The sequence below is a fragment of the Schistosoma haematobium genome, chromosome ZW, assembly GCF_000699445.3.
Source record: "Schistosoma haematobium chromosome ZW, whole genome shotgun sequence".
Taxonomy (NCBI): Eukaryota; Metazoa; Platyhelminthes; class Trematoda; order Strigeidida; family Schistosomatidae; genus Schistosoma; species Schistosoma haematobium.
In genome coordinates, this window is record NC_067195.1 from 3,490,189 (window position 1) to 3,562,277 (window position 72,089).

The 72,089-nt window shown below is 37.3% G+C and overlaps 3 protein-coding genes across 7 annotated transcripts in view; 1 reads left to right on the plus strand and 2 right to left on the minus strand.

Moving 5' to 3' along the window:
* Positions 1–746, minus strand: part of MS3_00010277 (uncharacterized protein) — an 11,671-nt gene extending 10,925 nt beyond the window's left edge. The window contains exon 1 of the mRNA XM_012945513.2: positions 1–746. This exon is cut by the window's left edge and continues 1,202 nt beyond it. Within this exon, the coding sequence (XP_012800967.2) occupies positions 1–391 (391 nt within the window). The 5' untranslated portion in view covers positions 392–746.
* An 8,410-nt stretch (positions 747–9,156) lies between these two features.
* LACE1_1 (Lactation elevated protein 1) lies at positions 9,157–33,292 on the plus strand. 3 transcript variants are annotated; one of them, XM_051210197.1, is made up of 12 exons: positions 9,157–9,249; positions 11,652–12,075; positions 12,112–12,163; positions 12,201–12,302; positions 15,253–15,368; positions 16,069–16,168; positions 18,729–18,787; positions 21,119–21,216; positions 22,572–22,648; positions 25,810–25,916; positions 29,653–29,919; positions 32,956–33,292. In XM_051210197.1, exons 2-12 carry the CDS (start codon positions 11,851–11,853, stop codon positions 33,094–33,096), a joined length of 1,344 nt encoding a protein of 447 aa, XP_051070166.1. In that variant the 5' UTR covers positions 9,157–9,249; positions 11,652–11,850; the 3' UTR covers positions 33,097–33,292. The 3 variants fall into 3 exon arrangements, with proteins under 3 accessions (XP_051070166.1, XP_051070167.1, XP_051070168.1); XM_051210198.1 differs by adding an exon at positions 20,997–21,076 and having other exon boundaries at positions 9,180–9,249; positions 12,112–12,302; XM_051210199.1 differs by having other exon boundaries at positions 9,180–9,249; positions 12,112–12,302.
* Positions 33,293–36,532: 3,240 nt separating this feature from the next.
* HBS1L_1 (HBS1-like protein) lies at positions 36,533–55,463 on the minus strand. 3 transcript variants are annotated; one of them, XM_051210201.1, is made up of 12 exons: positions 55,382–55,463; positions 55,140–55,337; positions 54,950–55,096; positions 54,310–54,909; positions 52,410–52,658; positions 50,351–50,568; positions 47,961–48,390; positions 45,294–45,533; positions 43,154–43,365; positions 41,020–41,123; positions 39,514–39,658; positions 36,533–37,209 (listed from the first exon to the last, which is right to left on the minus strand). In XM_051210201.1, exons 1-12 carry the CDS (start codon positions 55,419–55,421, stop codon positions 37,177–37,179), a joined length of 2,616 nt encoding a protein of 871 aa, XP_051070171.1. In that variant the 5' UTR covers positions 55,422–55,463; the 3' UTR covers positions 36,533–37,176. The 3 variants fall into 3 exon arrangements, with proteins under 3 accessions (XP_051070171.1, XP_051070170.1, XP_051070169.1); XM_051210200.1 differs by lacking the exon at positions 54,310–54,909; XM_051210202.1 differs by lacking the exons at positions 54,310–54,909; positions 54,950–55,096; positions 55,140–55,337; positions 55,382–55,463 and adding an exon at positions 42,880–42,952 and having other exon boundaries at positions 52,410–53,113.
* Positions 55,464–72,089: the final 16,626 nt, after the last annotated feature.

Below are 72,089 nucleotides of genomic sequence, written 5' to 3' on the forward strand. Positions count from 1 at the left end.
TATAAAAATAATCATTTACTATTAAACTACATGTACTTAATATAAATGATGAACCAATACCATGTAATAATGTATGGGTTATAAATAACCAATGTGGATTCAATACAAATGAACTAGTAATACATGCTAATAATATAAAAAATGCACCAAAAAATTGTGTTATACCATATTTTTTATTTGTATATAAAATTATTGATGTTGTTATAGATGTTGTTAAATAACCTAATGCTGAATATGAATCACCAATCCAATTTAATTCAACTAATGTTGTTTTATTATATTCTGAATGTAATTTTGCTATAAATATACCAAATGCTCTACGTTTACCACCTAAAAATATTACAGATAATGCAGCACTTATTAATATAAACCATGGATATAATTTATGCATATTTTATAATACATTCAATAATGATAATAATAATAATTGTTGTTGTTGTTATTATGATTATTGTTGTGATTGTGATTGAGATTGATGTTTGAATATAAATCCACTACTTTATATGTATTTGACAAAATGAATGTAATGAGATAAATAAATAAAGAAACAAAAAACCAACCAGAAATGGGTTAGTTCACATGACCAATCAAATAGAGTTCATTAATCAATGAGTAAGGATTTATACATTTGATTGGTGAATTGATTGATTATTTATTGAGTACCTTTACTTAGAACTATAACAATATAATTCAATATGAATGTTTGTTCTTAATATGGACGATAGTAATAATATTTGGTATTATATTACTTAACTCCGCCTGGAGTCCCTCCGGGGGCTACAGCCGGTCCCAAGCCCGGATAAAGGAGGAGGGTTGGGCATGGGGTTAGCGTCCCCATCCCGTAGAAAACTAACTCGCTAAAAAACGCTAACCAGAAAAAATTATTCAAACCTTTTAAACTCTGCTCTGGGAGTCAGAAGGTCTTCATTTAGAAGAATTATGACGCCTCATGATGAAAGCCGAGTTCCTTCGGAAGTTACGAGGCCGATGCCCCTTCTGACAACCAGAGCGACCATTTATTTAGGTACATGGAATGTTCGTACAATGTGGGACACCGGGAGAGCCTTCCAAATTGCTGCAGAAATGAGAAGATACAACCTAGAGGTACTTGGGATCAGTGAAACACATTGGACACAAGTTGGACAACAACGACTAACTACAGGAGAGCTCCTGTTATACTCCGGCCATGAAGAAGAAAATGCACCACATACACAAGGAGTTGCATTAATGCTGTCCAAAGAATCACGAAATGCACTTATAGGATGGGAATCTCATGGACCAAGGATCATCAAAGCCTTGTTTAAAACAAAGAAAGAGGGCATTTCAATGAACATCATCCAATGCTATGCGCCTACCAACGACTACAATGAAGACGCTAAAGATCAATTCTACAATAGACTGCAGTCAATCGTCGAAAAGTGCCCAACAAAGGACCTGACTATTCTGATGGGAGATTTCAACGCCAAGGTTGGAACGGACAACACTCGATATGAAGACATCATGGGACGACACGGACTGGGAGAAAGAAACGAAAACGGTGAGAGATTTGCAAATCTATGTGCCTTCAATAAGCTGGTCATAGGCGGCACCATATTCCCACATAAACGCATACACAAAACCACATGGACTTCACCGGATCACCATACACAAAACCAAATCGACCATATTTGCATCAACAAAACGTTCAGGAGGACTATAGAGGACGTGAGAACCAAGAGAGGAGCTGATATAGCCTCAGATCATCACTTACTGGTCGCCAAGATGAAATTGAAACTCAAGAAGCACTGGACAACGGGACGGACAATATCACAAAAGTTCAATATGGCCTTTCTCCAGGATACTAACAAACTCAACAAATTCAAGATAGACCTCAGCAACAAGTTCCAGGCCTTTCATGATCTACTCAATGGAAAAGGAACTACTGTGGAGAGCAACTGGAAGGGGATCAAAGAGGCAATCACTTCAACATGTCATGAGGTCCTGGGTCACAAGAAGCACCACCACAAGGAATGGATCACTGTTGATACACTGGATAAGATTCTAGAAAGGAGGAACAAGAAGGCAGCGATCAATACCAGCCGAACAAGAGCAGAAAAAGCCAAGGCACAAGCTGAATACACGGAAATAAACAAACAAGTGAAGAGGAGCATGAGAACCGACAAACGTAAATATGTGGAAGATTTAGCAACGACGGCGGAAAAGGCTGCAAGAGAAGGAAACATGAGACAATTGTATGACACGACAAAGAAACTCTCTGGAAATCGCCGCAAACCAGAACGACCAGTGAAAAGCAAGGAAGGCGAGGTAATCATCAACATTGAAGAGCAACAAAACAGGTGGGTAGAACACTTCAAAGTACTGTTGAATCGACCAGCTCCACTGAACCCACCCAACATCGAAGCAGCACCCACGGACCTCCCAATCAATGTTGGCCCACCAACAATTGAAGAAATCAGCATGGCCATCAGACAAATCAAGAGTGGCAAAGCAGCAGGACCGGACAACATTCCAGCAGAGGCACTAAAAGCAGACGTAGCGGCAACTGCAAGGATACTCCACATTCTCTTCAATAAGATTTGGGATGAGGAACAAGTACCAACAGACTGGAAAGAAGGACTACTGATCAAAATACCGAAGAAAGGCGACCTCAGCAAGTGTGATAACTACAGGGGCATCACTCTTCTCTCAATACCAGGAAAAGTCTTCAACAGGGTACTGTTAAACAGGATGAAGGACTGCGTAGACGCCCAACTTCGTGACCAACAGGCAGGATTCCGTAAGGATAGATCGTGTACAGATCAAATCGCAACTCTACGGATCATTGTGGAACAATCAATTGAATGGAATTCATCACTCTACATCAACTTCATTGACTATGAAAAAGCATTTGATAGCGTGGACAGAACAACACTATGGAAACTTCTTCGACACTACGGCGTGCCTCAGAAGATAGTCAATATCATACAGAACTCATATGATGGATTACAGTGCAAAATCGTGCATGGAGGGCAGTTGACAAAGTCGTTCAAAGTGAAGACCGGTGTTAGGCAAGGTTGCTTACTCTCACCCTTTCTCTTTCTCCTGGTGATCGACTGGATCATGAAGACGTCAACGTCTGAAGGGAAGCGCGGGATACAATGGACATCTAAGATACAGTTGGATGATCTAGACTTCGCAGACGATCTGGCCCTTCTATCCCAAACGCAACAACAGATGCAGGAGAAGACAAACAGTGTGGCAGCAGCCTCAGCAGCAATAGGTCTCAATATACACAAAGGGAAAAGCAGGATTCTCCGATACAACACTCCATGCACCAATCCAATCACAATTGACGGAGAAGATTTGGAAGATGTAAAAACCTTTACGTATTTGGGCAGCATCATTGACGAACAGGGTGGATCTGATGCAGATGTGAAGGCGCGGATCGGCAAAGCAAGAGCAACATATTTACAACTGAGGAACATCTGGAACTCAAAGCAACTCTCAACCAACACCAAGGTCAGGATTTTCAATACAAATGTCAAGACAGTTCTACTGTATGGGGCAGAAACCTGGAGAACTACGAAAGCCATCATCCAGAAAATACAGGTGTTTATTAACAATTGTCTACGCAAAATACTTCAGATCCATTGGCCAGACACTATTAGCAACAACGTACTGTGGGAGAGAACAAACCAGATCCCAGCGGAGGAAGAAATCAGGAAGAAGCGCTGGAAGTGGATAGGACACACATTGAGGAAAGTACCCAACTGCGTCACAAGACAAGCTCTCACATGGAATCCTGAAGGTCAAAGGAAAAGAGGAAGACCAAAGAACACATTACGCCGAGAAATGGAGATAGACATGAGAAAAATGAACAAGAATTGGACGGAACTAGAAAAGAAGGCCCAGGACAGAGTGGGTTGGAGAATGCTGGTCAGCGGCCTATGCTCCATTGGGAGTAACAGGCGTAAGTAAAGTAACGTAAATTATATTACTTACAAAAGAAAGGTGATTACTTTGATTGTATAATGACAAAAATTAATTTTACGTACTTTTTTCGATAGTAATAAACGATATTCCAAGAAACTAGTAGTACTAGTAGTAATAGTAGTAGTAGTAGTAGTAGTAGTAGTAGTAGTATTGGTGGTAGTAGTAGTTGTTGTAGTTGTAGTTGTAGTAGTAGTACTAGTAGTAGTAGTAATAGTAGTAGTAGTATATGTCACTGGTTGACTTAAGTTTGAGAGTTGGGAATCACTGAAGACCAGGTATTATCGAAAAACTGTTTCGTTTTAGTATGGAACCCTTCAGAACTGTTGATACGTGAACTTGTCAAGATGTGAACCAAGAAACTTCATACCTGTTCCAGAGCATATTACATAGTATTACATGAAAAGATTACTTCGAATGGATAACCACAAAAACGATTTTAGGTATTTCCTTCTATGATCTTAAATAATGACTTACGTAAATAGTTCCATCGATAGTCAACATTTTATGTTGATCATATACATTTTACTGAACTTAACTAGTTGAATGGACCATTTTTGTAACTCACACTATACATGTGTAATATGTATTTAATCATTGCTCCATATTTGTAGTTCCAACTTATTTTGTCTCTCGTTTGAGTTTATCTCCACATGATGTGTAGGATCAGGAAGCACCACTTCCAACCGTTTTAGCAAGTCAATCAAATTCCAAGCAACTATATGTATTAATTGCATAGTGATCCCCTCTTCTCATATTTGTGCTTTTTGGGTTACTCTCCATTCAACCACAGTTCACAGAATTGCATACAAGGCAATACATAGTCATAGACAATCATATAAACTACTGTTCTAAAGGACAATTTTTAGATTCATTGTGCATACTCTGGAATTCTTAAGAGAATGTATAAATAGATTGCTAATCGATAAATGATGGCGTAATGATGCACTACAGTCATCTCACAACTATTCACAAACTCCAGTTATTGATGTATATCTCTTGAGTAAACGGATATGAAAATGAAATGCCGCAAATGAATGACTTGAACAGAGAACATGTAATCAAAGTGACAGTTTCTCAGCACTATCATCCAATGTCCAATACACGTAAATGATTTCATATAAGTGAAACTACTTACTAATAATAGGTAGTATCACATAAACACATAGAAGTCAGCTAGGAGGAAATGAAATAAAGGTGAATTCAGTGTTTAAAAGCATTGGTGTAAAAATATTTATGTATCAATCAACTTCGTTTGGAAACTACTGAATTCCAGAAAGCAAGTGAGTGATTGTTGTGAAGTGGTGTATCACGGACCCTAACGTTTCAGTTCTTTCTAACGTCAAATATCACAATCAGCGGGATGTCATCGCTTCGAAAAACTAAAAAATATCTTCGGATAAAAACGGGAAGATTTGTTTGGTGGTCAAATTTTCCCTTTCCATTTATCGTGCTGCAAACTGAAGTGTTTTTTCTAATACACTCTACATTTACCACCCACCTTTAAGGAGGAGAACGTATTTCATAAACGGAAGTATAATAAACTACACATTCTTTCTAACTTTGCAAATGAAACTATGAAACAGTGTTCTAAAACCCTTGTAGGACGCTATAATATGTGACGATCATTTTTAAGGTCCCAAAAAAACCTAGGACTAGTGTAAATTTAAGCTTGTATTGACCTATTTTTATCAAGAGAACGTGATTGGTTTAATGGAATCAATTATCATTATAACCAATTGTACCAGGGACTGTTTTGTTGTACTTGTTTGTTTAACTGTACTAAAGACATTCTTCCTTCCATTGATTTTGACCTTGCACGAATTCGGTTGCGCTCAGTAACCACACTTGTAACCTGGCACGATCTCATTATTCTTTCGATACCACGAGATCGCCGACAAATACATCTCGACTACAGCCATCAACTGCCTTCTGATATTTGGCTCACGGGGGATCTTATCGGTTAACTCGCACGTAGTCTTCCTGTAGTGGTGATCCTAGTCAACCGCGACTCGACGCTACACTATAAGCTCAAAACAGTAGTATTATATTCAGTCTTCAAAAACACCAAACGGTACTATCTTGAGCTGCAGTCATGCCATAAGCCAACTATTTTATTTACAGCCACTAATCCTCCGAGACATTTCTGCAGTGCAACTTGATTTTGTTGACAGTAGAAAAATTAACTAATAATGGTTAATTGCAGGGAGCTGTATTTAATGTCTATGTATTCTTTACTTCTTTCGAAGGCAACTGGGCATGCTAACTTTCTAACTCATTTTGGCACCAGTAAATACCTACAAACGTTTACTTCTGGAGACCAACGACATCTTTGCAACGCTTCTCTCTCAAAGTGATATGAATACGTTGCAAGTAGTACATATATATGCATCAAAGTGAATCAGCATTAAAGGACAAACTATGTGAAGGAAGGAATATGCTGTAGTTATATGAACTAATGATTCTATAGTACTTGATGTGTGCCTGATTTCGAATTCCTAATACAATACGTTCATTTGTACTCACCTACTTGCGTCTGGCCTAAATTATGCTATTTTGGGAATTCCTTGTTCGTATAATGACTCAAATACTTTTAATTATCACACATGCGTCCATAAATTTATAATGCAACTGGTTTTCGACGTTCAATGCGCGTTAGACTTTGATGCAGTCACACCTACCTGATGTTTGTTCTGATGCTGTCCTTCGGAATAACGGTGAAAGCTCTATGACTAAACCATCCAGCTCAGATGAAAAACTCCATCAAAATCATGCACCTAAGCTGCAAATCTTCTCCACCACGTGTTGGGTTATAACTCATTCTGAATCTTACTCCATCAAATTCTTGCTTTTAATAAATAGAGTTTTGGCATTGCAGCTGATGTCAATTCGTGACGAAAACCCTAAATCTAATTTTTAATCTTAACCACCAACCGTATATCATGATTCTAACTGGTTTATAGCTATCCGTTCTCAAGGTCACTTTAGCGTCGCCCGAAGGTCGTCCATAAATTATAGTCTCAACACCATGTAACAAACATAAACATTACGAAACTTCATGTGAGACGGAAAAAATGCTGTTAGTACCTGAGAAATAACGATATCGAAAATCCTCAACAACATGTGCGCGGAAACATTCTTACTGTGCCACAACTAAATGATATATTAAAACAAATGCAGCATATGACTTGTTGAAATATCTGGATGACAGCAAAGGTAGCCCAGATGTTAAATCAGGCCGTCCAACAATCTCCGCTTCCACCAAATAACAGAGATTGACCCCTTAAATACTTTTACTGGCTTAAGTACCAAGTTATTAGTCTGCAGGCATTTACTTTTTTAATGAAAGCACGGCAAGCGTGAAGGCAGAATAAGATTATGTTGGCTCTTTCGGACTGTGATTTCAGGCAGAACATAGTCCGTATAGAACGTCTCGGTCCTTGATGGGTTTTAGCGAAATCTAGATTGGATTAGGACATTTTCAGTACACGACTGTGTTGGGACACGTCAGTTGGCCTTTTTTATCATCCAATTAGCTCTAGCGGATATTTGAATGAGACTGTGATCTTCCTATAGAAAATCGTAAGTTTACTGTCTTGTTTCCTATCGTGATTCTTACTTCCACCTAACCATTTTTATTTGGAATATAATTACGTTCCAATTCAACTGTGTTCTAATTTGGGGATTTGTCAAGTGAAGTAGTGTCCAAGAATATTTAGCGATAAGAGTAGCCGGGTCGTAATAAGGGAAATCATAACAATGGGCGAAGCCTTATTTCTGTTACCCACACTAATAAACAGAATAAATTGACCCGCCTTCCAGTCTGTGTCCATGCCAGCCGAGCGCCGCAAAAGACTTCAGATACCGTTAACTGAATTAACAAGCACCTTCGAAATAGAAGTTGTCATGCAGAACACTTACTTCCTCCTGTTTTTATTGTAAGTAGAATATATATCAACAACTTCTAGATATTGCATATATAACGCAATCCGGTCGTAACTACTAAAGCAGATTCTAGGTACGAGCACGTCTCAGAAAGCAAATTCCCTCACCTCACATTTTTGTCTTGGGAAACTGAGGACTTGCAATCGAATGCCACAGCCCGAAAACATATTAGTGGACACTTGCCTGTAGACATACGCGCCCAAACAATCTTCACGTCAGTTATAATAAGTTCATGGACATTCTCTTCCCCAACACATTTGACCACGTGGTATAAGGATGGTATGTAGAAATGTACTGGCCACAGATTTTCCTCATCGTCTGAAGTCAGTCGGCTCGTTCCTGACCACAAATCGTCCACGAACATACACAAGGATGATCATACATAATCAAGCATAAATTTATCACGTGATCATTCTTTTGCAAATCCACGCGCAAAATTGACTGGAGATTGAAAAACCTAGATTTAAAAGGTCACTTAAGATTAGCAGTCCTCACGACTTATCAATTGTTCCTAAACCTCACGGTTTGCACTTCTGGATGAATGTATACTAGGATACACAGAATAAATACTTTAATCTAGTGTCACATAACGAGCAACTTCCTGCATGTATATAGTGGGTATCAGTAGTCTAAAACACATGAAAATATGTTTCGTTTACGTGGTGCAACTTATTCGACGCTGTTTCGAGCTCCGCTCAACGAACAAACTGTCTGCTCAGCATGATATGCCTAGACGATTTAGTTTGGTCAACTGATGTATTTTCCGAACAAGAAGCATGACAAATGGAACTGCATTTATATGAAACGAAACGAGAAACTGATTATCGGGGAGCGAATTTTCTAAGTGAAGTACAGAAGGCCCTATTCACATTTGTCGAAGACGTCAACAGTCCCAAACTCACTGATTGTCAATCATCTCTTTAACTTTGGATAGAACGATGTGTTACTCATTTTATCAACCTATGAAATCATATGTGGTTGTTGTCAATCATAGTATTTGCTTGCCTGGTTACAACACATTCTCCAACGGAATTAGTTAAACAAGTTATTTAGATAATTTCACACAGAAGCAAACAACCTGAGGTCTACAAAGAGCAAGTTGAAGGTTAGTGACTAACTTTTAATATTTCAAGAAGTCAACAGTAGACGTAAATAAGCGAAAAAGTGGGAACCATACTAGCCTATATGAACGCGATCGACCTCAAGCGATTCAAACACGGAATGCCCGTTGGCAATGGGGCCGCCCAAGGTCGTGAGAAAGGCGCGATCAGGTTTGAAGGTCGCCCGCCTCGTTGGTGGATCTAGTGACAAAAATATTGAATATTAGAAAGTAAGGTAATGTTAACTGGGGACTGCCGTAGTACTACAATAGAAATTTGTTCACATATTTTGAACAGTTTGATAGGATAGCAAAAGTTGCGTCGTCCTTACGTATGTAGAATAAGTGTCACTTAAGTCAGTGATAAAGGGAAAATTAAGACGGACAAAGGAGGAAATTCGTTGAAAAATAATAAAGAAACGCGCCAAGACGCCTGCTTTCTTGCCTGTCCGAGGGAATTGATGGGGATTTTCACTTTTATTTCGCTCTGTTTCAAACGTCGCTGAATTGTTTACTTTTCGCTTAAATACAAGCCGAATTGTCTACTTTTCGCCTAAATATGCGCTCAACTGTTTGATTTTAGTCTAAATGCACGTCTATTCCTGTAACTTTATTCCCACTTCCAAAACACCTTTGGCGTAACCCCAAACGTCTCTTGTGTTCGCCTTTATTTCCATAACACACCACACGAAAACTGCAATCCACGTAAAAAATGGTATATGTTTAAGGAAATTTAATGTAATGAAAAAAACCCAATGTTGTACAACTCTATGAGTAGTTGGTAGATGCTAGAGCATCAATCGTTATGTATTTTGATTGTAATTGCCATGTCTAATTGTAATTTGAAAAGATCTACAAAAGAAAGAACAGGTGATGTATCATTAATTAGGCACGTGTACTTAATTGCAGATCGAACAGTCTTTCTCAACACCTATTCAAGTAAGAAAGTAAACGCATATTCAAAAACATGTTTATTGGAAACGGAGTTGAGCATGATAAATACTCCACTGCATATTTCTTTTCGTAGCGCCTGTTCGACTATTGAGAATCAAAACAATCTTGTGAATTCTGAAATGTAAAGAACAAAAGAGGTCACCACGATATCTGAATGCCATGCTTTTGCACATTTTGCTACTTGAAGCTTCACTTACGGTTATATTCCTTAACACTGAAGACTACACTTATAGAACAGTAGAGAATAATTAACACTTTAAATTAGTATATACATGTTCTTTTTTTCTTCGATTGCGCTTTTATAATTTGTCTCATGTGAAAATAACCTTGCGTCGCGATGTCACAAAGTGTCGCGAGGTCTTTTTCGTTGACAGTTGGTGCCGGTAACCGATTAGTTAATGCACGTGAAGTTTTAAAAAACACTTCCTACTTCGTATACAGCCTTAAAACCTGCACTTCTGAAGTGCTCTTTTCGATGAAGTGCCAAGTAGCGTAAAATGACTGGCAACTTCAGGTTTCATGATATATAACAAAATATATCTCATTGATGTTTTAGGATTATCGTCCAGTGTTTAGTGGCAAGGTGTCTTCGTCCATTGAACCGTTCATACGACAAACATCTAATTTTTTGAGGGAAACCAACTTGTCCTTTGAAGACTGGAGACTATCTATAGTAAATGATCGTTCCTATGATTGTGACTCACCTCACTCGTGAATGACGTTACACTTCTGGACTGACCAATTGTCACCTGGTTGTTCACTGTGTAAAGTAGTTCATCTGAAACGTTGCAGACTACACGTACAACTTAAACAACTTTGCTCTGGAAGTGTCTCAAGCTGATAAATATCTAGGATTTTTGGTGCTCTGTGATTGAAAGTCTTACACTGTGACATAAATACCTTCGACCAAGGCTTGTACTGGTAAGGCTGAAGCGCACTTTTGGTCAGATCAGCAGCAGAACTTCCCACTTAATGTTTAACAGTTCTATTCGACCCCATCCATTGTACGAAAATGTCTCCTCCTTCACTTTAGAAGTATGGAGATACACCGGAACGCATCTACAGACGAGCCACAAAATGATTCTGAGGAATCAAAATTCAAACCTTAAGAGGTGTGTCTCAAATCACCGGTTCTGTACCTATTAAAGTGTAAGTATCTCAAAGGTGACCTTTTAATGAATTGCAGCATCCTAAACACTCCTAACCTAAAATACTCACTGAAGCTCACTCTCTACACACACCTTAGGGGAATACACAGACATTCAAGACAACATAGAATGGGATGTATGCACACGTTCTACTCTTTATGAGTTATCAAATACTAGAATTCGCTGCCAGCTGAGATGGTCTATGCGACTTCCCAGGACTCCAAAAGAAAACTTTCCATATCATTGAGGACTTTGGACAATATTTCAATATAATTTACTAAAATTTTCCTTTTGCTCGTTGAGTGTATCTACATCCTTACCTGAAGGCATTGGTTGTTTAAGCATAGAAACAGTCGTATGATGATTCATACTTACTCTTACAGTAAACTGCCAGTTAAATCCATGTTTTAATGATTCTTAATTTTTTGATCTCGTAAATAGGGGCTGATATTTGCTACAAGTTCAGGAGTTCTGAGGTGTCTTTCGGCTAGTGTTTTATCAGTTTACATTCCATTAAAGTCTGTTTTTTTTCCCAGGTTCCTGGCATGTTCGAGACAAAACTCAGACCTCAATTTATGTAAAATTTACTCTTAGAGCTTCGGACATGAAACTGAGAAAATAATCTGCTTGAAAGTTTGGTCAAACGTTGAAGATCTAGTTTCTGCTCTCCACATTTTCAGTTTTTGGAACTGCGAGATATAAAGAACATAGTTGCATAATTACATTTCCTGCCTAATGTTGAGTAAAGGCTGTGCCATTAATATTTTATTCGCTATTCAAAAAAGTCATTTCATTCCTTTGAGACAATATGCTGATGGACAAATAACTTCATCCATGTATTGTAGACTTGTTAAAGAAGGAAAAATTAGGCATGACGATTTCCAATTTTCGATTGTCAGACAACTTGATGAACTTTGTAAGGAGTTACACTCATACTATAACAAAAGTCGATTATTATCAGTAAGTTTATCTGCTACTATACTTAATATATGATAGGTGATTAGTAGTCAAAGTGCTCCTAGAGGTATTTATCTGTACGGTTCTGTGGGTTAGTTTAATATTAGAAAGGAGTAAACGTTTTAAAGGTTGCGGAAAGACTATGTTAATGGATTTGTTTTATGAGTGCTGTAATCTCGATTACAAGTGGAGAACTCACTTCCACTCATTCATGTTTGAAGTACATGGAAGTAAGTTGTCATGTTGGTCAGTGTGTTAAAACTTGTGCATTGTTTCTTTGTTAATAATGCTGTTTTTAAAATTTGAAGTATATCTTTGCAGGCAATAATCATTGGTGATATAAATACTAAAGAGCTAATTTTTTATCTAGATACAAAAGCCTAAAGTACATCATTTCTGTCCGATTTTTGTGTTTACTTATTCTTTTGAAAGAACATGAACTAACAGTGACACCACTTACAGTACTAGTCTTCAAGAGTTGATTATTCAGCAAGGGAACTGATGAATCCTTATCATACATCGTTCTTAACTTTGACCTATCCTGCTATCTCTTATGAGTTGTGCTGAACCACTCGCTAGAAAAAATAACATAGACTCAAGGTTGATTTTTAAAATACTGAACACTATGAAATGTTCATTATCTATGATTTAATAAATTAGAAAAATTTAACCTTCAGTGGTGCTTTTTGTGTCTGAAACCGATGTTTTCAAAGGTATCAGATGTGTGACATTTTCCTAATTTCGTTCCTCATCGTTTGAATCACTTTGTAAACGTTGGAGTTGAGCCTGTTCACTGTTTTTCAGTTTAGATTGTACTAAAATCATGCGTAAAGTAGTGAATATATATCTATGTTATCCCCGTAAATATTCAACGTAAAGCGATTGCTGCGTTTTAGAGTTCGGTCAACTTGTGTAGAAAATTGTACCTGTTAAAAAGATTAATCGTTTTCATCGTCGACTGGTGTTCAGGAATTTCCAGTAATCATTGTCGTTTCTGAAAATAGAAGTAGTCGAGAAGTTCGTGTATCTGAGTAGCTGCATAAGTGCTGGTGGTAGCGTGAGTGATGAGATCAATTTACGTATAGTGAAAGCCAGAACGACTTATGCCAATATGGGCCATTTTTGGTACCTTCGTGATGTTAGTCTGGCTGTAAAAGGTCGGATCTACAACGCGTCGATGAGAGCAGTTTTGCTCTATGCTTGTGAAATCTGGCTTCTCCGAGTTGAGGATGTTAGACGACTCTCTGTGTTTGATCATCGTTGTCTCCGAAGGATTGCTGACATACAGTGTCAACACCATATTAGTAATTCAGAGGTTCTGCATCGTGTGTTCGAGCACAGCAACGATAATTCAGTTGGTGTCACTATCTTGAAACATCGACTTCGGTGGCTTGGTCATGTTTTACGAATGTCGTTCCAGAGAATTCCACGTTAAGCATTTTTTGGCGACACTGGGATCGGTTGGAAAAGGAGGATAGGTGGTCAGTGTATGACATGGTGTCGTGGTATGAAAGAAAGCTGCAAAGGACTGGCTTATGTTGATCCTTCACGACTCCCTGGTTGGGGTCCTAGAGATGGTGCAACACAGTGGTGATCTAGCTTAAATCGACTCATGTATTAAGTTATTAGAAGTTAATTTATTCGGTTAGACTATAATTTATGGACGACATTTGAGCGACTCTAGAGTGACATTGAGAGTGTCGACCTAATAACTAGGACCAAATGAGGGTTATGAGCCAGTAAGAGGAATTGGGATTATGATTTACAGTTGATGATTAAGGTTAGGGATTAGATTTAGGGTTTCTATCATGAACTGACATCAGCTATAATTCCAAAACTCTAACCAAATGGATGAATTTGTTTTGCGCCATAAATCCAGACCTGTCATCTTTCCTGATTCGTTTGTCCATAGAATATAGCCTCACCCAATTTTTTTGTCTTCGTGTTTATCAAACCAAATGTTCTCGTATACACACCTCAGGTCCCATTAATGTATGGGGATGATAATTTTACAGTATACTGTGAAATAGCTTTAACAATAGGTAAGGTTTGTTGAAACTAATTTTCAGTAAGTTAGACCACTTATTACTTGTTCAAAAGTAGTTTATTATTATACATTCTACTTTGGTAACTTAGATTTAGTGGCAAAAATTGTTAAAATGATGTGATCTCTTCTAAGCTAATCATATAAGAATTGATGGCTCAGTGGTCAGAGCACTTGACCTTCAATTACTGTCACATGTCAAAACATTGCTCTATTTTCGTTTATTTTTATGGTTTGGTAACTTCTACAAATCTTCTTGGAGAATACTTATTTAGTCTGATAATATAAGTCAGCTGGGAACTACCGACGGTAAATAAATAAGATACCTATGTCTCGGCTAAGTCCTTCATTTTCTGAGTTATTCGCAAATTAAATTAAATTTTCTTCTGAACCTCGTTGTGTCTTACCTCCTATCTTCCGTAAACACCGTCACCATACAAAATTAAATATATCCTTTTATTTAGACATCGAATTCTGTATTTTAGTTTCAAACTACTATGTTTTTGTCTCTTCACTCACTAACGTACATTGCACATTTATTTTACTAAAGCTAACAATATCACCTAGCTATCTGAACTAGACTAGAACCTACAGCTTATTGTTAGCAAATTAGATGTTTATATTAATGAAGCCTCCAGATATTCCGTACTATGTAACACTGAATTCATCGTCTGTGAAGTAAGTTTACTTTTGATAGAACTCTGTCAGTCATTAATTGCTAAGTAGTACAACATATCTATATATCTGTGAGCTATTTTCAATATAGAGGTTCGTAAAACTAAGACAAAGTGGTAGCTTAGGGCAGCTAAAATGCTTATCTTTCAGTCATTAGGTCACAAACTTAAACTTCACTTCGTCTATTTTGTATTGAGCAACCATATACAATCGCTAGCCTACACACAGCATAAGTACAGCTTAAAGCTGACTACATAAGTCTGTAATTAGTATATAAGTAAACCAAACAAGTATTTAAATAAAACTGAAACATACTAAATCATTTTACTAATTCATTGTGGTGTATTTATAATTGAGAAAGTTCTGTTTATACTTTAAACTGAGTACAAAACATATCACAAGTAAATGTTATAATCTACCATACTTTCCCACTTTTTGTTTGACATATATCTTTCTTTAAGGGCTACATGCTGTTCGTTCATCTGCTCCAAGAAACAAAAATTCATTTGATCCTATTCCTCCAGTAGCAAAAAGTATCATTGATCAATACAAATTGTTATGCTTCGATGAATTTCAGGTTTGCTCCTTCATTAATAAATTATTATTCATTCTGTTTCCATCGAAATATGAAGTTAAATTGTCATACATATCGTCTCATCTATCGATGTGATTCGTTCCTTTTGAACTGTATTTTATATGTTTAGATTTACGATTGTGGTATAAAAAAAATAGAGAAAGGTTTTTATCATATATCGCTCTCAATTACATTTCAGTCAGTCAGTAACTACGTAGAACTTCGTACATACGTACATCAGTTCGAGTTGCCATACCACATTAGTTCAGAGATGCAGTTGTCGATTCAAATCCCATAGTGGTAGAGGTGGTAAGAGTATAAGCAGTAATCGGAAACATTAGGGTTTGAAGATGTTATTTAAAAAGTACATTCTGGTTATTAACAAGTGAAATTTATCAAGTCTACTGAAACGTTTTTGTTGTTCAAGTCTCAGTATTTCTTTAAGCTTCGATTGATCTTCCCGACTATGTCATAAAATTATTCACAAAAAAAACAGTCAAAAGATGCATCATTTCAGTCAAAAACCATAGCTAACATATTGATGTGAGGCGTTGGAAGCTCTCGTAGTGACGAAATTGATTCGCATAAACCCTAATAGGGTTGTTGTAGCAATCGAAAATTCAGTGTTATTCGATTTTTTTTTGTAAGTTGAGAAAATTATTGAATAAAAGTTTTCTATTTTCTTGTTTTCAATGTAAATTAGGTTACAGATATTGCAGATGCAATGATATTAAAACGATTATTTGAGAATTTATTTAATCTTGGCGCTGTTGTTGTTGCCACATCAAATCGTTGTCCGGACGGTTAGTTGATGATGACTTTTATTATTGTTTGTTGTTCTCATTAGATCATCATAAACAAAACAAAAAAGACATTTTATTCAATCAGTTCACGATAATCTGTTGTTATGACTTAAAATCCTTTTATGTATATCTCATTACGAACGTTTGAATGATTATTCTAATACAGGATAGGATCTATGCTCACTGGATAGACTGGACAGCTAATACATACCACTTCAATTATAACCTCCTGGACAATAGATAAGAGAAAAGTTTTCTGATGAAAATGTATTGCTGAACACTCCGAAAAAATTCTATGTAATCATATTTTTTTCTGCTTTATGTCTTTCTGCCAACTAATTCTTTCTTCCTGTACTAGATCGTTATATACAATCATTCTTTCATATATTACCACCATTGAATTAACTACTTCTATGAATTCGGTGTTCATCTTGTTGTGCTAATGAGGTATAGCAATTTGAACCGATGCATATATGTGCCTGTTCCTACGTTTTAGCTGATTGATTGATATTCTTTTTAATCAGTCATATGTCGGTTTGGGCATCCAGACAGTATTTCAACCCTCAGATATATCGAATGATCTATGTGGTGCATATGTATTTAGTGCCTTATTGTATCAATGTTTGTGTTTAAATAAATAAATATATGCGTCAACTAAAGCTAGACCACCATGAAAAACCTTAAAGCACTAGATGACCGATTCGTCGTGGATGCGTATTTCTCATGAGTCCCATACTAAGACGAAACGGCAGTACAGTGTTTCCAGGTTTTCTATGGTGGTCTAACTTGAATTGACTCATGAATTCAACCGTAAAGTTACTGAAATCTCCGCAAAACGTCCCTTCTGAAAATAAATATATGCTAATTATAATTTATAAACTGACTAATTTTTTACTGAATATAAATCATAGTAGACTAATTGATGTCATGATGATACATTGAAAGTAAAATAGACGAACTTCATACTGAATAAATCGATCCATATGAAAATGAAAACATCCCAAGTCAACGAATAAAGTTCACTTTATATTAATATTTTTAATCCTAAAATTTATTTTTTAATTGTAGTATCTGGGGTATTCACATATCCAACACCTATACACATTAAATAAAATTTTCTAAGTCTACAATATTCAGTAAATATTACTTAAAGGGTATAATTCACTTTAAAAGCTGATTTATACATATCATATAATTCTGTGAGGACAGTTCATGGGTGAACTCGAAGAAGCGCTAAGATGCTCAGAAAGAGCCGAAGATATTCCATCTAATCATCCTTTGGAAGAATATCCCAGAATCCCTACGTGTAGCCCTCTTATTGAAGGAATGCTAATAATCCCCTGTGTGCGGATTGGATAACTATATGATGATTTCTTTTTTTTTACCAAAAATCTATAAATACCTGACAGTTCTGTACCGTACTTGACACTGTTTGGAATAACATTACTTTCATCTATCTTCTGTGTACTCATTTGCGACTTGGGAGTGTTCTATTATTTATTATTATTTATTTATTTATTTGAACACATAAATATTGGTACAAGAGTGAGCCAAATATATATGCGCCACACAAAACAATGAGAAGTTAAAGAGAAGGAAAAAGAAAAAAGGTAAGGAGCGTAGGAAAAAAAAGAGAACAATAACGAAGAGATTGGTGTAAAGTAGTGTAATAATAATAATGTTGAAAATGGGGGAACGGAAAGGTACAATCAGAAGAAATCTTTCAGTTAAGGAAGATACAATCACTTTTTACGAAGAAAGCCACCGAAGTTGATGTTTCAAGATAGTGACACCAACTGAATTATCGTTGCTGTGCTCGAACACACGATGCAGAACCTCTGAATTACTAATATGGTGTTGACACTGTATGTCAGCAATCCTTCGGAGACAACGATGATCAAACACAGAGAGTCGTCTAACATCCTCAACTCGGAGAAGCCAGATTTCACAAGCATAGAGCAAAACTGCTCTCATCGACGCGTTGTAGATCCGACCTTTTACAGCCAGACTAACATCACGAAGGTACCAAAAATGGCCCATATTGGCATAAGTCGTTCTGGCTTTCACTATGCGTGAATTGATCTCATCACTCACTCTACCACCAGCACTTATGCAGCTACTCAGATACACGAACTTCTCGACTACTTCTATCTGCTCACCATCCAGAGTGAGTACAGGATTAGGATCCTGCCAGTCTTGTAGAAGTACTTTGCACTTCGAAGGTGTGTTCTAGCGTCCGAGTGCTCAAGTTACACATGATATATTAAGAATCTAAGCTCTATATATATAACAAATTTTACATAAGTTTCCTTGATGAAAATATTGGCATTTGACTATGTCAATAGATGAACGTTCTGGTAGAATATCCAGTCGTTGAAAAGATTGTAATATCTAGAAGAACATCTATGATGAATATCATCGAAAGTTGACAATTCTAATGTACTCAATTATAATTTATAGCTTCTTTTTTTTCTTCTACAATGTTACAATGTTTATAAATAAACAAAAGGACATTTTTCTGAATTCTTACTTACATATTGAATACTTTTGTTTGTTCTAGATCTATACAAGAATGGGTTACAACGTGTAAACTTTGTACCTTTTATAGGTCTTCTTAAAGTAAGTTGTTATATATACATATATGTAAACTGAAAAATCATAGATCGATATATATAAGGATAGTGTGCACTTAGCCCCCAAATGCCCTGGTACGGCCGAGAGTGGGGAGAGTCCGCTCTCCCTCTCTAAATGCTCTCACATGGCCACGACTATATAACCTCTGCCAGGGAAGTCCTACTCATTGCTTTCTCTCACCATGGGGTGTTGTTTACGAAATTGAGAGGACGAAAAGCGAATGTCCGGTGCTTTAACCGGGTTAGTGGACATCGAAAGTTCACCTAGGGAGTTGGAAATCCCTGATTCCAAACCATTGATGCAGATGGGCTCCAGTACCCTGAAGGAGCAAATGGCATATGAACCAATCGTTGGTCACTGGCTACCATGGGACTGCATGTTCTTACGATGCTCCAGTGCCTTGTAGATCAGACCTTCAGGTCGATGGCTCCGGTTGTGGTCCCCTAAGAAAACCACCTGCTTCTGTTTGGGCACCCGGGCAGTATCACAGCCCTTACACATATCAAATGAGATTTGTGTGGCGCATATGTATTTGTTGCCTCCTTGTACCAATATCTATGTGTTAAAATAATAAAATAAATAAAGTGTGTACTTATGTCCGCGTAATCAATCACCTGAATTAATATAACTAAGTTACTATTGTTCGCGAATATTCAATCTTAAAGTGAACTAATATTAAAAGACAATATGACATAACTAAGTTCAGTAAACAAGGTCCTTGTTACACAGTGAAATTATACAATTATGTATAAAATTTTGAAAAAATGATATCGGATAATTGAATATTCACTGAATTTATTAGTTGTTGGCGCTGATTGGATTTATTTTACATCTTTCAAATTATAAGTGACTAAGCTCAATGGCTTGGTGACTCTTTGCAGTTTATTTAAAAAAATTCTTAGTTAGTATCACTCGCAAATAACCTTTTAATCTATGCCTTCTCGTTTATGAACACGTGGAATCTATCATTCCTTACGAAACGCTTAACTTTTTTATGTTAGTTGGTTGGAGGTAGTCAAATGGAAATCGTGGACTTATTTTTTCATACTAGTTGGAAATCCTCAGAGTGGCTTACCTACAGTCTTCAGGAAACTGATGCATCCTTTGGAATCCGAACCTCCATTTCCAAAATTCTTAATCTGAAATATCATTATTGAACTATTTGGATCACGATTAAGCTTTTGTAGGACTGAGATATTTACAATGATTGATCACTTAGACTAATGGAAACACTGCAACTTGATCAATAGGGTTCAATTATCATTTAAGGACTAAACAAGCATGACACTAATCATTATTAATTGATGTTAATATCTAACTTCAACCAATCCACGATGTTGCCCAGCTGTTTTCTAACATTGATCGGTTCATGATTTTGATGCAAATCCGTTTGTCAATACTGCATATAGTGACGTTATCATTAGACTGTTTGGGTTACAATTAATCGTGTTTACGAAAAAAATCAAGTGTTTTTCGGCTACAAAATTTAGTTTATACTATTTTTCTGTATCTACATCTTACCAACTTTGTTCTATGGTAATGCTCGGGAATTTGATTGATTTCAATGGTCTTTTATGCTCTTTGTTGTCCCTCTGACATGTCTCTTAAGAAAATGAAGTGGCTTATGTTTTGTGGTTAAGCCATGACTTTTAGCCAATATATCATAGGTTCGAACCTCACCTCATCTATTTCCATTACCGCATCTGGCTAGTGTCATTCAGTAATCCCCACAAAAATACAGTGTGGCTCAATACCAAGTATATAGATCTTTACTTGGTAAATGAATTACATCGTGCAGTCGATAAATCATAGTAGTTGTATTCAAAAGAATAAAGATAGCTTTCAATTGAGGTCTTGCAACTAATATGCACTTTATTCCTTCTATTATATGTACTTTGGATATTGCTTTATGTATCGAATTTCATCTTATTATTTACCAAAATGGCATCGTTCCATCTGTTACTACGTAGTCAAATGATCAGGTTAATTGGTTGATCTATATCATCATTCCGATTGTATGCCGTTTTTGATTAATGTATTCTAGTTTTCCTGGTTTTCAGACAATGTCATAAAAGTTTTGTTTTAATCATCTTTGCTAACTGAGGAGGAGGAATTCATGTGATTAGTTTACCACTCTGATTGCAGTGTACACATAAAGCTTATTATTTTAAATATTCAACCTTCTTTTTCACAGTTTTATCAAAAATTTGGAAACAAGCTAACTACTGAATTCCTAACCATCTGTTTAGTATAACAATACAAAATTGATTTCAAGTCAGTTACACAAACTTGCCCTGGTTTATTCTTCCGTTCTAGGAAAAGTGTCATATAGTCAATTTGGATTCTGATGTGGATTACCGTACAAAAATAAGTGAAACATCATTCAAAGAATCAGATCTTCCCCTGTATCTAGAGTAAGTCCACTGAAAATAAAAATAAATTAATGATATGTAATAACATTTGTATTTATAATTAGTTAGACGTAGGTAACACAGAACTAAGTTACCATGCTTTATATTAGTAAAGTGTGAAAGAAAAATAACAGAATGAAAAGGAGAGAAAAGGGATATAATATTCATTATTGTAGAACGTTAAGTATCATGATTTTGTTTGAAAAACGCATTTTTTATTTCTGTCATGAAATTTCTACTCACTTCTTTCACGTAGAGAGGTGTTCTTTTCAAAATACGAATGTGAGAGGACGTAAAGCGAACGTCAGGCTCTCAAAAAGGTTTCGGTGAATGCGGAGGGTCGTGAGGAAATGCCGATTCCAAATCAAAGGTGTACATGGGCTCCACGATCATCAGGAGACGAATAGTGTATAAACCTACTTCAGTCACCTGTCACTTTGGGACTGCACCTCCTGAAGTTGATCCACTACTTCACGGATTAAACTTTCTTTTCTAAGGCCTAAGAACTGACCTCCTAATTAAACCGTCTACTTCAGTCTGGGTATCTGGGTTCACTCATTAATGTGATGATTATGAAGAAAATGTTTTGTTCACTTCTTATTACATACAGTTCAAAAGGAACAAGTATTGAATGGCGTTAAGTCCAATATTTAGGGAAAATTAGGGTGAATACAATTTTTCCACTTCAACTTATTTAAAGTTTGTTCATCCAACGTTTCCAATCATTGGTTACGAATATCATACGGGTCCTAACTAGGAAGCTTACACCTTCCTAACACAGTTCAAAATTGAAGTTAATAATGTCGTTGATTGATCCCATATATATTACTCTGAGTACCGTAGTTTGACTCCAGCATTCTACAAATTAGTATGTGGTTGCTAGGCCGATGTCAAATATATTCTGATCACCTAATTCGATGAAGGCATATAACTTCATCTATACGGTGTTTGGTGGAGTTTTGTTCTCTGAGCTGGATGGTTTGTTCGTGGAGCTTTCATCGTTATTGTGAATGATATCATTAGAACAGACTTCAGGTAAAAGTGAAGTGTTCGGATTTCTCCACATATGATTCACAGCTTGTCCTGTAAACTTCGATCTTGATTGGTTAAAGGTCAACATGAAGTTTGTGCTGATGATGTCATTCAGAATAACGATGAAAGCTCCACAACTAAGCCATTCAACTCAGAGAACAAAACTCCACCAAAATCATCTACCTGAACTACAAATTTCCTCTCCCATCTCAATACAGTGATTAAAATTGAAAACAGATTTGTGATTATTTCATCATGTTATTATTCTTAATTACTTTAATTCTGTCTATTCTATTTATTCGTTCAACAACAATAACAACAAACAGTTATTCTACTGGAAATGACGATATACATAATCAACTTGAAAAATGGTTTACAAAATTAACAACTGAAGATGGACATGGTAAGTATATTAATCCATTAAACGAATACAAAAAAGCAATTTACTTATGAGTTACAATAAAATAATTCCATTCAATAAATATCGTCAATAAGAAGTGTTAATTATGAAAAGGGCAACTTTTTTCTAATGTAACGATTGATTTTATTTACTTGATTAAGATTGATGCTAGACCACCATTAAAAACCTGGGAGCGCTGGGTGGCCGTTTCGTCCTGTTGTGGGACTCTTCAGCAGTATGCATCCACAGTCCCGCTTGCGGGATTCGAACCCAAGGCCTTCAATCTCGCGCATGAACACTTAACCTTTAGACTACTGAGTCGGCATCCAACGGTGTTCATGTCTAACCTCAACCAATCCGTTTAGATTTTTCAATATATTTTAAACAGTTTATTAATCGTAATAGATCGTATTCAATATTATAAGTTCAGTATAATATTTAGGATTTTCAGCATAAGTTATGTATTATTCAATGCAAGTAGTTTTTGTAGTGGACGAGGACACCAATGGGAACATTCGAACGTGCTTTAACACAAAATTACAGAAAGTCTTAGTAAAATCTGAGAATCATGCAGTAAATAATTCATTTGCAAAATGTCAATCAATTGTCTCTTCGTTTCCACACCAATCATTGTTTGTTCTTGTTCTCTTTTCTTCGATTTTCTCAACCTTCTGCCTCCTGGTATTTCACTTTCGATTGATGGTATGTACTACTTATATCTATCAGTAGCACACATCACATTTTCAGTATCGATCTGTTTTCATAATTTTCCACAAAATCAGACGTGAAAAAAGAGACTATAGAATTATCTTAAGATCATAAAAATTATTAAGCCTTACATTATCCTTGACTTTATTATTATTATTAATGGCTTTATTTAACATTATGTTTTTGGTACAATATATATTTCTCAGGAAAAAGTATCTCAACAAGTTTCTGTTTCTTATTTCTTGATCGACCATGACGATAGAAATTGAGTGATTGACAGTTAGATATTGGCAGTTCAGGAGTCGACATCTGAATAATGTTCATTCTTTTCGTTTCACATTGCCAGCAACCACACTGTCTCTGATTCGGCTTTTTTGTAACTTGTACGGCGAAATGTCGTAAACTTTTCATAAACACACTTGAATAGGTTGTTGCGGTTAATAGACATCAGGATGTGTTAAAACAAACAAAAACCAGATAACTAGATAACAAGAACAGGTAGTTCAGATATCCAATAGGCTGTCAAATGAAATTATTATTCGGTGGTCCCAACGTATACGCATAATATTTTCAAGATACCTATGATAAAATACTAATAATCTACATATGTTCTGTTTTCTTAAAATTCAGTTTTTACATGTGTAAAGTAAAACAGAGCAAATTGTTATATGTTATATTCGTTTGTCAGTTGATAGAAAAAAACCTATCACAGATAATGATCCAAACATCCTAGTATTTCACAGATTGAAATCATGAGTCAATTGAAGCTAGACCACCATGAAAAACATGAAAGCACTGGATGGCCGTTTTGTCCTACTGTAGGACTCCTCAGCACTGCACATCCACGATCCCACCTCGTGAGATGCAAACCCAGGACCTATCAGTCTCGCGCCAGGCGCTTAACTAACTAGACCACTGGGCCGGCCGGCATCCGATGGTGTTAATGTCTAACTTCAACCAATCCACGAATTTGCTCCACCTTACACCATGGTCTTTAGTGAGTTCCTGTCTCACAACAGACCTGGTTGAACCCCACTAGTAACGGCTTCTCACTAAAACTCCAGGAGTGTCTCCTGAAGTCAGTCACTAGTGAGCTGGTGATTATTATTATCAGAATGGGTTTTGTGAAGATTTTTAGAAATTTCACAGGTTGAAATCATGAATCAATTGAAGCTAGACCACCATTGGATGCCGACTCAGTGTTCTAGTTGGTTAGGCGCCTGGCGCGAGACTGAAAGGTCCTGGGTTCGAATCTCGTGGGGTGCGGGATCGTTGTTGCGCACTGCTGAGGAGTCCCATACTACGACGAAACGGCCGTCCAGTGCTTCCAGGTTTTCCATGGTGGTCTAGCTTCAATTGACTCATGATTTCAATCTGTGAAGTTTCTAAAATCTCCACAAATTCTTTCTGATAATTCTAGTATTTATTCATCAGGCTATTCAGTCAAAGAGATTAAGTTTACCCAACAATGTATGAATATCAAATGACTCAGTTGGTCCAGTAGGTTAAGCGTCCGCGCGCGAGACTGAAGGCCTTGGGTTCGAATCCCGCGAGTGGGATCGTGGATGCGCACGGAAGAGACGGCCGTCCAGTGATTCCAGGTCTCCAGTGGTGGTCTTACATCAATCGGTTCATGATCTCAATCAAAAGCTTAATAATCTCCACAACCCCTGTACTGTCAAAAAGGTTAAGTTTGACCAACAATGTATGAATATCAAATGTTTATAAAGATTTATATATAATTTGTAGAATTTTTAGAAAGCATTGACTATTTGTAAATTTAATTCCGTACTGAATTTTGAATGTTTATTGTTAAAGAAATTTATTTACTTTATTTAAACACATAAACATTGGTATAGATATGCTCCACATAAATCATTCGATTGATGTGACGGCTAGGATACTACCCGGGTGCCCAGATCGAAACAGGTGGTTTTCTTAGGGGGGTCAAACCTAGAGTCTTCGACCTAAAGGTCTGATCCACAAGGCAGTGGAGCAACGTCAGGAGATACAGTCCCATGGTAGTCGGTGACCAACAATAGGTTCATATGCCATTCGTTCATTCAGGATCCTGGAACCCCTGTTTAATATTGGTTTGGAATGAGGGTTTTCGAACTCCTCTAGGTGGACTCTCTGTGTCCACCAACCCAGTTTAAGCTTTTCATCCTCTCAATCTTGTAAACAACAGTAATACCACAAGAAGGTAGTGAGTAGGACTTCCCTGACAGTGGTTGTATGCACGTGGCTATGTGAGAGCATCAAGAAGGAGGGCTGAATCTCTCTACTTTTGTCCATACCAGGACATTTCGGGTCTTAACCTAACATGGAAGTAATTGCATACTTACTAATTCTTTAATCTTTGACTAAAACTATATTGAAATTAAAAATATCTTTAGTTAATTTTATAATATTGTTCTTTTTTTGTTTCTATTTTGAATAATTTTTTTTCTAAATAGTTGGACCACCAGTAGTTGGAACAATTTCAACATACGGGCGTGTGGTTACCTTTAAACAAACTGGTGGAAATATTTTAAAATGTACATTTGATGAGTTGTGCAATGTGGTAAGGTGATGAGAATTTTTTTCCCATATGTTAAAAAGGATATTGTTTTATTTCATCGAATAAGGAAATCGTCCATCAGACTAGAATCGATTTTTAAAAAATATGTTCCCTAGCTTGGTGGATCATTTAAGATCTTTTCTTTGAAATAGTACACAAAAAAACTTGTTTATTCAATTCAATCACTTGATTATCAGTATGGGGGTTGTGGAGATTGTTAAGTTTTTGGTTGAGATCATGAATCAATTGATGTTAGACCACCGTTGGAAACCTGGAAGCACTGGACGGCCGTTTCGTCCTAGTATGGGACTCCTCAGCAGTGCGCATCCACGACCCCGCACCCCGCGGGATTCGAACCCAGGACCTACTGGCTTCACGCCTGAGGACTTAACCATTAGACCACTGAGCCGGCATCCAATGGTGTTAGTGTCTAACATCAACCAATCCAACGGTGGTCTAACATCAATTGATTCATGATCTCAACCAAAAACTTAACAATCTCCACAACCCCCATACTGATAATTAACATGTGCTCACTAGTGACTAGCTTCGTGAGGGAATTCTCGGAGTTCTAGTGAGAAGTCGTGACCAGTGGAGCTAATCCGTGTCAGGTAGAGACAGGTATCTACCTCAGTACAATGGAAGTTGGTCGCGCAATTTCGTGGATTGGTTGATGTTAGACACAAACACCATTGGATGCCGGCTCAGTGGTCTAATGGTTAAGTGCTCAGGCGCGAAGCCAATAGCCATTTCATTGCACGAAATACTGGATGACGTGATACACATGACATTGGTCACCACCCAGTGATCAATCAATTGTGACCAAATCACAATATTTTTCATCCGGTGTTTCGTCCAATGAAATGGCTAGTTTTAAAAGTTTGATTTAATTGGTTAGTTATGTCTTAAAAATTGTCATAAATTATCAGTACTTGTTGACGAAGTACATTTTAATCGTCATTATGGAGGAGAGTAACGTGCATAGTACAAGCGTTGGTGTTTCTCACGTCACGGAAATGGAGGAAGTCTTTTTGACAACCTTGTTTCTGGTTGCGTTCCCATCGGTTGAAGCGTTAAAGACCGGTATCACAAATTTTGAAAGATCGACTTACAGTCATTATGTAGTGAGAGATTCGCATATTGGCAGAGATCAAAATTCGTATATTAAATTTGTGTGTTGGAGAAATGGGCGTATAAGATGTAGTGGTTCGTCACAGCGGATTAGACGGAGGAGGTGATTTGGTTAATTTTATTATAATTTTTCTCACGAAGGGCTTCCATGAACACCCAATGTCCGGCCTTCATGTTTTGTAAGATTGTAGACGGCTACTGAACTGTTGTACGTGGGAATGTGCATCACAATCACGAGTGCAATTCCCTGAGGTACCAAGGTAATTCATTGGTGCGCAGGTTAACGGATGGGGAGTTTGAAACTGTGAGACCGCTGCATTCCATATAAAGAATTTTGCTTACCAATCTTATGGGAAACGTCTGACTGATCAAAATGTCTGTAATATGCGGTACAAAGTATTCTCACACGCGAACCTTCCTGGTAAGCAAATTGCCGATTCATAATGTACACCATAGGCGATTACGGAAAATTACAAGCTCACATAACATCCTTGGGTGGGCTTTGCGAATACGAATTAGACGATGATAACTGTCCATCGTATTTTTTCTTCATGACTGCTGAGCAAATGAATTTGAAAGGTCATTTCTGTGATGTTAATGGTTTTGACGGGACGTACAAGACGAATAACGAGGACGTCTATTTATATCAGGTCGTAGCCGTTGATATGAATTTTAAGGCAATACCCGTTTGCATTGCATTTTTAAGTCGTGAAACGTCGACCATGATTTCTCGATTCCTCTTGCTTTTCCAACGGTCTACCAACAGTCGACAGGTGGTAGGCATTGTGACCGATGATTCACCTGCAATAGCTGCTGCCATCACGCAGGTCTATTCAAATGCCCACCATATTTTGTGTCGTGTACACCTTGTTCGCAATGTGATAAAGAGGGTAAGTGTATTGTTCATTAACATTAACCGTAAATGTAGAGGGTGCGATCAGAAATTATACAACTATTTTTTCGCCTGATGTTCACTCGAACGGTTGGAAGGTAAATCAAAAGGTGCATAACATCATTTTTTTGTTTTAACAATGTACTATCGTTAATCGAAAATTCCGACGGAACGTTAGCCAGATATGTGAGAGACCACCTACTACCGAAAAAACACAAATGGTCTACTGCTTTTCGACCATCATCAACGCTGCTTGAACTAAATAATACCAACTTCGTGGAGACGAGTCATCGAATTTTGAAGATGTATCAACTTAATCGAAAAACACCGGTGCTGAGATCACAGCACGATGGAGCATTCTAGAATTCCAACATGGCGTGCTACTATTGGTCAGTAGCATAATATGTCGTTAACGGATTGGCCGAAATATGATGTAGATTTAACAAACGTTAACATCTATAAATACCCATGTTTTCCTGTACAGAAACGAACCTTGGAGTAAAGTATTTCTCTCATACTTTGCGTCTTCTCTCTGGTGTTTAGGTCGCTGTGTAGTTCTAGCTTGCGGGTTACCAGAATAGCTTAGGAAACGAATATAGCGTTCAATCGACAATACTTATCAAGTTCCTTTTTCCCAAAACTTTCTTTTAATGTGATACATATAAGTATTCGTGGCAAGATAACTAACAACTTCAATTGGACGTTGACATTAAATTACTTGATTGGAAAGGAAAAATTTATCCCAATACACATTCACTAACAGTAGGATTGCACGATCGTGCATCTCAGTTGGTGTTTTTTTCTTAAAATGTCTAAACTTCTTTCAAGACTAACATTACACAAAAAGAATTATTCATTATCATTTCAAATGTAAAAATGCAAATTATGACATCCAATCAAAGCACTTGGTGCTATTTCGATTTCAACTAATCAGATTGCAAAGATAAACAGTTTACGACCAATTACAACATTATTAAAGGTGACAAAATGTTTGTTCATTTTCACTTTAGTACACACTTGTAAAACAAGTATATCAATCAACGATATCTAAATTTTTATCAGAATGGGTTTTTTGGAGAGTTTTAGAAATTTCACAGGTTGAAATCATGAGTCGATTGAAGCTAGACCACCATGAAAAACCTGGAAGCACTGGATGGCCGTTTCGTCCTAGTTCGGGACTCCCCAACAATGTGCATCCACGACTCTTCAGCACGCGATGCTCGAACTCAGGAATTACTGGCTTTGCTCACGAGGACTTAACCACTGAACCACCGAGCCGGCATCCTAAATTTTTTATTCACACCCTACCATTTTTTTAAAAATGGGTGGTAGGGAATCATATTTGCCGGGCACTCAATGTCAACCGTTGTTGCTAGGCTAATTGTTATCCATTCAGCTCTAGCCGATATTTGGCAAACACTATAAAATCTTCTCATGTAAAAAAACTATAAATGTACTAATGTTTTTCTTGTTGTGCTTCATATTATCAGTTAACCTTGTTATTTGGGATCTAATTTTCTTTCCCTGTTCAACCGTGTTCTGATTTTGGGGACTTGTCAAGTGAATTCATGTCCGAGATTACTAAGCAATAGGAATAGCTGGGTTATATGAAGCGAGAATCACATAACACACACACACACACCCATACTGAAAACCTTATACATACATACGTTTGATATTATCATATTTTCTTCTTATTTCTATTCATTAAAAAAGCCTTTAGGTGCCGCTGATTATATGAATTTAACTAAACGTTTTCATACAATAATTTTATATGATGTACCACAAATGGGAATGCATAATTTACCAAGTTTAAAACGTTTTACACATTTCATTGATGTTCTATATGATACACATACTCGTCTTATTATTGGTGCTAATTGTTCATTGGAAAATTTATTATTATTATCTAATAATGATACATCTTCTATTGAATTACAATTTAATCATCGTCAATTAATGGATGATTTAAAGATGAATATGGTAGGTTTTATGATAGAGTAGTTTATTTATTTATTTTAACACATAGATATTGATACAAGGAGGCACCGAATACATATGCGCCACACAGATCTCATTCGATATGTGTGAGGGCTGTGATACTGCCTGGGTGCCCAAACCGACACAGGTGGTTTTCTTAGGGAGCCACACCCCGAGCCTTCGACCTAAAGGTCTGATCCACAAAGCAGTGGAGCATCGTAAGGAGATGCAGTCCCATGGTAGCCGGTGACCAACAATAGGTTCATATGCCATTTGTTCCCTCAGGATACTGGAGCCCATGTGCACCATTGATTTGGAATCCGGTTAAAGCGCCGGACGTTCGCTTTTCGTCTTCTCATTTTCGTAAACAACACCCCTGGTGAGAGAAGGCAGTGAGTGGGATTTCCCTGTCAGAGGCTATATACGCGTGGTCATGTGAGAGCATTTCGAGAAGGAGAGCGGACTCTCGGCCGTACCAGGGCATTTGGTGGGCGATAGAGTAGTAGTTGTATGGTTATGTCATGGTAACGTTATAAGTGTAAATGGATATTTATCCATCCTTTTTTTGAAGACAACTGATATGTACTTCGATTTTAAACGCTGAAAGGGGGAGGGTGGAGAAAATTTGTTGTTCAAATGGATGATTTTGATGGAGTTTTATTCTCTGAGCTGGATGGTTTAATTGTGGAGTTTCCATTGTTATTGTGAATGATATCGTCAGCATAGACTTCAGGTAGAAATTCAAAAGAACAAAACCATCAAAATTTTGTAAACGCTTTTATTCATTCACATTCCAAAATTTTAGCTGACTTCCGTTTTTTAGTTCATATGATGATGTTCTACGCATACCTAATTATTGGATGTGTTGCTTTGCAATGGTTACATTAGCATTTAAAGGATTACTGGAACGTAGCCGTTTTTGTGGTAATTATACACCTACATGATTGATTCTGACTTTTCAATTGATTCAAACAGCTTGTGACTATTGAGTCTTCTCTATCATCCTAGTAGTTGTACTCTTTTTATAGGAAATTGTGACATCTAGTATATTTACGTTATTATATTTACACGCTTATACTTCTCGCTTGTGCTTGTATGTGTGCATGTACACTTATTCTGTCCAACACTTGTCTGCTTGTCATAGTATGTATTATCTATTTTGAGTTATATTAACCCTTGTAATGTGTAGTAGTTTGAGTAGGGAGATCTGCTTCTCGTCTGTCTATCGTAATGAATGCATGAAATCTAAGTGTTTGAAACACACGTATTTGACTCCGCGTTGCTATTAACGCGATTTATCGATAACACATATAAAACGTAAGTAGTATCTATATTTTGTCTTCAGCATTAGGAGTTCTATCATATTAAAGTCAGATCACGGGTGTAAAACATATATCAGTCGATAAGCTCGTGTAATGTTAGTTTAAGGAAATATGCAGACTTTATGATTGTGATTCGTACAACTGTACAGGCTCCCAAATGCCTTGGTATGACCGAGCATAAGGAGAGTCAACTCTCACATGACCACGTGTGTACAGTCACTACTAGGGAAGTCCTACTCACTACCTCCTCGCAGCGGGTATGTTGTTTACGAAATTGAGAGGTCAAAAACCGAATGTCCAGCGCTTTTAACGGGTTGGTGAGTACAGAGGATCCACCTATGACAGTTGGAAAACCCTCATCCCAAACCAACAGTGCACATGAGCTCTAGGATCCTGGATGAACAAAAGGCGTATGAACCTATTCTTGGTCATCGGCTGCCATTTGACTCTATCCCCTGATGTTGCTCCACTGCCTTGTGGGATAGACCTATAGGTCGAAGGCTCGGAGAGTGATTCCACAAGAAAGCCATCCGCTTCAGTTTTAGCATCCGGCAGTTGTCAAGCCCTCATACAAATCGAATGATTTATGTGACGCATATTTATTCAGTGCCTCCTTGTACCAATATTTATGTATTTAAATAAATACACTTGACATCGCTCAAAATCAATCGCATTAGTTCATCAGTCAGTCAGCTACAACGTAGGACCAGGCACATATATGCATCGGTCCAGGTTGCCATACCGTATTAGCACAGCAAGATGAACACCGGATTCATAGGAGTGGTTAGGTCAAAGGTGGTAATATATAGGAGAAGGATTGCATATAAGGATACAGTACAGGAAGAAAGAATTAGTTAATAGAAAGAAAGATATGAAGTGATTTTAATCTCTTATTTGTTGCTACCTTGACGTGGTGGTCGGGCTTGCCTATCGTGATGAAGAAACCGAGCTATACTGGCTGGAACAACTGTTCCTCAACGTCCTACCATGTCAGACAGGTCGTTTGAAGAGCAGTAAGACTAAAAGCAACAAACCCAAGGTCCGAAGGCGAAGTCGTACTGCTGACTGTACAGAGGTGTGACAGCAGTAAGGTGTTTCCTTCAGACAACCAGCATCTGCAGCGATGCTGCCTTTCCACAAGGAGGGGTGGGGTTAGAAAATATCGACCCTAAAAATGCACACCTCGCTTTATCCCACGGATATCCGTCTCCGGCGGTAAGGTCTCAACAAGTACGGAGCTAACACAAAAATCACCCATAAAAAGGTCGTGTGTGACCGACCTCAAGCAGTTGTCCATTGGGCACTGCGGTCACGCTTCCAGGTCACTAAGACCACTTCTAATCCGATTTCCTTTTCAGTTACCTCCAGAAGAACCCTTCCACGGTGTGGGCAACCGGGAAGTGATAACCGCCCTCATACCTCCAACAGCACTAAAGACCACTGTATTCATAATCAACCTCCCTCTTTAATTCCTATTATTCCTTCTACATCGACTTCAAACTCTAAACTTCTTCTTTCGGCTTCCCCCTCAAGTGTCACCATAGCATTAGTTCATATTCTTTACTTAATACATCTTGAATTGAATTGGTGTTCCAAAATTTATTGGTTTAAATATAGAGTTACAGACAAGCTGAAGATGTCTACTTTAAACTATTATCGTAATGTTTTTTTATGTGTTATCATTGTTTTTAATGCAATTTCTTTCTGACAATTCTAGGATCATCCAACTAATATGAAAGCATCAATATTTACAGGTGATGAAGATTTGTTTGCTTATTCTAGAACATTATCCAGATTACGTGAAATGCGTTCAAAAGTATATTGGGATCAAAGTGGACCAAATCGTAAAGTTGACTAAGAAAAGAGAACATAAACATTTCACAAAAAGATAGATGTTCAATAGAGTATTTGTCTTTATATCTTATTATCTATGACTTTGAAAAACAGAAAGAACAATCCTACTTTTTATTATTTTTTTTTGTAGATAAAATATTATACACAGATAGATTAGTTTACAATACCCATACATTTTGTAAAATATAGTTTTCAATCACATCTAATAGTGGTTTGTCGATTAAATTCGTATTGTGTCCCATTTGAAGAGAGAGTTATGTAATTGAGCTCCCCTGACGCTAGTCGTTGTTGTCCAACGTGTTTCACTGATCCCAAGCACCACTAGGTTGTATCTCCTCATCTCTGCAGCAATTTGGGAGACTCTCTCGATCTCCCACATTGTACGAGCATTCTATGTACCTAAATAAATAGTTGCTCTGGTTGTCAGAACTCAAAACAACTGTCAACCAATACCACGGTCAGGATTTTTAACACAAATGTCAAGACAGTTCTACTGTATGAAGCGGAAACCTAGAGAACTATGAAAGCCATCAACCAGAAGATACAGGTGTTTTTTAACAGTTGTGTATGCAAAATACTTCGGATCCATTGGCCGGACACTATTAGCAACAACGTACTGTGGGAGAGAACAAACCAGATCCCAGCGGAGGAAGAATTCAGGAGGAAGCGCTGGAAGTGGATAGGACACACATTGAGGAAAGCACCCAACTGCGTCACAAGACAAGCCCTCACATGGAATCTTCAAGGTCAGAGGAAGACCAAAGAACACATTACGCCGAGAAATGGAGATAGACATGAGGATAATGAACAAGAATTGGATGGAATTAGAAAAGAAGGCCCAGGACAGAATGGGTTGGAGAATGCTGGTCGGTGGCCTATGATCCAATATGAATAACAGGCGTAAGTAAGTAATGTAATTGAGCACACACTAGCTAAGTATATGTACTTATATTGGAATAGTACAACTTTATCGTGTACAATTCCTACTGCACAATGGGGATAATAGACGAAATCTCCATCACTGTCTTCAATAACTCTTTAAGAAGCTAAATCGAAACGGTTGAATTAAACGAAAGTTTATTTTATGTATTCAGTAGAAAACGAGAATCAATTTTCATGCAAAAAAACAAATTCCTTGAATGTTTAGAACTCTTCAATCAAACAGCATGAATGAATAAGAAGACTGTATAACAAGTTGTATCATGTTTCATGCTAAGAGTAATACGTCAGAAACATTATCAATAATGAAACGGTCTAATTTAAGAATAGATAAAGTTGAAGAAACTTTAGTATTGTTTCAATTACACTCAAGTAACACGAAAAGAATATGCTTTGTCGAAAGAGCTGTTACCTACTGTCCTTTCTACATCTACGTACGACGTCCGGATCCGCATAAGTCATGGACTAGTGCTACGTTCTGTGTTGACCACGTTGAGTTTTTTAAATCCGTTTCTATACCAGCAAGTATCTTTTATTTGGTCAGGCACACGTAACACTTGGCCAGAACATCTAAGTCAATAAAGAACCACGACTTCAACTGATTTACCTAATGCATAACCCTAACATTCCTTTCAAAGTCGCTCCACCTTGTCCTAGCAATCGGTGACTCCAACAGTAGCAAGCATAATCTACAAAAATGTTCTCGATGAAACACAGCTGTTTCCTTTATAAATACAAACCAAACAAAATCAATCGCGCTTATTTGCCATTTAAATATTAGTACAATTAGTCACGAAAATTAAATGCGCCACACAGAATATTCATCATTCAAAAGCTAACCGATACTAAAATTACGCCTACTTCACAGCCTAGCACATTTAATTCTACTACCGCACCCTCAAATGATGGCATCACAGTATTGCTGAATTTCACTACCATACCTGTGCTAACGTCATTTTTCACATGTAGTTCCGGCGTTACGATGACCCATTTTACCAATCAAGATTATGCTTGTAAAGTTCTCTTTCCACTTCGGAAATTCGATCAAAGTGAGTTAGGTAGGTACGACGATTTGATTTTGCCTCTGAACATACATGATCGCTCATTTTCTGACATTGTTCAGTCATTAAGCCAACAGCTTAGAGATAACTCCTCATTGTTCAATACACGTTATCGATGTTTAAAGATGATTATGGACGAAGACGCTGACTTCCCCAAGCAGGTGGTTTCCTCAGGGGTACACTCCATTAATCTTTAACTCAGAGGTCTAATCCACAAAATGGTGGCGCAACGTTAGGAGATGCAGTCCCATGGCAGCTGGTGATTGACAATGAGTTTACAAACCATTTGTTCCCTCAAGATCGCCGAGCTCATGTGCGCCATTGGTTTGGAATCAGGGTTTTCCAACTCCTTTAAGTGGATCCTCCATACCCACCAACGCGATCCAGCCGGCTGCTGCTACCTTGACGTGGTGGTCGGGCTTGCCTGCCGTAACGAACCAGTCGATATAGTGGCTGGAGAAATCGTTCCTCAAGGTCCTACCATGCCAGACAGGTCATTTGAAGAGTCGTAAGACTAAAAGCAGCAAACCCGAGGGCGAAGACCTACTGCTGACTGTACAGAGGTGTGACGGCGGTAAAGTCTCAACAAGTATGGAGCTCACAAAAACGTCGTGTCCGACCTCAAGCAGTTGTCCCTTGGGCATTGCGGTCACACTCTCAGGTCACTAAGACCACCTATAACTCAGTTTCCTTTTAAGGTACCTCCAGAAGAATCCTTCCACGGTCTGGGCAATCGGGAATTGATAACTGCCTTCATACCTCTAACAGCACTCAAAACCACTGTATTCATAATCCATCTCCCTAAGTTAGAATTTATTTTCTACTCATTAAATAATTTTTTATACTCTGTAATTCTTAAAGTTTTAACTATTTTCAATGATTGACATTAATTATGTCAATTCGGTCAGTTGGATTCACGAGTCAGTTTAAGCTAAACTACCATTGAAAACTTAAAAGCACTGAACGACTGTTTTGTCATAGTATGGGATTCATCAACAGTGTACATTTACGGTCTCCAAGCTAGTCTTGAACTCAGGACCATGCGTGTGAACGCTTTACCTGTGCAGCACTGAGCCGGCATCCAACGGTGTTAATGTCAACTGTGAAAATAGTACAATCTCTTAAAACCCTTATACTGATATAAATATATATCCCTTGAGTCAATACCAATGTATAAATGGTTAAGATAATGTAGTTGAGATGGGGAGGGGGTAGAATATATCTTCCAAAAAGACAAATTTCATGTCATTCAAACTACAAACGCCCTGATACGTCCGAGAGTGGGGAGAGTCCTCTCTCCCTCTCGAAATGCTCTCACATGGCCACGCGTATATAGCCTCTACCAGGGAAATCCTACTCACTGCCTTCTCGTGGCGGGGGTATTGTTTACGAAATTGAGAGGACGAAAAGCGAATGTCCGGCGCTTCAACCGGGTTGGTGAACATGGAGAGTTCACCTAGGGGAGTTGGAAAACTCCGATTCCAAACCACTGGTGCACATGGGCTCCAGTACCCTGAGGGAACAAACGGCGTATGAACCAATTATTGGTCACCGCCTACTGTGGGATTGCATCTCCTTACGATGCTTCACAGCTACGTGGATCAAACTTTCATGTCTAAGGCTCCTGGTATGGTCCCCTAAGAAAAACACCTGTTTCGGTTTGGTCACCCGGACAGTATCACAGCTCTCACACATATCAAATGAGATCTGTATGACGCATATGTATTTGGTGCCTCCTTGTACCATTATCTATGTGTTAAAATATAAATACAAATTGGATAAAACTTTAATTGGTTTTTCTTTTTGTTTTTGTTTACAATAACCTACACCATTCACATTGATATTGTAATTGAAATCGTATCATTGATGTAAGATCCAAAATAAATGGACAGTAAAAGTATTGAAGGTTGAATATATAAATAAATATAAAGACTGTTAAATATTTATAATAATAATAATAATAGTCTATTTCTAACATTGAATAATGAAAGACATTCTGGCATTAAATGTTCAATAGTAAAACAATCCAAGTGAACATTTTCTATTCTTCTCTTTCAAAAATATCATTTTTTTGGTACTACAGATCAACAAGATGGTTCCTTTTTTGATGGAATTAACTAGACATAAAGAGAAATAGATAAGTATTAATAATAACAGACATGGTATTATTATTATAATAAATAACGATTTTTTTATATGAATGAACAAGTAAACTATTCAAATGAATATTAAATGACTAATTAAATAATCATAGAACAATATAGACTATTTGGTTGAAATCCGTGTAACTATCGTAACCAATGGTTAGAGACTGTGTGGGACATGGCTCAGAATCGATCGATCTGATAAGTTTTGCAGATTGAACGCTATATTCGTTTCCTAAACTATTCTGTAACCTTCAAGCTAGAACTATACACCGACCTGAACACGAAAGAGAAGACTCAAAGTATGCGAGAAATACTTTACTCCAAGATTCATTCCAATGCAGAAAAAAAACAGGGTTTTTATAATATTTTAAATGTCCTTGGGTTGCTAGAAGATTCTGGAAATGCTACTAAACATAGTAGCAGTGTAGCGGTCAGCTAATCAAAACCTCTGCATGTGAAGTTTCGCCCCTTGATATTTTTGGCTAAAACTTCAAGTGAACGCTGATTGGAGGAAACGCATCTTAGTGTTTCCAGATCCTTGCTTGTCTTTGGCGAGAAATCTGCCGGATCACCCCGACACGATCACAATGGCATAAGGTGTATACACTTTCTATCTTCCCTTAAACTATGAAATTAAAATTATTTCATATCTTTCTTTCTACAAACTAATTCTTTCTTCCTGTACTATATCTTTACATAAAATCTTTCCTTTATATGTTACAGCATTGAGTTAACTGCTTCTATGAATTTGGTGTTCGTCTTACTGTGCTAATGAGGTATGGCAACTTGGACCGATGCATATATGTGCCTGGACCTACGTTGTAGCTGACTGATAGACATTGAACACACACACATAAATCATACATCAAGATTATTCCTCAGTTACAAAACGAATTCAAGATGCCTCATTTTCTTCTGAAGTAACATATATCTAAAATTGTATGGAGAGGATTTGTAGCTTAATTCTATCTGAAATTTTCACTGATGTTGTCCAAGAGGAGATTGAAATCATGACGAATATATGTATCTACATTAAAGAACAAAACTCCACTAGAATTCTGTATGTTCATGCTGGGTTATAATTAGTTACAAAAAGATTTCCTTGAGGCTAACTTCGTATTGGTAAAGGATAGTAAATCAGTTGATGAGGTTGTGAATCTTCATCAATTGAGATGGTTGGGTCACGTGTTACGTATGTCTGAACTTCGATTACCATGACGCACAATGCTGACTAGTGTTGGAGACTGATGGAAGAAACTTAGGGGCGGCTAAACCAAAATGTGGCATCAGTCCACAAAATCACTAACTTCTCGTGTGAGCTACGTTGGCAGATACAGACTACTTGGTTGTGGTCCGCGCGACTATCGTAACCAATGTTTGTAGACGCTGGGTGACATAGCTCAGGATCGATCACAATGGTGTAGGTGTATACACGCTTTGTCTGCCCTTAAACTGTGTGATTAAAATTACTTAATACATTTCTTTACTAGACTACTTTACCTAGTAATCAGTAGTTAGCCGTTTTAGCTTGTATCTCTTAGTAGTTAAATGAATTATCTACAAACTAGCTGTTCTATTATCGAGTGAAATAGAGATTTTTTCGATGTTGCTTGGATAATCATTTTAAGTGAGTTCGACCATTGTTTCAGTGGATTTTTGACAAAACATAACCATTTTTATTGTAATAAAACTATGTGAACAGTGAACAATTGTTAATTTTATGAACCTGTTGTTATGAAACTGAAACATTTTGGATAATGCAGAATAGACGAATCATGGCTAGTAGTGAAATCCAGAATGGGCCTTTCATCTTATTTGAAGCTCGTCAACTGAATGGACCTGGATCTCAGAGTTGATATCCACCCCGGAATTCAAACCTAGTATCTTTTAGCTTTGAACATCATCGTGTTATCTGATTAACTAGAGTCTAGATGGCCACTCACATGTGTAATGAGTATGAGTTTTAATTCAATGTGAAATGGTTCGGATTATCCCGCGCTGACGAGTTTAAAACAGGACAAAAAGCGCGTCCTGGATTCCATTGTTAGCTATAGTCTATCTATTCTATGTAAACTTGCGGTATAATGACTATATCGAGGCAATCCGCAAAGGATGCACATAAACCAAGTAAGACTGATCGAATTCTAGTTAAAATATTAACAACCGGATAATCCAAGCCACTTCACTTTGAATAATGTATAGTACTGCTACTAGTGATTCCTCTGAGGATTTAAGACAGATTTTATAAGTATTAAATAAATATTTTTCACTTACCTTAGTTACAGTACCACCAGCAATTGATTCACCGCCAACACGAAGCATAAATCGTCCAAGAGGTTTACATTTTTCATAAACTTCTATACATATTGGTCTTTCAAATGTTAACTCTACATTTGCTGTACAATTACCAAGAAGACATCTAAAGAATAAAGAAATTAATGCAAGGTAATATTTAGAAAAATATTCACTAACAATTTGTGAATGTTTCAAGCACAAAACACAACAAAATCACAGACTACATAATATCATAACAATGTTTTTTTTGTTGATCAAATACATTGACTAGGGTGCACTTTACGTTTTTTAAAACGGTCTGCTTGTTCAGAGCCCTTTATAAGCCTGAGCACCTAAAACTCTTCACAGAACTAAACATATCGGTATTGTAGTAAACATGGAAAATTTAGACCGACAAGATGGAATAAAATATTTTACATTTAAAAACTCAATATCGACATTATTGGTGAACTACTGACTTATCCTCAACTTTACTAGTTATAGCTGGTTATTTGTTTAAACATATAAATATTGGTACAATGGGGTACCAAATAGATATGCGCTACATAAATCACTCGATTTGTATGACGGCTTGACAACTGCCGGATGCTAAAACTGAAGCGGATGGCTTTCTTATGGAGTCACTCTCCGAGCCTTCGACCTATAGGTTTATCCCACAAGGCAGTGGATCAACATCATGAGATACAGTCCCATGGCAACCGGTGACCAACAATAGGTTCATACGTCTTTTGTTCATTCAGGATCCTGAAGCTCATATGTACCATTGGTTTGGAATGGGGTTTCCTAACTGTCATAGGTGGATTCTCTGTATTCACTAACCCGTTAAAAGCGCTGGACATTCGGTTTTCATCCTCTCAATTTCGTAAACAGCATACCGGCTGCGAGAAGGTAGTGAGTAGGACTTCCCTAGTAGTGACTGTACACACGTGGTCATGTGGGAGTTGACTCTCCTTATGCTCGGTCATACCAGGGAATTTGGAGGCCATAGCTGGTACTCATTAGATCTTCAGAAATCTGTCTCGAATTTGATTTGGGCCCTTCATTGTACTAGTAACAAAGTGTCTCGAACGTGTTTAAAACTGTTCAACGCTCCGTATGTCACAATTTTCCCAATACCGATAACTTTATTCGATGAAAATCATTTTTAAACTATACAAATCTCCTTACAAAACGTTTTAATCTATTTTTACTCGAAACTAATGTATCTCACACCAATATATATACTACTTATCTTGACAGACATCAGTCAGTCAGTCAGCTACAACGGTCGGGCTTGACAGACATAAGTAACATACACAGCACCACAACTGAATTATAATTACCAAACAGACAACTGGTCGGAAAGCGTTTGGTGATATCTTGACAAATTCATAAAAAAACACGTTATCTTAAGGCTACACTCTTTAGAATCATAATCAAAGATTATGATGATAGGATTCTATCTGTAGAATAATATGCTTTAATATGGAAGATAAACTGACTGACCTTGGTTTTCGAACAACTTTTTCCATTTTGTTTTCTCGACGAGTCATGGATTTTAATTTAGTAATAGTGGCGGCTACATTGGCACAATTATAATAGTATATAACCTGAAAAGAGATAAGTAGAGAATACTCAATTTACAATTCTAAAATAAAAAACTGAATATCAACTGCTAATGTGTATAAATTGGAATACTACAATACAGTTAAAACTAACCGATAGTAACCTTTTATACATTGTCATTTATATACAAAGAGAAAAACCCACTAAACATGACAGAAGTTATACTTCAAAATTAATTTGTTCACACAACCCAAGAATTGTTTTTTTTACTTGATCACATACAACTACTGTATATGCATTTCAGTAGTAAAGAGAAATTCCTTTACATTCTACACCATAATAACAAGGTGATTCAAATAAGATGGATTTTATTACAATGTTGTTGAATAATATTATCAAAATTCATTATAGTTATACCTTAGATGAACTTTCTACTTCATTATGTTAGCTAAAATCAAAGTCAGAATTTTCATTACAGACAGCAAAAAAGTTCAACTATATGTAGCTGAAACTTGGAGAACTACTGCAAACATCATCGAAAAAGTGCAAATATTTATAAACAATTGTCTACGCAAGATACTACAAATCTGTTAGCCCGATACTATCGGCAACAACATGCTATAGCAGAAAAAAAGTCAGCTTCCAGATAAAGAGTAAATTAAGAAAAGACGCTAAAGGTAGGTATGACATATATTGCAGAAAGCATCGGACTGCATGGAATCCGCAAGGTAAAATGTAAAGCATATCAAAGAACACATTGCGCCAGGAACCGGAGGTATATATTAAAGGAATGAATAGCACTTTACAAATCTGGAAAGCAGAGCCCAGGACAGTGTTGGTTGGAGAATCCTGATTGGCGGCCTATGCTTCTCCACTAGAGGTAACAGATATAAGTTGTGAGTTGTAAGCAACATGTGTATTTTTTGCTGGATTCTTATTGACATAATAATATATATAACCGAAATATAACAGAAGTTCATGAATATCCACAATCAACTCTTCGAAAATTTACCTTCAAAAGACCAACTAACCATATATTACTGACCAATATAGTGTAAATAATAAAACATTCAACTACTACACACAAAAGACTTGGAAATTCCTACGTTCATTAATTGTGACAACATTTAGTTGTTAATTAAATGGAAGGTGTCGATTGGAAAGAATGATAATTTAATTTTGTGATACGTTTTTTCAATGGTGTTACTCAGTCAGTCAGCTACAATGTAGGACGAGGCACATAAATGCATAGGTCCAAGTTGCCATACCTCATTAGCATAGCAAGATGAACAGCGGATTCATAGGAATAGTTACTTCAATGGTGGTAATATATAAAAGAAGGATTGCATATAAGGATATAGTACAGAAAGATTTAGTACGTATAGAGAAAGATATGATGTTCCGTGAATGTATATCAATGCACAAGCAAATAAACTTCCTGTTCATTCGGTGCAACACAAAAACACCAGGAGCAAGGATTTCAGCAAGACTGCGTTCACTGAGCTAGACAATTTGAAAATGTTGAAAACTAGAACCATTATAGAATGACTGGATGCTCAAATATACCGGAAGAGCACATATACAAATTAAATTCTTAAATACAATGACAACTATAGAAAAAATTTGCAAAATCAAAAGAATGACGACACATTGTAGCACACCAATTATACGGAGAAATGAAGTAAGGTACCAACTTTCAAAGGAACAACTGCTCACCCCAATTTCATCAAATAATATTTATCAAACTTGTCAACAAGTAAATAAAATCAAATATAGAAAATAACAAACGAAATATCCTACTATATATGAAGAAAATATCGGAGAATACAAATCGACTGTTGAAATGTAGGCGTATCTCATAAACCATCCAACGCTATGCAAACAGAAAAAACACAATAACAAGAGAAGTGTGGTATTATTGACAAAATAAATTGTTTCATCTGCGAAAAACACAGTAACATCTAGAAATGATATTGTTAATTGAATAATATTCAACTAACATAAATGAGGCAAGGTAAACAGAACAGTAAAAACAATAACGACAACCAACGAAACTGACAATAATGACACTTACAGGATAACCTTTCGTAATAGGTTGCTGTATAGAGAATACTAACAATTTAGCTGAAATACAAGTGGATGGTTGTATTAGATTGTCTGGATCAGTAAGTAAATCACCAGGAATAAGAGTTTGAAATGGATCAATGTCTGTTAACATCAACGCCACTTGATCACCGGCAAATGCAAATTTAACAACTTGATCTAACAATTTGCCTCCAAGATCACCTGAAAGACATATATGTAAAGGAATAGTGATCAGGCATGTTTATTGCACGTCAAAGTAACCGCCTTCCCTGAAACGCAGTGTTCGCTAGCATAAGGATTTTGATTAACATTACAAATGGAAGTATTAAAACCATTCTTATTACTATAAGGAAAGATGGATGGTGGCTAGCAGTGGGAGTCCAGTTTGATGCGCATTTCATTCTATTTGGGACTCGTCAGCCGGATGTATCTGCGCCTCAGTGTTGATGTTCACCCTGGGACTCGAACCCAGTACCGTTCGCTTCAAACCCCATCGCGTTATCCACTTAGATACTGAGTCCTGATAGCCACCTGCTTGTGCAAGTGGCAAATAACACAGGTGGGTTATTAAGTTTATTTGATGATAATCAGTCACATCATTGATGATGATTTGATTTATTGTTTACAAACCATATCTGTTGAGTACACTATCATATGTTATCAATTAAAAACATAACATCTTTAATCATAAGTCTACTTAAACACTGGTTACTGACTTCCTAAGCTGTTCTCTATATCCCCAGACTAATTCTACACTTGAAATTGAACAATAGAGAAACGACGCAAAATATGAGTAGAAGCTTTACTCCAAGGTTAATCCATGTACAAAACATCGAGTTTATAGGTTTTCGGATGATCTTGATCTTGTAGAAACTTCTGAGAAGGTAGTAACATAAATAACTAACCAATCAAGATGTGATACATAATACTTCATATTTCAAATGCTTCTGAGAAACTTCTATTCAGTCGTGATTGGATAGAATATTTCTAACCTTTTCTGTGTTTTTGGAGACTATTAATGGATATGTATGCGCTCCCAACAATAAGCTACAATTATCTCGAAGACGCTAACCTTGAAATTTGCACATAACATGGGTTAGTCCAACAGTCTATGGAGTACATAGGAATGATACCATATTTTGATGTAGCTACCCCTGAATACGCTTCTAATCTATTCCTATGGTAGTGGGCAGACTAGAACATCAATATAAAACAACTTTATTATAACTTAAGATCAAATATATATAACAGAAGAAAAAGTGAAATTGTTGAGTAGGCTTTCGGAGAACTTCAACGGAGCCTCCAGAGGCCCAAAAGGAGCCGAAGAGTCCTAGCCAATCAGAGCACGATGGAGCATTCTAGAATTCCAACATGGCGTGCTACTATTGGTCAGTAGCATAATATGTCGCTAATGGATTGGGCGAAATATGATGTTGATTTAACGAACGTTAACATCTATAAATACCCATGTTTTTCTGTACAAGAACGAACCTTGGAGTAAAGTATTTCTCTCATACTTTGCGTCTTCTCTCTGGTGTTTAGGTCGCTGTGTAGTTCTAGCTTGCGGGTTACCAGAATAGCTTAGGAAAAGAATATAGCGTTTAATTCGCAAGACTTATTAGAAGTATTATGATATTAATATGATATGATCGTGTTCAAAAAATGACGTCACTGTTTAGTACCATAAATACTCTGAGATTATTGAAACTATCAATAAAATCAGTAATGCACATTTCATCTAGCATAACTTAAAACTTTGAAATAAATTTCAAGCTTCTAAGAAGAAAAGCGATAGAAGTGATAATACAATAGATTTCTAGTTTTTGTTATCCAACGGGGTTATTAACCATTGGAATAAAAGTAGATTCCCTCTGACTTGTGAACTTTATAATTAGACAATAAACGTCTTTAATTCTAAATCCTAAATACTACTACAGAACTAATAAAATAGGGTTGGAAGATAAAATTGCAAAATATTCACAAAACAAGTTTATATGGTAACAATAGCTAGATGATTTGAACCTTTAGATTGACAGTGGAAACAATAATGAATCCTTCTAGAATATATATATACCTCAAATGTTATGTTTATAGAAAGAATGTGAAACAATTCAATTCAATAAACTAACCTTCAGCATCATTTTGACCTGTACGAGTATTACACAATGATCTGATAGATTTCACACAAGTTCGTACATCACTTGGCAAACAAATAACTTTACTTGTAGGTATATTTACACCACTAGAAATAGCTCCAGATATAACTCGTCCAGCAACCATTGGTACACTGGAACCAGCAGGTTTAAATATATCACTGACAACAAAACGAAAAGGTCCGTCAACAGTTCTATCTGGTGATGGAATTGAATCTAATTAAATAAATAAATTATTTTAGTTAAAATATGTTATAATTAAATGAATAACATGAAAATGTAAATTATTTATTTGATTAAGCTTTCTAATTGAACAAAATTATTAAAATACTTATGAAACTTTCACATTCGTCAAAAAAAGGGAGAAGTCTAGCTTAATAGTATGACCATGAAATTGTTTTGAAAGCTAATGAATAACATTTGATAGATAGACAATTATATCATGTTAGTTTTAATCTAATATATTTGAGCACATAAATATTGGTACAAGAGGGCATCAAATAGATATGCGCCACACAAAACAATGAGAATGGGAAGAGAAAAAAGAAGGTGTGTGTATAAGGAAAAAACGAACAATAACGACCACAGATTAGTGTAAAGTAGTGTAATAATAATAATGGGGGAAACGGACAGATACAACCAGAAGAAATCTTTCAGTTAAAGAAAATACAACCGCTTTTTTATGAAGAAAGTAAAAGAAGGTTACAGCAGGATCGACACTGGCCTCTATTCTGAGCCACTGTGTTACATTAATTGTAAGCCCCCAAATGCCCTAGTATGGCCGAGAGTGGGGATAGTCCGCTCTCCCTCTCGAAATGCTCTCACACGGCCACGCGTATATAGCCTCTGACAGGGAAGTCCTACTCACTGCCTTCTCGTGGCGGGAGTGTTGTTTACGAAATTGAGAGGACGAAAAGCGAATGTCCGGCGCTTTAACCGGATTCAAAATTAATGGTGCACATGGGCTCCAGTATCCTGAGGGAACAAATGGCGTACCAACCAATTGTTGGTCACCGGCTACCATGGGACTGCATCTTCTTACGATGCTCCACTGCCTTGTGGATCAGACCTCCAGGTCGAAGGCTCGGGGTGTGGCTCCCTAAGAAAACCACCTGCTTCTGTTTAGGCACCCAGGCAGTATCACAGCCCTCGCACAAATCGAATGATTTATGTGGCGCATATATATTTGGTGCCTTCTTGTACAAATGTTTATGTGTTTAAATAAATAAATAATTGTAACAATTATCAACACTAAGCTATATTTTATTATGTACCGAATTAAATTAATACAAGTTTAAATTTTTGGCTTACGATATGTTATGAAAACATCAAAAAATCTAATTTCTATCTATTAAAATATCACAAATACATCGTCATTTTATCATTAACATTCTATGCAATACTCAGTTTATTAGCTCTAAACTTAGTAATTATACTTTACTTAAACTTATTCTTATCATTCATAGTCTCAAATCGAACGAACGGAAGGCAAGGGAAACGTTTATGTGTAAGTGTACGGAATGTACAGAAATGGGTGTATTTAGTTTTTTTGGTATATGTTATATCATTATAATCCAGCCATCCAGCTCAGAGAACAAAACTCCACCAAAATCTGGAGGCCTCGTCGCGCTTTCTGAAAGCCTTCCCAACAAAAAGCCTGCTCCTTTAAGTGCAAAATTTATCTGAAATATAATTTAATAATAATTGATACTGTTTTCTTATACAAAAGGTAAACCGTCAACTAAGTTGCATCCCCAATGACGTAAAAATGTCTGAAAACATTGATATCTTCATCATTATTGGTATCACAGATCTTGAATTGTCATTCTGTCGACTTTCGAGTGACTTAATAAAAATTGCAAAAGCTGTGATTGTTTATAAGAGTAAGTAATTATGACTTGATAAAAGACAAACATAAACTGATCTCAATAAATGAGCTTTTGTAGTGGAAAAACGTCGATTATAAACCTTGGAATTTACTTATAAGCCAGGTAATGTCAAAATATGTATTTAGCCTCCACCGATTTTCTCAGAAGCGATAGATTATGAATTTCGAAAGACCAGCGTACTCATTCGATAATAATGATAATAGTAATAACAATAATAACAAGGGACTTAAAACTTTCAAGGTACATAGGTGTATCTGTGAATTTACATGTATTTGTGATAGCAAGTGTATAGGAAGGAGAGAGAGAGAGAGAGAAGGAATTCTACTAGGTTTTCCGAACACATTCCTAGAAACCTATAGCTGAAACGGAGTATAGTCATCACAAGTGCAACTGCCAGACACCTTTAAGATAGTGGATATCAAGTGAATGTAAGTTATGCGTTCAAAATAATTAACAGACAAGATGGTTTTTGTACAGGTTTGATTATTATATTGCAACCTATAGATGAAACAATATAAATAGATACATACTTGTAAATCAGTTTTTTCTGTTGATTTAATGTGACAGCTAGGGACGATGAACAGGTCCTATGTTGATTATGACGAAGACATTGACATAGAAACAAGGTTGTTTGTAAGAACACTAGAGTCACACGTAATACAATGAGGGATTATTTATATCAATAGCATTTAAATGAAAGCACCATCAGTTCCAGAAGCAATAAATGGTAAACAATTACAGAACCACTACTTACCGATAAGTTCGAGTAACGAAGGTCCCGTATACCACGCAAACAGGTTAGAACCTGTCTCTGACGTATTTTTACTGCTATTGGACAAGTTTTGAGGTACTAAGTTAGCCCCGACTAACCCAGATACTGGACAATACACAACTCCGGAAAAATTCATAGATTTTAAAAAACTAGATATTTGTGTCTGAATTTCATTGAATCGTGACTGACACCATTCTACTGTATCCATTTTGTTTACAGCGACAATTAAACGAGAAACTCCTAATAAACGAGCCAATCGAGCATGTTCCCTTGTCTGACCTCCAGCACCAATTCCAGTTTCAAATTCACCCCGAGTAGCATTGATAACTAGGAGAGCAGCATCAGCTTGAGTCGCACCGCCAATAACTTGTGGAACAAAATCCTTATGTCCAGGAGCATCCATTAGAGCAACCTTTGCATATCGAATAAAAATAAGTATCGTTTCAATACACAGTATGCAATGAATCAAGGTTAGAAAGAAGATATATATTGTCTTTAATGACAATTTATTAAGAATAACTCATTATTCATTTACTGTTTAGAACATCTTTTTACCACCTACAAACATTTTATTTCCACCACACAAATATAAATCATCAGATATAAGAAAAAAGTCGAGAAACAGGATTTTAATAGAGTAAAAATTAACGCATAAATGTTGACTTAATCACTCATAATATAACTCGATAGCAAAGTACAAGTTAATGCACATCATTTTGAGTTAATTATTGAAAGTGAATTGAATTGGGCCCTGAAACTATAACCTAATTAGCTATAATTTATGTTTTTGAATAATTAAACTTCACTGTTCAATAAACAAAAATAGAAGGCAAATACAGATGTCATTAGTTCTTATAAACCGAGGAAACACTTAATGCTTCAACAATTCACTGGAAACGTTAATAAATGTCTTAAAAGTTAAAGGATTTGTCGTTTGAATGTAGATTAGAGTTACATTCCATCTACTTATATTTTGACAGTATCACATAATAAAATTGTCGGTATATCTGATGATTGAATGAGATTGGAAGTGAAGAATGAAAGGTATAGAATTATATGCTGACGTAAAGAACTTACAAGATAATAAAATATGTATTGTTGCGATTGAATTCAAGCTGAATATGAGCTTCGATAAAGAAGCCTGTACCTCACCATAAATAATTAATAATATGGTAGTTAAGTCTTTTTTAGCTTATTATTTTAGCTTACAGTATGGTCAACATATGTTACTCCCGTCATCAATATAGAAAACCTACTGACGACATCTAGTCAGTTGTGACCAATATACGACTTCTTCAGTTATGGGAATCCAACCAAGTTGTCACAAATATCAATTTAATAAGATTAAAAAGAATATACTGTGCCATTGACGGCAATAAAAGACTAACAACTATAGATTTAAGAGAATGAATGAAATTTTAAAAAATGAGAAGTAGGAAATAATGTTAAAGCTCAAGATCTGCAGAAAGCATAAGGATGAATACATCGATGTCATTACAACCGATTTCAAGCTAAATCACTTATCTTCTGTAACCATAGATTACGGCTAGCAGTGGCTTAGTGGTTAAGGCATTTGGCTTCCAACCCACTAAGTTGGAAGTTCGAATTCAGTTTCATCTACTTTGGCTAGGACAACGAGGTTGTAGTTTCACTAATCCTTGCAATTAGAATGTGACTCGAAGTCAAGTACACAAATATGTACTTAGTATATGTTCATTAGAAGACTGAACTACATGACTCAAATTAACAGTTAGTAACCTCATGGGTTGATGATTCTAAATGTTCTATTTTCGTTACTGTTAGCCTTTTCCAAGCCTATCCCCATGCTACCTAGTATAACTTATTATGGTAAATGGTGATTGAATATCCGTAATACGTGTTCACATAAATCCAGTTGATGAGGCATTTGGTTAGATTATAATTTATGGACGACTTTTGATGGATGCTTAAGTGACCTTACGACTGTCGACCAACTTACTAGCATTAAATGAAGGTTATAAATTAGTGTAGAGAATTCGGATTAGGATTTACGGCTGGACAGTAGGGTTAGGAATTAGAGTAAGGTTTTTCATCACGATCTAACATCAGCTATAATGCCAAAATATTACTAAACCATATGGATGAACGAATTTCGCACCAAAATTCAAGACCTGATATCCTAAATCTGATTTGTTCGTCCATATATTATGGTCTTGCCGTATTAATTCACCAATGTTCCTTCCTAAAAAGATTGACTATGATTAGCCTTAAACACAATGAAAATCACAAATTAGGCATCGGAAAATATTTATGTTCATATAATGTAGATTTTGAAAGCATAGATATAACCACATAGAAATATGAATATATAAATCATACTTCTAATCTCTTACTCGTTTTGATTTTGTTTCAAATGAAGTTTGTGCAATATCCATTGTAACGCCACGATTTCTTTCCTCTGAAGTTTGATCTAGAATCCATGCATAGGCGAATGATGCTTTGCCCAGTTTTTGTGCATCCCATTGGTATTTAGCTAATTGTTTGCTAGAAACATGTCCCAACAAACAAAGTAGATTTCCCATTAGAGTACTTTTACCAGCATCCACATGTCCTATTTAAAAAAAAACAAATATATACATATTAACATTGAAAAGTTTTTACGACCCTATAAACAGTATACTGAACTGGTGACAGGATATCTTACATTGTTGATAGTTAACATGAGATTTATGGTAAGATACCACGCTAATATACACTAATATACGCTAACAGCTTCAATTAGAAATAGTGAGATATTATTAGGAAAGAGAAAAATTTAGTTATACTTGTTAGCTTAAGTAATTTAATCCATAGACATTGTAAATTGTACACACGTACTAGGCTAATTGATTAGTTTATGTCAAGTACTGCCTAGATCAATGTACTCAAATTCAACTGTTGACCAGATAATCAAATTATATGTAACTCAGTGTATTATGGTATAGTTCTGATTAGCATTAGATCAGTTTTGAATTTACTGTTGATCCATAATAAAATCTTTATCTGAAGTCTTTCTTTCTTGAGTTAAGCTACATCAATCTTTGATCAGTTATGACAAGTAGTTGTACTAGTGTTTCGTTTTAGTTACAACAGATATTATTTTGCCTATTGTCTCTAGAAACATATCTACATTTCCGTGAATGGTGTATTATTAATGTTTGACACAAAATATAGTCAACGTACCTCATCCGGCACTGGTTCATAGTTTCACTAAATAATTTACTTAACCTTAATGTAAATCAATTGGTAATTTGGACAAGTGAGAATGATACCCAAAATCATTGTGACTAGAAATATTGTCATCTTACACTTAGTATTCAGTGACCGTAATAAAGAATGGGGTGCAGTGTTGATGTCATGCACATATTTAGACTAGCAGTACAACTTGGTAGGTGTAAAAAAACAGAAATCAAAACAATATCGTACAGAAATAAGTCGAGATAGTACAGTTAAAAGCAAGAATGTACAATCACGATACAAAAAAGTAAACGACATTGGTATAGCTGAACAAAATAGACTGCTGTAACTTATGCTTAATTGAAGAAGCCAGTTGTTTAACGACGGCGACTCAGGCACAATGGACGTGGTGAGTGTTTCAGGGGAAGTGTAAGCCATGATCGATAAAAAAACCACCGATGACAGCATTAAACGCCTACTACAACATTGACCCTTTTTGACCTTGTATGACTATGTCTTGTTCATTCAGCAATTACAATCTTTTATGTTTGTCATAAAAGATATTAAGTTTCGCTGATTCACTTTTCCTATCCTCTAGTTACTTTCCGGTATGTTGTGTCGCTTTTTATTCTTGTCTGTTAGACTGTATCAATTGTTTTTTTGTATACTAATGGTGTTACTTTGTTTTAGAAAGATAGTTTATCAAGCCAAACAACTGACTTGTTATGACTTTGACAAGACTAAGACTCCATGTTGGACAGACTGAAAATTAGTCAAGAATTGAGTTTGTGGGAAATTACTCCCTACAACGGGGTCAACACACGAGACATTTTCTCGTCACTAAAGACGAGGATGATACGTGCCTACATAAAAATGTGAAGCACAATCGCAAATAATCGATAGAATTCGACCAGTCCTAAGGAATAGACACACAGGACATTGGCCACTGTAAATATCATAGTTCCACAACAGGACAGTAGCGACCTGAATAACTTAGTGGTAATATCTCGAACTGCGAAGCGAGGTGAAGCAAGTTCAAGTCCAGGAAATAACGTTAGTTCCTTTAAGATTCCAGGGGCTCCTTGCTGACGAGTTTCAACTAGCAAGAAACCAGCTCCACAGTCTTTTAGCAACTACTACTAACCACCAAAATCGTAGATTTATAAAGGTAATTATTATCCAGTGAAAAAGCATACATTGATAACATTTTAGACAGGAAGAATTAGTTAAACTTACCCATAACGATAAGATTAATAATCTCTTTTTCTGCTGACTCTTTATGCAATTTAGAATATTCGTTTACCAAAGAATGCCGGTCAATGGGTTTACTAGGAGTTGCTGAATTATTGCCCGGAGTACGTAAGAAGTTAGAACGTTCATCAGAATGACTAGAGATAGTCAATTTCTGAGAAAGAGATAAATTTAATAATGATGTATCAGCATGATTGATCCCTTCCGTAGGACGTGCTTGAGGTACACATAAAGCTGCATACATCAACATTGATACAAAAAGAAGTATTAGCAATATTTTCCCGACCTTGTATATATCAGACACCAAACAAACCGACAAGACGAAAAATTCACTTACAGCTGACTGGTCACTGAGTAATGACGTGTCATGTTTGTTTAGTCATTTTTAGTGTTGATCGAGTTCTGTTGATTAAGTTGCAGTGTAGCCACTAGTTCAAATGACTCAACATCGCGTGCACTATGTTGAGATATCAAGTTATTGGAGGTAATCGATAGGAAACTCTGAATCCAAGTCTCGTGCTATTTGGTTCTCACCAGGGAAGTCCTAATCACTGCCTTCTCGTGGCGGGGGTGTTGTTTACGAAAATGAGAGGACGAAAAGAGAATGTCCGGTGCTTTAACCGGATCCCAAACCAATGGTGCACATGGGCTCCAGTATCCTGAGGGAACAAATGGCGTACGAACCAATTATTGGTCACCGGTTTCCATGGGACTGCATCTTCTTACGATGCTCCACTGCCTTGTGGATCAGACCCTCAGGTCGAAGGCTCCGGGTGTGGCCCCCTAAGAAAACCACCTGCTTCGGTTTGGGCACCCGGGCAGTATCACAGCCATCACATATATCAAATGAGATTTGTGGCGCATATGTAGTTGGTGCCTCTTTGTACCAATATCTATGTGTTGAATAAATAATTAAAGTATAACTGTGATCTTGAGGAAATTGATCCTTCGCTACCTAGCATCAATTTTCTCAAGACTGCAGGCACACAGTGCTGATGAGTTTCAGATAACACAAAACCAAGATACAATACACCCTATAAACTACTCATAACCGCTTAACAAGGTCTACTTGTTGATTTTAATTGTTTAACTCGATAGTAAAACTTCTCATTAAGGCACAGATCTAAGGAAGCGTTCTTATGGTATGATTTTGAACAACAACTATGTGCGAACAATTGCCTATGCGATAAAACCACTGTAACGCAATGACTTAATCTTTCTCAAAATTTGAGTTGACCGTGATTTATAATTACTTATTCTTTAATTGAATTTGTTGGTTGCATCAACTTAGAACAAATAAACATACTTAACACGCAGGATTAATCAGTCAGTCAAACACAACGTAGAACCTAGCTGTTGTAAATCGGTTAAAGTTGCCATGCCCCACTAGCACAGCAAGATGAAATCTTCAGGACAAATCCCATAGTACTATGCACAGTAACAGTATTATTAGTTACAGAAGAGATCAGGCACAAAATATACGACTCGGTAAAGTATGAATTAGTAAGATAAAACGATTATAAGGAATTTAGATACTTATGATCTAAGGGAACGCAAAGTGAATGTGAATAGTAGTACAATTGGTTTTATTTTCTCCAGACATTCAGAACAAGTAAGCACCTTCAGATGACTGACACATGATTTCTAAAATATTATGGTAAACAATTCTTATGTTCGAGATCATTTAATCGAAGTACAGAAAACTTTTTTGTTTGTAAAATAAATCGTTCATAAATCTGCATGAGTACTCATGAGAGCTAACACCACGGTAACACTGTTTTGTTAAAGCGACTGTAAGATACTTTAATTCTTACTAGATGAAAATCTCTGCTATACTCAAAAAGCGTTAAATATATAACTGACGAATACATAATGTATAGCATACCATGTGCTGTGAGTTTCCGTTGACTGCACGGCTTTGTCGTTACACTAGCTAGTTTTGAACCACCACGTTCAAAAGTCTTTGGCTCCGGAATATCGAAAACAAATCCAGAGACAGTACGAGGTGCGAATAGGTAGTTATAAATGGGTGAACGGGTGCGGACTATAATGTTTGAAAACCTTGATAACATTCCATCAAATCCTTTCGATTTATCAGCGGTATACGATGACATCAACAAGCCAAAGAAACTAGGAGTTTTATACCCTATGAGACACCCAGCACTGTTAATATTTTTTGTCGGAATATCATAAGTTGTAATGCCAGCTAACTTTGAAATACTACAGTTGGAGCTAAAAAGGTTAGTTGTTTTCGACAAAAAATGAAGGTCAGTTGATTTCGACTTAAGGCGATTTGTGGTATCTTGTACACTAACTGTGGTTTTAAAAGGCTTCTCAAACGACTGTTGAGCTGAAGAGGATTGTGAAGTTAAACGATCAAGCAACTCAAAATCCAACTCCTCTACTTTGGACTTATTTACAGAAATTGTACTGTTCACTAAGTTATCTTCCCCAACGACACTTGTGTTCAAACGTTTAAAATTACCTACGATTTATTAAAGAAATAAACCAAGGTGATAACCCACTTGAGTCAAAAAGATCACTGTTGCCAAACACCTCATCAGAGCCATGCACGCTATCATTTTGACCCGTAACTTCGTTAGTTTTTGGTGCGGAGAAATCAAATGCCTGACAAGACCCTATTCGTCCAGACACAACTCCAGGAGAATCTTCTGTGGAGTGGATAATCGATATTTAAAAATAGACAGAACTGACCTGGTTTAAGGTTTTTGGAATCATTTTCCGGGAAATCTTCCGCTGTGAAACTTAATGGTTTGACATTCTTTAAAGATACTGATATGTCTTGCTTGAATACACTGTCCGGATTATATATGTATCGTTCTGATGTGTTCGGGGATATTGTATAGTCATCATCAACTGAACTAGCGAAGGCTTCGTCATAAGTATCGACATCTATTTATTAGTTCAGTTTCTATTAAAACAATGGTAACGCGTACCATCATCACACAACGCTCTTATGTTTCTGTGCCGCGACATGTACCGACAAATTCACAACGCCACACTGAGTATTAAAATGTCTCAATAAATGATGGTTCGAAAATAGTTCTGAATATTGCAGATGTAATAGAAGAAACTCTCGCTTAACGAAGTTTCGTATTAAGTAGCGACTGGCTCCCTGTGTCTTTAGATAGGGACCTAAGGATGTAATATTTTAGCCTTAAAAGCGAGCACAACAATGTTGAAGTTTTACTTCTGAGATGCTAAGAGTGAATATTTTTGCAAACGAATCCAACTTATTATATAATTCCCATAAAACATCACAAAAGATATGCGACCTAAAATGTTGGATAATGGAGATAGTAGATTTCCATAGCGTATATCGTTTGAGATGCTTATTTTTCGACTCACACTTTATCCTTTTGGAGATGGTTGGATCTGTGGAGCAACTGTTTGCAAACTCCTTGGCTAGCACCCGTTGAAGCTGCGTTTTTGGTCAATTTCAGTCTTTTATACTTATCCTAATGTAAATATCAACGTTTTTCACTTGTGTTTAGCTTTGTTAATAATTTCCATAGGATATTACCTCTTCAATCAGTTGTGATTGTCTCTGGAAGTCATCTATATGGTAATTCATTGAATGACTCGCTTTTTGAGGACGACTTGCAGTTTAACAGCTACAAAATTCGGGTTTACGACATGTGAGCTTGTATATTACCAAGTGCTGTAAATCGGCTTCTCTTTGCATATGTAGTTGATTCACTTCAATGAAACTTCGGGACTTTTCAATCTAATAAAAAACTGTCAGGTGACAACACAATTCCGTCGGTGAACCTAGAGCCTTACAGTGATGAAACTGTAAACATTGTTGATAACTTCAATCCTCATTCTGAACTGAAAGGTCAAGACTAACATCGCCTAACCGCCTAGGGAGAAAAATACTCTGATTCCGACCATGACTGAGCGCAGTCGTGGGGTTTCGAGCTTTCAAAAAAGTAAATTGCCACTCTATAAAGCATACCTGATATAAATTTTGATATGGCAATGTGTATAGACGAATTATATATGAAGAGGCCATAAATCTCACATGAGACAAATTAGATCATTTAATCGGGGAGGAAAGTCTAAAAGTTAAATCAACAAAGAGTAAAAGATAAAGTTTCCTCATTTGTTGTGGAGAAAGACAATGGCTCAATTGCAAGAGGTGGACACGATTCTCGATGAAACGCGATCCGTAACCCGTTCAATTACTTCTAATATAGAGGAGTCAAAATACATGAAGTCCACTATACAGAATATATATGATTCACAACTGGGTAAATCTGCTACTAGGAATGTAAAGTCGGCGGACGGTTTTGCAGTACATGATATTAAGTTATAAAAACTCAGGAATTTTTGTGAGGATGCGACCCAACCCTGAAGCTACTATTGAAGGAGGTGGCCTATAAAGGAAAGGCCTACAAAACTCAAAACTTTGGTGAGCACGTCCTGTTTGGTTGGTCACTTGGTAGCCGAATAAAGAAGAGAGAGGCTATATTATAGCTGAAACCTATACGGCAAACTGGAGAGACAAAATGTCTGTGGTGTACTGAAGTCCCACCCGTGAACCCATCCATGGATTTACCCAACAGTAAACCTGCTGGATGGTCAGCAGACGAATTGACGGACTCTGGGATTAAGCTTTAACATCCGAAACTCCACCTTCACCTCTTCTAGAGAGTGTTGAGCGTGGGGTCGGCAACCATATCCTGCAAAAGACAACCTTGCTAAAAAACGCTGGGCAGAATAAATAATTTAAACCATCCAAGCTCTACCCTGAGAGTTGGAGGAGAAATTATGAAGCCTCGTGACGAAAGCCGAAATTCTTCGGAAGTCACGGGTTCGATCCATCTTCTAACAACCACAGCAACAATTAACGTGGGTACATGGAATGTTCGGACAATGTAAGATACTGAGAGGGCCAGTCAGATGAAGAGATACAACTTGGCGGTGCTCGAGATCAGCGAAACCCATTGGACCCAAGCTGGACAGCAAGGTTTATATACGGGAGAGATGCAGCTGTACTCCTGTCACGAAGAGGAAGATCCTCCGCACACTCAAAGAGTTACTCAGATGCTATTCAGAGAAGCACGAAGTGCACTTATAGGATGCGAATCTCATGGGTCCAGGATTATCAGGCCATCCTTTAAAACAAAGATAGAGGGAATTGCAATCAATGTTATCCAGTGTTATGCACCCACCAATGACAGCAGTGAGGACGATAAACATCAGTTCTACGAGAGTCTGCCAGCAATCATAGTAAAGTGCCCAAGGATCTCATTATTCTGATGGGAGATCTAAACGCCAGATATTAAGATAACATGGGACGACACGGACTGGGAGGAAGAAACGAAAACGAGGAGAGATTTGGAAACGTATGTGCACTCAATAAATTGGTTAGAGGTGGCACAATATTCCCCCACAAACACATACACAAAGCTACACGGGTTTCACCGGATCACACTACACAGAACAACATCAATCATGTTTGCATCACTAAAATATTTAAAACGTCGATGGAAGACGTGAGAACTAAGAGAGGAGCTGACATAGCTTTAAATCACTACCTGCTTGGAATTATCAAAATGGACAATTGGAGAAACAGCATTACAGAGGTTTAATACAGCCTTTCTTCAACATACTCACTCAAGGAATTCAAGATAACTCTCAACAATAAGTTCCAAGCATTACAAGATCCACTGAAAGAAGAAGAAACTACTATGGAGGACAGTCGGAATGGGATCAAACAAGCACTAACTTCTGGTGGAGTTTTGTTCTCTGAGCTGGATGGTTTGGTCGTGAAGCTTTCATCGTTCTTCTGAACGACATCATCAGCACAAACTTCAGATAGAAGTGAAGTGTTCGAATTTCTCCATATGCGTTTCACAGCTTGTTCTGTGAACCTCGATGTTGATTGGTTCTTGTTGAGCTTAAATTTATCATTGTTTACTTCTTTGTTTTGGTTGTGTCTCCCATTGGTTTGATTTTTATTCCTATATTTATGCATGATTTTCCTGATTGGTTGATAAATTGGATTGATTTCAATATGTTTGTTGATTGCTGATTGACCTGAGTGCCAAGCTTCTAAAAATTCTCTGGTGTTTTTGGAGTTTCCTCTGTCTAAGATTTCTACATTTTCCCAATCGAATGAGTGTCCGTAGTTATCCACGTGTATTGATATAAGTGAAGAGATATCATGGCGTTTGACTGCTAATTGATGTTCATGTAGGCGTAGGTGGAGGGGGCGTCCGCTTTGTCCGATGTAGTGTTTGTCGCAGTTGGTACAATTTATTTTGTAGATGATGTTTGATTTGTTTTCCTTTGTTATTTCATCTTTTGGTTTGCATAGGATTGATTGTAGTGATTTTGTTGGTTTGTATGCCTCACCTATCCCGAAGGTTTTCAGCAGTCTCGTTGCGGTTTCTGATATTCCTTGTATGTACGGTAGGGTGATCCTTTTGTTGATTTTTGTGCTTGATTTGGGTTCTGATGCTGTGTGCCGTTGGTGCTTTTTGATGAAGTTGATTGGGTAGCCGTTCTTTTGAAATATGTCCTTCAGGTATTTCTCTTCATTTTATCGTGCTGCCAGTGTGTCCTCGCCCTTTTGAACAAAGTGTGTACGCAGTTGATTTTGTGAGCTCTTGGGTTGTTGCTTTTGTAGTTGAGGATTTGATCTGTATGGGTCGGTTTCCTATATACTTGAGTTTCCAGTTTTCCTGTATCAGTTCTAGTGATCAATATATCCAAGAATGCTAGTTGGTTATTTGACTCCTGTTCCATTGTAAACTTGATGTCGTTGAAAACGTTGTTGATCAGTTTGTATGTGTTTTCCAGTTCATCCTCTTTGACGATAACAAAGGTGTCGTCTACGTAGCGAATCCAAATTTTTGGTTTGATCACTGGTAATATCGTGGCTTCTAGTCTTTGCATCACTGCCTTTGCGATCAGTCCTGATATTGGTGAACCCATTGGTGTCCCTTTTGTTTGTTCGTAGATTTTGTTGTTGAATTGAAAATATGTTGTTAGGCATAAGTCGATGAGTTCCAGTAGACTTTGAATTTGAAGCGTCGTGTATTTGGTGAGATTTGTGTCGTTGTTGAGTAGCAGGGATATAGTTTCTTTTGCTAGCTGTGGTTCAATTGAGGTGAACAGTGCTGTCACGTCGAAGGATATCATGAGTTCGTCGTTGTTGATTTGGATATCCTTAATTTAGTCCAGGAATTGTGTTCGGGATTTGATGGAGTGTTTGGCTGAATCTGTAACAGCTCAGGTTGGTTGGTTAAGAGTTGACCCCAAACAACCAAGCTTATGCCAAAACAGTATTGTTCAAGTATTCATTTACTTCCTTATTTTTTATAAGCGTTATATTTCCTATTATCTTGAATGTTGAGAGCCTTTGTTTGTCTGAACAGATAATCCCACGCTCCACTGTGACTGCGCGAAGATCGAAATAAAGACATATTCACTACTTCTCTGGTTTCTTCTATCAATAGCACGAGGGTTACCTTAAGGCACGAAATTGGTGAGCCCTTTTTGAACACAAATTTAACCTCATTTCTGTTATTAACATTTTTTTACTTAATCGTAAAAGTAGACCTGATTATCCGTAAACTAATTTGAGTATATAACTAGTTTATTCCGTATTATCTTAAGTTATTCGTGTTATAGTAACCACTTTTTGTGCTAATTTTATTGCTATATTTGTCACATACCTCATGTCAGACTCAATAGAAACCCATAATCTGGAGGATTTGTCACCAGTGGAGATAGACACTGTTATGACTACGAAATTCCGACTTCCAGAATTTGATCGTAGTGATCCTGAGTTGTGGCTTGCTCAACTAGAGCATTATTTCACGAGACACAATATCAAATCTGAAGGGATTCGCTATAGAGACTTGTGTTCTATCCTTCCTCCTTCAGTTGCCAAAGAAGTCCGTGACTTGATCTTAGATCCACCATCACCACAACCATACACCATCTTAAGACGAGAGATAATGAACCGTTTATCATTATCAAATAGTCAAAGAATCCAAAGACTTTTTCAAGGTGAAACACTAGGTGATCGGTCGCCGTCACAGTTTTTACGTCACCTCCAAGTCTTAGTGGGTGATAACACAGTGGGTGAAGCAGTCCTAAAACAAGGATGGATACAAGCTCTCCCATGCTACGTCCAACACTGTTTGGATGCACAAGATCCTGAAACCTCATTATCTCATTTAGCGCGTATAGCCGACAGAATAATGGAAAGAGGTCCTCCAACTGGATCAGGCACAATAAATCACACACAAAAAGTAGAATCAGCAAAAGACCCCGTCATAGAAGGACTCATTGCGAGTGTTAAGAGTCTCACTGAGGCTGTCACCAGAATGCAAATGGGTCATAGAAACAGGAGCAGGTCACCACAACGACCACGATCCAAGTCACAAAACAGGTCACAAATGTCCAGACAATCTGGGCAGTTTTGTTGGTACCACTGGAAGTTTGGTGTCAACTCAACCAAGTGCATGCAACCATGCGCCTGGCCTGAGCATAATTCTAAGACAGTGGGAAACGAGTAACCCCTCCCCAGGTCGCGACGACTGAGGAGGGGGCGCCTAAACAGTCGCTTGTTTTATGTTAGAGACAGAAACTCGGGCTTGAATTTCTTGGTGGATACTGGCGCTGCTCTTAGCATCATCCCTCAACATAAAACTGAGATTAGTCGAGAAACATCATCAATTACACTTCAAGCTGCAAATAAAACTAAAATCGCGACATTTGGGCAGAAAACATTAACCCTAGATTTGGGGGTTCAGGAGGCAATTCCCTTGGGTTTTCACGGTAGCCGACTTAGATCTGGCAATACTGGGGATGGACTTTCTAGAGAGATACGAATTTCTAGTTGACACCAAGAAACGGCGATTAACACTAAAAGAAACTTCGTATTACACAAAAGGCAAAAGGAAAGTCACATCAGCTCTCTTAACTTGATTCAAACTCCCCCAGTAACAACAGCGAAATTCCAAGATATACTCGCGGAATTTCCAAACTTAACTAAACCAAACCCACAGCCTTCTAAAGACAAACTAAAAGTGAGTCACACTATCAAAACCGAAGGTGCACCGGTGTTTGCAAAACCCAGGAGACTAGCACCAGATAAGCTCAAAATCGCTAGGGCCGAGTTTGATTATATGCTACAATTGGGTATTATCCGTCCCTCTGATAGTCAATGGGCATCCCTTGCATATGGTCCCAAAGAAGAATGAAGGTGACTGGCGACCGTGCGGGGATTACAGAGCCCTAAACCGTCAAACCGTACCTGATAGGTACCCAATACCTCATATCCAAGATTTCACCAACGGTTTACAGGGTATGAACATATTCACTAAAATTGATTTAGTCAGGGCATATCACAATATCCCGGTGGCTGATGAAGATATTCCCAAGACAGCTATTACTACACCCTTTGGCTTATTCGAGTTTGTACGCATGCCATTCGGCCTGAGAAATGCGGCACAGACATTTCAAAGATTCATAGATAACCTACTTCGAGATATGCCATTTGCGCAGGGGTATATAGACGACTTGTTAATTGCCAGCCCCGATTTGCAATCACACGAACAGCATGTACAAGCAGTGTTGAAAAGACTGGATGAACATGGAATAAACATACATCAAAGTAAGTGTGTTTTCGGTGTTCAAACTCTAGAATTTCTCGGTCACACAATAAGCCCAGAAGGGATTAAACCTATAAAAAAGAAGTGGATACTATCAAACAATACCCCGTACCTAGTTCTCTAACACAACTGAGAAGTTTTCTAGGCCTAATTAACTTTTATCGCAGATTCATACCAGGTTGTGCACAATTAATGCAACCTTTGACAGATTCACTTAAAGGAAAACCAAAAGAATTCAAACTGTCTTCTGACGCCATCGAAGCTATTAAACAGCTTAAAGATAAACTGGCTCAAGCAACTACGTTGATATATCCGAATTCTCTTTCCCCACTTGCTTTGATGGTGGATGCTTCAGATAAAGCAGTAGGCGGTATCCTTAACCAACTGGTTAAAAACGCCTGAAACCAATTGCTTTCTTCTCGAAAAGACTCGCTCCAGCCGAAACAAGGTATTCTACCTTCGGGCGAGAACTTCTTGCAATCTACCTGACCATTAAACACTTCCGACACATGTTAGAAGGTAGGGAATTTATAGTCTTTACGGATCACAAACCACTGACGAATGCATTAAAAGCGAGAGCCGATAAATACTCACCTCGAGAAGTCCGACACCTTGACTATATATCACAGTTCACAAGCGATATCCGACATGTCAAAGGTCAGGACAATCAGGCGGCAGATGCTTTATCCAGACTAGAAATGAACGTGCTACAGCAGTCTACAGTAAACTTCGAGACGTTAAGACACGAACAAGAGCAGGACCTAGAATTGCAAAACCTACTTAAAACAAACAATTCAAGTCTTAATTTAAAACAATTCCCATCACCTATCGATGGTATTCTAATTTATTGTGACACGACCAAGGCAATGCCGCGACCTTTCGTTCCCAAAAATATGCGAAAGTTGATATATAATAACTTTCATTCTTTGTCTCATCCTGGCGCGAAAGCTTCAACAAAACTAATCAATGCCAGATATATATGGCCGAATTTACAGAAGGATGTACACAAATGGGTTAGAGAGTGTTCAGCATGTCAACAATCAAAGATTAATCGTCACACAAATTCACCCATAGGTGTTTTCTCGCAACCAGATGCACGTTTTGCCCATGTGCATATCGACTTGGTAGGTCCTTTACCTCGTTCAAACGGTTTTAATTATCTTTTTACATGCATAGATCGATTTACCAGATTCCCTATAGCCATCCCGATAGCGGACATCACAGCGGAAACAGTAGCCAAAGTTTTCATGCAGAACTGGGTAACCATTTTTGGTACACCCATAACAATAACGACGGATAGAGGAGCGCAATTCGAATCCGAACTATTTAATAACTTGGCTAAACTTCTAGGCTCCAATAGGATACGCTGCACTGCATATCATCCTCAGGCTAATGGGATGGTAGAACGTTTTCACCGTCAGCTAAAAACCGCCCTTATATCTCACTCAAACCCCAATCAGTGGACAGAATTCCTACCATTAGTTATGTTGGGAATACGAACATCTGTCAAAACTGACGCACAGTGTTCAGCTGCGGAACTGGTTTTCGGAACAACTCTGAGACTACCAGGTGAATTTATTAACCCTAATACTAACAGTCAAAAACTTAATTTAGGAAATTATGTAGATCAACTACGGGACCATATGTCCAAACTTAAGCCAATTAATACTCGCGAACAATCGCGTGCCGTATATGTACCTAAAGACCTAAGCAATTGCACGCACGTCTGGATAAGATGTGACAAAATAAAAGCACCACTTAGCCCTCCATTTGAAGGTCCTTTCAAAGTCGTCTCAAGAAAATCTAAATATTTCGTGATAGAAAAACATGGAAACATCGACACAGTAAGTATTGATAGGCTAAAGCCGGCTTATCTAGATCATGAACCACCATACGTGTTGTTAGATCGTTTAACTGACAAATCCATTACGGAATCAAAATGTAAAGATGATGAATCTTTACAAATGACTAAAACGGTTCGCTGGGCACATCCGATCAGTCAGTCAAGGATGTTGACAGTTTCGGCTGCAGGATAAAATCTAATCACGTAGCTAATCAGACCCTGCATTTACTTAAAAATATTTTTTCCCTCATTCCGCTCCACCTACAACTCCCATGACCTTTTACCTTTGATATATAAGTGTTATGTTAATTTTTTTTTAAATACTGGACACATAAGCTAGGTATTCCGAAACGATGGCTGCGGATTTTAATCAAACTCATACAACTAACACTGGCAAATACAACGAATTCAAAAAGCAACCCAGGCGAGTTTTATAATTTCTTTTTCTGGTTAATTAACTATGTTGGCTGTACTTCTTATATATCTATATACATTTTTCACGTAGACTGGCTATACATATATACCATATGAACTAATTCTAAAAGTTTTCGGTCGAAGATGTGTTTAGTAGCTTGATACGCTTAATACTACTATTAATAAGTGGTTTTCTAGACAAAACATTTTGGATTAAACCATGGTCAAATACTTATTAAAGTTCTCATCATTTTTTTCCATGTTTAGGAAACTTACATAATGACTTAACCAGTTTTCCTACAGCATGCTTTTTAGTGTGATCATATAACCCATCATTATTGGCAATATTCAAATTTTTTTTTTTAAATTTCTGACATTTAAGAATCAATAACCGTGAAGATATAGTACAGTGCGATACTGTAAGGTTACTATGTTAGCCGCATTGATTCCACATACCTAATTTTAAACACAACTTATAAGGGAACTGTTAAGTAATCACAACATTGAACTTATATGAATATCACAGCTATGCTAACGTTAAACCAATTATTATTAGTGGTCCATACAAAATCCTGGAACTTAACACTAGCATTATAAAAAAAACATGTTATGTCAATAACTTATATATATATACCTTTTTTTTCTCGTTGGTTTAATTATAACGTAAACTGGAAATCTACCACACTTGTAGTTTTTTTTTCTATAGCATTATTATTAATAAAAACAAAGAACTTGTACTATTCTAATATGGCACTTTGACATATCAATCCGTCCTCCTGTTATCTTTCTCTCATATCTGAGCAACATATGGCCAACAAACATCGTATTGAAGGGGTTTTGGTGAACGAAAACGCTAGCCCCACACGCACTCGAACCTCTGCCCTCCTGGATGCTAGACCGTGTGCCTAGCCATTAGACCACATCAAACCACGGGCGAATGACTGCAATCTTTCCTTTTACCGATTAATCATATATAATACTAATTGAGTAATAGGACTTACACATTTCTAAGGTGCAGACAAATTCGTTACTTGGATGAATTGACGAAATATTGCTTCAATATATCATACATACTTAGATCAAACCAGAAAAGAGTATTTGACACAATTGTACTTAATCCTCATAATCTACACAATTTTCTCCTCCTTAACCGTATATTCTTTTCCGTTTTGTGGAGTACAACTATGCACCCTTGGTTACGTACCTGGTTATAAAAGGCGGTCGTCATAGGCCCAAGGTCATACATTTGATCGGGTTTGACAATGAGTCCAACTTCTAGCAAGTTTACACTTTTACATATATGCATTATAAAAAAGTATTTTTTTTGTGTTCATACCTTTTCGTACATAAGATGGCTACACTATGTCTATTTTCTTCCAGAATACCAATCCTTTCTGGAGGCCAATCACTTACATGGAACCGAACAATTATAAATTATATTTTTGTATTTCCATTTTGTATCTTATTATTTTTATGCAGGCAGTGGAGCAGTTCTTCAGGTGTGATTGGTTTTCACCATTACCTTTGAAGTAGATTCTTCTTTACTTTTTACTTGAGGGCGACTAAAGAGGCAGGTGAGTAAACACCTGATAGCCGGTCTGAGCATGGAAAAATCGTACCTCACCAACATGGTGTTGGGTAGCCCGCTCGCGGCACTTCCTCAGATATTCTTATTCCACATTCTCACACTCTTTTCTTGAAAGCACGCAGTAAACCGTCAGCGATAGTTGTAGAATAGATCACATGCTACAAAATAAGATGACAAGCTAGTAAATGAGGAGACATCCATGGACTATCGTTGACAGCGTTAGTCGTCACTGATTGTAAGTCAAATAGTGAGCGAGTTGATAATTTTCCCTTGGGATGAGAAAGAGAACTAAGGTGTTTTCGATAGATAGGTTAGTCGAACCGACGTTCCTACGGAAGTCGATTCTAGGGGGAAGCTAATGTAACAGCTCAGGTTGGTTGGTTAAGAGTTGACCCCAAACAACCAAGCTTATGCCAAAACAGTATTGTTCAAGTATTCATTTACTTCCTTATTTTTTATAAGCGTTATATTCCCTATTATCTTGAATGTTGAGAGCCTTTGTTTGTCTGAACAGATAATCCCACGCTCCACTGTGACTGCGCGAAGATCGAAATAAAGACATATTCACTACTTCTCTGGTTTCTTCTATCAATAGCACGAGGGTTACCTTAAGGCACGAAATTGGTGAGCCCTTTTTGAACACAAATTTAACCTCATTTCTGTTATTAACATTTTTTTACTTAATCGTAAAAGTAGACCTGATTATCCGTAAACTAATTTGAGTATATAACTAGTTTATTCCGTATTATCTTAAGTTATTCGTGTTATAGTAACCACTTTTTGTGCTAACTTTATTGCTATATTTGTCACATACCTCATGTCAGACTCAATAGAAACCCATAATCTGGAGGATTTGTCACCAGTGGAGATAGACACTGTTATGACTACGAAATCCCGACTTCCAGAATTTGATCGTAGTGATCCTGAGTTGTGGTTTGCTCAACTAGAGCATTATTTCACGAGACACAATATCAAATCTGAAGGGATTCGCTATAGAGACTTGTGTTCTATCCTTCCTCCTTCAGTTGCCAAAGAAGTCCGTGACTTGATCTTAGATCCACCATCACCACAACCATACACCATCTTAAGACGAGAGATAATGAACCGTTTATCATTATCAGATAGTCAAAGAATCCAAAGACTTTTTCAAGGTGAAACACTAGGTGATCGGTCGCCGTCACAGTTTTTACGTCACCTCCAAGTCTTAGTGGGTGATAACACAGTGGGTGAAGCAGTCCTAAAACAAGGATGGATACAAGCTCTCCCATGCTACGTCCAACACTGTTTGGATGCACAAGATCCTGAAACCTCATTATCTCATTTAGCGCGTATAGCCGACAGAATAATGGAAAGAGGTCCTCCAACTGGATCAGGCACAATAAATCACACACAAAAAGTAGAATCAGCAAAAGACCCCGTCATAGAAGGACTCATTGCGAGTGTTAAGAGTCTCACTGAGGCTGTCACCAGAATGCAAATGGGTCATAGAAACAGGAGCAGGTCACCACAACGACCACGATCCAAGTCACAAAACAGGTCACAAATGTCCAGACAATCTGGGCAGTTTTGTTGGTACCACTGGAAGTTTGGTGTCAACTCAACCAAGTGCATGCAACCATGCGCCTGGCCTAAGCATAATTCTAAGACAGCGGGAAACGAGTAACCCCTCCCCAGGTCGCGACGACTGAGGAGGGGCGCCTAAACAGTCGCTTGTTTTATGTTAGAGACAGAAACTCGGGCTTGAATTTCTTGGTGGATACTGGCGCTGCTCTTAGCATCATCCCTCAAATAAAACTGAGATTAGTCGAGAAACATCATCAATTACACTTCAAGCTGCAAATAAAACTAAAATTGCGACATTTGGGCAGAAAACTTTAACCCTAGATTTGGGGTTCAGGAGGCAATTCCCTTGGGTTTTCACGGTAGCCGACTTAGATCTGGCAATACTGGGGATGGACTTTCTAGAGAGATACGAATTTCTAGTTGACACCAAGAAACGGCGATTAACACTAAAAGAAACTTCGTATTACACAAAAGGCAAAGAAAGTCACATCAGCTCTCTTAACTTGATTCAAACTCCCCAGTAACAACAGCGAAATTCCAAGATATACTCGCGGAATTTCCAAACTTAACTAAACCAAACCCACAGCCTTCTAAAGACAAACTAAAAGTAAGTCACACTATCAAAACCGAAGGTGCACCGGTGTTTGCAAAACCCAGGAGACTAGCACCAGATAAGCTCAAAATCGCTAGGGCCGAGTTTGATTATATGCTACAACTGGGTATTATCCGTCCCTCTGATAGTCAATGGGCATCCCCTTTGCATATGGTCCCAAAGAAGAATGAAGGTGACTGGCGACCGTGCGGGGATTACAGAGCCCTAAACCGTCAAACCGTACCAGATAGGTACCCAATACCTCATATCCAAGATTTCACCAACGGTTTACAGGGTATGAACATATTCACTAAAATTGATTTAGTCAGGGCATATCACAATATCCCGGTGGCTGATGAAGATATTCCCAAGACAGCTATTACTACACCCTTTGGCTTATTCGAGTTTGTACGCATGCCATTCGGCCTGAGAAATGCGGCACAGACATTTCAAAGATTCATAGATAACCTACTTCGAGATATGCCATTTGCGCAGGGGTATATAGACGACTTGTTAATTGCCAGCCCCGATTTGCAATCACACGAACAGCATGTACAAGCAGTGTTGAAAAGACTGGATGAACATGGAATAAACATACATCAAAGTAAGTGTGTTTTCGGTGTTCAAACTCTAGAATTTCTCGGTCACACAATAAGCCCAGAAGGGATTAAACCTATAAAAAAAGAAGTGGATACTATCAAACAATACCCCGTACCTAGTTCTCTAACACAACTGAGAAGTTTTCTAGGCCTAATTAACTTTTATCGCAGATTCATACCAGGTTGTGCACAATTAATGCAACCTTTGACAGATTCACTTAAAGGAAAACCAAAAGAATTCAAACTGTCTTCTGACGCCATCGAAGCTATTAAACAGCTTAAAGATAAACTGGCTCAAGCAACTACGTTGATATATCCGAATTCTCTTTCCCCACTTGCTTTGATGGTGGATGCTTCAGATAAAGCAGTAGGCGGTACCCTTAACCAACTGGTTAAAAACGCCTGGAAACCAATTGCTTTCTTCTCGAAAAGACTCGCTCCAGCCGAAACAAGGTATTCTACCTTCGGGCGAGAACTTCTTGCAATCTACCTGACCATTAAACACTTCCGACACATGTTAGAAGGTAGGGAATTTATAGTCTTTACGGATCATAAACCACTGACGAATGCATTAAAAGCGAGAGCCGATAAATACTCACCTCGAGAAGTCCGACACCTTGACTATATATCACAGTTCACAAGCGATATCCGACATGTCAAAGGTCAGGACAATCAGGCGGCAGATGCTTTATCCAGACTAGAAATGAACGTGCTACAGCAGTCTACAGTAAACTTCGAGACGTTAAGACACGAACAAGAGCAGGACCTAGAATTGCAAAACCTACTTAAAACAAACAATTCAAGTCTTAATTTAAAACAATTCCCATCACCTATCGATGGTATTCTAATTTATTGTGACACGACCAAGGCAATGCCGCGACCTTTCGTTCCCAAAAATATGCGAAAGTTGATATATAATAACTTTCATTCTTTGTCTCATCCTGGCGCGAAAGCTTCAACAAAACTAATCAATGCCAGATATATATGGCCGAATTTACAGAAGGATGTACACAAATGGGTTAGAGAGTGTTCAGCATGTCAACAATCAAAGATTAATCGTCACACAAATTCACCCATAGGTGTTTTCTCGCAACCAGATGCACGTTTTGCCCATGTGCATATCGACTTGGTAGGTCCTTTACCACGTTCAAACGGTTTTAATTATCTTTTTACATGCATAGATCGATTTACCAGATTCCCTATAGCCATCCCGATAGCGGACATCACAGCGGAAACAGTAGCCAAAGTTTTCATGCAGAACTGGGTAACCATTTTTGGTACACCCATAACAATAACGACGGATAGAGGAGCGCAATTCGAATCCGAACTATTTAATAACTTGGCTAAACTTCTAGGCTCCAATAGGATACGCTGCACTGCATATCATCCTCAGGCTAATGGGATGGTAGAACGTTTTCACCGTCAGCTAAAAACCGCCCTTATATCTCACTCAAACCCCAATCAGTGGACAGAATTCCTACCATTAGTTATGTTGGGAATACGAACATCTGTCAAAACTGACGCACAGTGTTCAGCTGCGGAACTGGTTTTCGGAACAACTCTGAGACTACCAGGTGAATTTATTAACCCTAATACTAACAGTCAAAAACTTAATTTAGAAAACTACGTAGATCAACTACGGGACCACATGTCCAAACTTAAGCCGATTAATACTCGTGAACAATCGCGTGCCGTATATGTACCTAAAGACCTAAGCAATTGCACGCACGTCTGGATAAGATGTGACAAAATAAAAGCACCACTTAGCCCTCCATTTGAAGGTCCTTTCAAAGTCGTCTCAAGAAAATCTAAATATTTCGTGATAGAAAAACATGGAAACATCGACACAGTAAGTATTGATAGGCTAAAGCCGGCTTATCTAGATCATGAACCACCATACGTGTTGTTAGATCGTTTAACTGACAAATCCATTACGGAATCGAAATGTAAAGATGATAAATCTTTACAAATGACTAAAACGGTTCGCTGGGCACATCCGATTAGTCAGTCAAGGATGTTGACAGTTTCGGCTGCAGGATAAAATCTAACCACGTAGCTAATCAGACCCTGCATCTACTTAAAAATAACTTTTCTCCTCATTCCGCCTCACCTACAACTCCCCATGACCTTTTGCCTTTGATATATAAGTGTTATGTTAATTTTTTTTTAAATACTGGACACATAAGCTAGGTATTCCGAAACGATGGCTGCGGATTTTAATCAAACTCATACAACTAACACTGGCAAATACAACGAATTCAAAAAGCAACCTAGGCGAGTTTTATAATTTCTTTTTCTGGTTAATTAACTATGTTGGCTGTACTTCTTATATATCTATATACATTTTTCACGTAGACTGGCTATACATATATACCATATGAACTAATTCTAAAAGTTTTCGGTCGAAGATGTGTTTAGTAGCTTGATACGCTTAATACTACTATTAATAAGTGGTTTTCTAGACAAAACATTTTGGATTAAACCATGGTCAAATACTTATTAAAGTTCTCATCATTTTTTTCCATGTTTAGGAAACTTACATAATGACTTAACCAGTTTTCCTACAGCATGCTTTTTTAGTGTGATCATATAACCCATCATTATTGGCAATATTCAAATTTTTTTAAATTTCTGACATTTAAGAATCAATAACCGTGAAGATATAGTACAGTGCGATACTGTAAGGTTACTATGTTAGCCGCATTGATTCCACATACCTAATTTTAAACACAACTTATAAGGGAACTGTTAAGTAATCACAACATTGAACTAATATGAATATCACAGCTATGCTAACGTTAAACCAATTATTATTAGTGGTCCATACAAAATCCTGGAACTTAACACTAGCGTTATAAAAAAACATGTTATGTCAATAACTTATATATATATATACCTTTTTTTCTCGTTGGTTTAATTATAACGTAAAATGGAAATCTACCACACTTGTAGTTTTTTTTCTATAGCATTATTATTAATAAAAACAAAGAACTTGTACTATTCCAATATGGCACTTTGACATATCAATCCGTCCTCCTGTTATCTTTCTCTCATATCTGAGCAACATATGGCCAACAAACATCGTATTGAAGGGGTTTTGGTGAACGAAAACGCTAGCCCCACACGCACTCGAACCTCTGCCCTCCTGGATGCTAGACCGTGTGCCTAGCCATTAGACCACATCAAACCACGGGCGAATGACTGCAATCTTTCCTTTTACCGATTAATCATATATAATACTAATGAGTAATAGGACTTACACATTTCTAAGGTGCAGACAAATTCGTTACTTGGATGAATTGACGAAATATTGCTTCAATATATCATACATACTTAGATCAAACCAGAAAAGAGTATTTGACACAATTGTACTTAATCCTCATAATCTACACAATTTTTTCTCCTCCTTA

What these genes read in the sequence shown, in the direction of transcription:
- LACE1_1 (XM_051210197.1), top strand. Translation starts at nt 11,851, where the DNA reads ATGTTGAGTAAAGGCTGTGCCATTAATATTTTATTCGCTATTCAAAAA. An exon ending in CTTTTATAGGTCTTCTTAAA is followed by an intron (nt 18,788 to 21,118) that starts GTAAGTTGTTAT and finishes CTTCCGTTCTAG; the next exon opens with GAAAAGTGTCATATAGTCAA. An exon ending in GATCTTCCCCTGTATCTAGA is followed by an intron (nt 21,217 to 22,571) that starts GTAAGTCCACTG and finishes AACAACAAACAG; the next exon opens with TTATTCTACTGGAAATGACG.
- HBS1L_1 (XM_051210201.1), bottom strand. Translation starts at nt 55,421, where the DNA reads ATGTCGCGGCACAGAAACATAAGAGCGTTGTGTGATGATG. An exon ending in TTCCAAAAACCTTAAACCAG is followed by an intron (nt 55,097 to 55,139) that starts GTCAGTTCTGTC and finishes TCCACTCCACAG; the next exon opens with AAGATTCTCCTGGAGTTGTG. An exon ending in TTCGTTACTCGAACTTATCG is followed by an intron (nt 45,534 to 47,960) that starts GTAAGTAGTGGT and finishes TTATTTAATTAG; the next exon opens with ATTCAATTCCATCACCAGAT.